The following is a 61,058-nucleotide window of genomic DNA, read 5'->3' on the forward strand; positions in this document are numbered from 1 at the left end:
TTGATGATGACAACACATAATTAATAACACATGCGTGTTATATGGCTATATGGGAACATGTTTATGTTGTTACTGTGTTGTTTGCATTTCACTGTGCTATATATGTCATTTTATACTTGAATGCATGACACATTTTTTGCTATTGCCTTTTGTTTTGTTGTTCCAGTTCCAATGCCATTTTCATTTCCGTTTCCTTTTCCCACTCCGAATAACGTTTTTATGTTTCTATGTTAGAGTCCAATTTGTGCTTTTGGTTTGCATTTTGATATAGGAGTAGTGCGTTTCTATTTGGGATTTCATTAAATTGAATTTTGTTTCAATTTAGGTTTTTGAATTGGCGGTGTCATTTTTTGTTGCGTTTTTGGTACTGCATTGTGCTTTGTTTTCCAGTTCTGCCACTGCTTGTGTTTTGCATTTTGTAATTAATGACAGCTTAATTGTTCTAGGTTGGTAATTGGTCAAACTGCATTGTCTCCATGAGATTAATTTGTTGTCATTATGCTCTTGAACTTGCATAATATTAATCAATTTTGAGCTTTTCAAATTAGGTATACGCTTAGTTTCCTAATTCGTGTGTACCAAATTCATTAATTGTTGCAATCGCGTTTGCTTAATTCGTGGTTATGAAAACCCAACCAATATTCACTTAGTTTGTTGATTAGTGTTGGATTAGGCTGAAAAGAGTGTGTAATTAGTGGTAGTCAATGATCGGAATCATTGCAGGGAAGCCAATAATCGGCTTGTTTGAGTCATTGTTTTAATTTGAGTGTTTGTTAGTTAGTAAAATTGTCGACATAAACACCTCCCACCACGTGTTCGACCTAATTCCTAAACAACATTTGGCCCTTGAGAGACGACCTAGGGGACATTCTCTTAGCTTATACTGCATTTAATTGCTCATTAAATTTGATTTGGGTACGGCCTCGATCACCATGCTTTCATTGAAGATAACTAGTGTTTTCTTCATAAATGGGACATCCAAAATGACCTAACCGCTCAAGTTTCCATATGCTGGGAAATCATTTATAGTGCAAAACAACATTGCACGCAAACGAAAAGTTTCTTGAACATCTGAATCGATGACGTCGACCCCTTCTTCCCACAACATTTTCAAATCATCTGTTGATAGGGGGAGCTATGTAATCTAATAGATTAGTTTTCGAGCAACTTTCGAAAAACCAGCTCTGGTGCCAATTGTAAGAATAGTTAGGCCTTATTTATCCAACCAAGAGGGGAGGTGAATTAGTTCTTATTGAAAATATGTTCTTTTATTAATCTTTGGAAAATCTTTATAACTTTCTTAAACACATAAGCCAAAAAAGAATAAAATGCAATAAAAGAGTAAAGGTATAGAAAAACCAACACATATTTTTATACTGGTTCGGCCTCAATGCCTACATCCAATCTCTTTCAATCAACATGAGATTGAAAGTTCTTTCACTACGAAGATTGAGTTATACAACAAGACCTATACAGACCCTCTCTCAATGTAATTTCCTCTCCAACTCCAAATCTAATATAGGAACAAATACAACATAGAAAATATTGTTGGAAAACAGGTAGGCTTCTTTAAACACCAAGAGGGGGGTGAATTGGTGATGTTTCAAAAATATGTTCTTTTCGCAATCTTGCAAACAAAGTCTAAAGCTTTTTCAAGTTTCTTGAAATGCAAGTGTTGACTCACTCGCAAGTGTACCAGATCGTTCAAGTAATATAATAGGTAAAGCTCGATATTGTTCTTCCCAAGAGACTCGAAAGGCCTTATCGTTCATGTGAATTAAAATCGTAAGACTTGTAGAAAAAGATTAATTGTTGCGGATGCAAAGACAGAAAATAAACATGCAATGTGATTGATTCAATTGACGAAAAAGACTATGGATGAATGGAGTTGTTGGGGGTTGACAATTTCATCTTATATGCTCCCTCTTATCTACTCCTCTTGTTTAATGTGCTTGATTATCTAATTGTTATGCAAACTTTCTTGGCCTACCCTTAACCCGATCCCTCGGCGAAAAGAGCCTATTACTAATTACCGACTTGCTATCCCTAGCCTCCCCTAGAAATTAGCAATGCATTACCGAACATAAGCAAAAACAATTGATNGTCCTACCTCCCTATCCCTAGGTGGTATTTCATTAATCAAGGAATTTCTCACCAGTTNANGACAGTACTGTANGTTCCCGTATCAATAGAGACAAACAACAATTATCGAATGAGTTAAACGATAAAAGCTTTAAGCGCAGATGAGAACCCAACGATTGATAATCAAAGAATATGAAGAATCATATAAATAAACAAGAGTTTCAATAAAAGAGAGTTTCAAAAGATTACATTGTTTCCCCCAACAACAAAAGGGTTTAGNTCACCATTGTCATGGTGAACCTAGATGAAAATAATGGAAGAATGGAAGAGCAAACCCTAGATAGGATGAAAAAGAGCCTAAGCATCCAAGAAATCTTCTCCAAGGAGTGAAAATTAGGTATGGTCGCCCTCTTCTGTCAAAAGAATGAGAATGAAATCATAACAGGGCTATTTATAGCTGAGGAGCGTCACAGAAAATAGGCCTAGGCCCAACGGACAACCGCCCGGCGGCACACTTATGCCGCTCGGCGGTTTGCCTCTAATCGCGCCACCGCCCGGCGGCAGGGGGCCACTGCCCGGCCGTTTGCATCTAATCGCAAATCCGCCCAGCGTCCACGCGAGGTGCCTCCTCCTCGCATTGGACCGCCCAGCGGTGCAATTTTGCCGCCGGGCAGTTCCTAGACTCTTCTTTTCTTCAATTTTCTTCTTCTGTCTTAAGTCTAAGACCTTCATCTTCAACCTCAATCTTCACTTTCATCAAAATCACTGCAAAACAATGCAAAACAAGCATAATATCGCTAAAAACAGCTTTTGACTCTCGACTGACTCATTTATTGGGTTTTACTTTATTCTAAGCTCATTCCATGTCTTAAGGGGTGTAATTTGGTCTAAAATGACATATGAAAATAACTGTTTTTCAACCGTTATCAGCAAGCAATCAGAAAATGTATGCATCGGAAAAAACGTAGTAGACTGCGTTAGAAATAGAGTCGACTGGAATGTAAAAGATAAGGGATAGAGAAAATCAAACACAGGTTTTTATATTGTTCAACCAACAATGCCTACATCCAGTGTCCTTCCACCCAGAAGCAAATGCACTATAATGGTTGTGGTTTTTACAACAAGGAATTTATAGAAGACCTCCACGTCAAAAATATAAATCTCCTCTTTAACCCAAAACCAAAATATAGCTGCACAACAAAACTAGAATTGCAGCAAGAATCCCCTCTTCTGCAATCTGCACCACCACTTTGAACAATCCTCAAAGTGCACTATCGCGCTGTATCACTACAGGTGCAACTCCAGCAGTCTTCGCAGGATGCCAAGCCTTGATCACAATTCAGCAGTCTTCATAGGATGTCAAGCCTTGATCAAACAGAAGCACCTTACTTGTGCAGGTAATGATCGGCAAGTGTAAGCGCACAATGTCTCCTCAATGAATCTCGTTCAAGAAAAATCACCACCGTCTTCTTGGAGAATTCTTAAAGCTAAGAGAAATCTTAAACAAAAATGAAATTGTCAGTTTATCAAAAGTCTTAGAACAAACTCGTGTTCAGTCTATTTATAGATTTTTGTTAATCAGTCAGATGCTCAGTCGAATGTGCTACTAATACAGTCGACTGTATTATAACAGTTATAACAGTTCAGTCAACTTAGCAGCCTATGGTCAACAAATAACATAACACATTCAATACATTTGACCAAGTCATCAATGCTCAACTAACCCTTAAAAATATAGCTGTTAGAGTGCAAGAGCATAAAAGAATTCCAAATCAAACAACATATACAGTCTAATATGTAAACTACATAGTCGACATCAAATGTGTAAAACATTTTGAAATTCTTTTCTTCTCAAAAATACACACAGCACTGATCCTCAAAATCTGCACAAAGACTTTAGCATAGTCGAATCCATTTACTATGTAATCGACTGTACTAGAACTTTGTCACACAGTTAAAAGTTCATAAAAGTGCTTGTGTTTTTCAGCTTTAAAATATGTGCAGTAAGTCATTTTAAATTATGCAAAGCACATAGCACATAAAGCATATAAACACATTCCGAATATATACAAATCAATCAGCATAGGAACATGTAGCACATTTCAAACATGTTCAACAGATATAACAGTTCAAATAATTTGCACATAGCAAATTATTTTTCATAATTTGCTATAACATGTACGATCGAGTTTATGGATAAGATTGATAAAATTTTGGTTCATATTATTTGTGTTGTAGTACAGTCGATTAATTTTTCATAATTATCTAAGACACATGCAAAGAAGTCTAACATGACAAATTTGATAAGATTTCGGCAGCATTTGGCATTGGTCTTTGAAATACAAGAAATGAGAGTGGTCAGGGATGACCACAATCAAATATGCATCCGGAGAACAACACAAATAATATGAACCGAAATTTTATCAATCTTATTCATAAACTCGAGCGTACATGTTATAGAAAATTATGAAAAATAATTTTTTCAAACTATCCGATTGGACAAATCAAAATTTAATACAAATGTTTAAAAGATTAGTCGTTTTTGTTAAATTCCTTAAGTTTCACTCAATGATTTCATACTTATAATATATTCAAAATTAACTCAAGAACACATTGCGAAAATTCAATCTAAAAAGTCAACCTAACATGGCAATCATAATAACACAAGAAACTTTATCAAGTAATGCAAACTCACATATCAAATAATCATACTTGCCAAAACTAAAATTCATATATGTTATAACTAACAACTCAATCATATGCATACCCAAAACCCAATCACATGCATACACAAAAACTAACAACAAAATCACTAACCTTCTTAATAGGTTAAAAATGCAATGGAGGGAAATGGAGGAGTGGGAAAGCGTTTTGGAGGCTGCACCACCGTTCCAATATGCGCACAATATGGCCCTAAAGTCGTCGCCCAAGAACGCGCCAAGAACTACACCAAAACGCATTTTAATCGGTTCAAATTGAAGATAGCTCATCAAAGAGTAATCTAATCAGAGTAAAAATGATTTTAAATGGTGCAAATGGGAGAAAATCGTACATCAAGAGCAATGGCGAAGGAGAGAATTCACGAGGAAGACGATGAGCAGTGAATGTTCGTAACTGTTGGTAATAGCAAATCTTTAGACGTCGGCTCCCCCCCCCCCCCCCCCCCTCCAGCCGATTTCTAAATGCCATTAAACATCGGGCCCCCTCCCAAGCCGACATGTAAGGGGTTTAAAAAATTAATTTTTGGCATCCGGGTTATTGGGGGTTGACGTCTAAAGCCTATTTAGATGTCGGGGTTGACATACGGACGTCTAAGGGCAATGAAATAGTGCCTTTTGGGTTACTTCTACAGGTCATTTGGCATTCGGGGTGGGGGGACTGACGACTAAATAGGTTTTAAATGTCGGGGTCTAGGGGTTGGATGTTTAAATCGAGTCATAAAGTGACTTTTGGGTTTCTATGGTAGACAATTTGGCGTCCAATGTTGGGGACTGAAATGTAAATAGGCTTTAGACGTCGGCTCCTCCTACCCCGAACGTCTAAAGCCAATAAAAAATTATATTTTTTTTTATTTTCTCGCACATCTAAGACATCCAATGAAGGTGTATGACGTGTATAGGTATTGAGACGTCGGGACCCCTCCACAGCCGATGTCTAAATGCTTATTTTATTTACAATTTTGTCATCTATCATTTTTAACATTGGATTTTCATTAGTCAAATATCATACGCGTGACATTATACCTTTTTCTACACTAGTGAAAGTGTGCTTTTAATTTTATAAATTTACCATACAATGCTCTTTATAAAATTAAAGTATTTAAGTATTGTTAAAAACCATCTCATTCTTATAAAATAATATTAAAACTATTTACAAAAGCTTTTAAAGCAATATTTAAATCCCTTTTTCTAGTGTGTTTCACTAAATAAGCTTAAAATATTCATATAAAAATATTCATTCTTTATACTTGACTCTCCATTCATTCTCAACCTAAAATGGTACAGTTTGTTTGATCAACTATTCAAGTTTTATTTTATCAAGAAGTAAAAGCATATCTAATTCAAGTACAACAACAAATATAAATTAGTTTATCAAATTTTTGAACGAGTTCCAGGCTACCAAATTACCGTTTCAAAACACAACAATTAAGAAAATTCACATAAATATAATATCTAAAAATCAAGTCACATCCATATAGTTCAAACTCTATACTTTCTAAGACACTATCAAATTTTAACTTAATTACTTTAATAAATAGATTTTAATCCATAGACACTAAGAAGAACTTAAATCTTCAAAAAGTTATACAGATTTCTCAAAATTCTAAACAAAAGTTGAAGAAAATATATTTTAAAAATGTTATTTTTATAAAATGAAGTTTGCATAAGTATTGTTTTATTTATAAGTATTATTAATTGTCCTAATAAAATATTTAAATTTAAATATAAAAAAACTAAAATCATATATTTTTAAAAATCGGAAGTGAGATCATCAATTTAAAGTATTATAATTAAAAACAAGTTTAAAATATTAAAGAATAAATAACCTGTTCTTTCTTGATCAAACACTCCAAATCATAAAAAATGGTGCTAAAAGGAAGATTCCCTCCGTCCACCTTCTTGTATTCAACACGTGATGCACACCTCATTCTCAAATATTTAACATCACATTCTTCAGCGTTCATAAACAGTCCAAGTTCCTTAATTTTCTCACACCTTCATTTTCTCCTCCGACAACAATGGCTTCATTGACTCCAGCAAGCTCTTTCTGTAGCCATCGCAAGTTTCCCTCCAAAGGCAACAATGGTAGAAGCTGCTTTTCCTCTTTCCCTCGCATTCTGTTCTGTCAGAAGCCCCAGGATGATGTTCCCACCGACCAAATCCACCGAAGGTTCTTCACTCTCTCGCTTTTCTTACTCTTTTCTATTGATTGTTCATAACCATCTTATGAAATTTATTAACATTCAATTTTCTTTTTCTATATTGAAGAGAAATCATTTTGAGAAGCAGTGAAATGGCGACCATTGGTGCTATCTTCAACCTCAGGTACCTCCCCTCTGTTTTGGGACAAGTTTCAATTTTTTTAATGTAAATTTAATCCAGGATTTGATTTTGTTAATGGGTATTGAGACCCTTTTGTTTTTCAGTTTTGGTTTTCCTTTGTGCTGGAAATGAATGGTTGTTAAAAAATAGAATTTGGTATGGGTTTTGTGTTTTGGTGGCGCTCTCTATCAGATATTTATCTGTTCTTCTGATCAGTTAGTTGTTTCTTGATTTATTTCGTATGCTGTTGTTGTGTTTTAGTTTCCCTTCTCTGTGTATATAAGTCCTCTACTGGACTGAGTTTTTATCAAGTCTTATTTAATCAAATAAAACTGTTTTCTTCTTCTTTCATGATGGTAATATGGTATCAGAAGAAATCATCCTCCTTCTGTGATTAACACTCTGATTTTCTTTATCTAATACAGTGGGAAAAAACCTGATTATCTTGGAGTGCAGAAAAACCCACCAGCATTAGCTCTCTGTCCAGCAACTAAGAATTGTGTATCAACCTCTGAGAATATCAGTGATCGCACACATTATGCTCCTCCTTGGTAAAACTCCTCTTTTCCTCATTTTTAATTTTAGTTTTGGTTTTATGGAATTCTATGAATATGTGAAGTAAATTCAATGTTTTAGTTGTGTTTAGATTAAAGAACTTACACACACCTTAGTCATTTGTTTACTGATTATGTTCTCATAACGAGAGTAATTATATATGAATAATTTGTTACTAGGATTAGAAAAATATGGTTAAATTATTTTCATAAAGTTCTAACCTATTCTTGAAAATCTTGTTGAAATAATGAAAACAACTTATAAAGATATCATTAGTTATTTTGAACACCATGACTTGCAAAAATACTTATAAGTCTGATAAAGTCTTTTCAAACATGTTGAAAGTTGAAGTATTTCCATTACGTTGTTATTTTGAGTCTTCGGGTAAGTATCAAGTGGTGTCAAATTTAGGTATTGAGGAGAATCTGGTAAAAACCAAATTTAGGAGATAACTTGTGAAGGTTTGTTTATTTATTTTTTGGATTTAGTTCAAAAGGATGTTATGGAATATTTGTGAGAATCAAGTTGCAATAGCAAAGTGCACTTTGAACAATTTATCACTATTTAAACCACCTGAAAATTGTGCAACTGGCGGCTTTGGACTGTTGAACAATGTTTATTTGACAGAAGAATTGGATTACTGGTCACACAAATATTGGCCGGTGAAGTTGTACAATCTTTACTTTTACTATTTATTTGACAAAAGAAACTTTTCTCTAGCTTGGTCTTTGTATTATTGAGTATGGTCCCACCAAATTCCTAACTTTATTATTGGAGATAGATGAATCATGATGTCACTTTGTTTTGATATTTTTCCTTCTTTTTCAGGAACTATAATCCTGAAGGCAGGAAAAATCCTGTGAGCAGAGAGGAAGCCATGGACGAACTGATAGACGTGGTAAAAAAATCTTGCTGAAATTGAATTATATCACTGGATTGCAATTGTTCTTTCCCTTCCCTCACTCTGTCAACATTCATTATAATTTATAAAAATTATCAGACTAGGGTTAGTAGTTCACTTTGCAACACAGTCTTTCTATTGCAATTTCTTTTCTGATATTGGTTAAAATTTATAGAAAATTATAGTCACAAAAGAAACATTAGGTGGTTTTTAATCAATTTTTACTAATGATGAAGAGTTATCTAAAAGCGTTCAATATCCTTCTTTAACTGATGTAGTCAAATCAAAATATTTGAGTCGAGATACCCCTTATTGCTAGTCTGTTTTGTAGGATCAAATCAGATCTCAACTTTAATTATAGTGCTAACCTTTTTCTAGTTTGTTATATATAATTGGATTGTAAAAGCTGGATATCTGCACTTTTTCAATCATTTATCTAAAAACCATCTCCCCGTGACATTTACAGATTGAATCAACAACACCAGACAAATTTACACCAAGAATAGTTGAAAGAAAAGAAGACTATATCCGTGTGGAGTATCAAAGCTCAATCTTACGGGTATGCGTAACTTATATCTAAGGAAACTCCTCATGAAAAAAAATAGTCATTTTATATATTTTAGTTTATATCATCAACCATCTCTAATTTCCTTTCCTTTTTTTCTGTGTCATGTCCTAACAGTTTGTGGATGATGTCGAGTTCTGGTTTCGACCTGGCAAGGGTTATACTGTGGAGTATCGATCTGCATCTCGGGTGGGAAACTTTGATTTTGATCTGAATAGGAAAAGAATAAAGGTATGGTTTAAGTTCTTTCTCTATAGTTGCATAAAGAAATTATTGGTTTGCAGGGAAAAACTTCCTTTTTCTCTCATATCATGTCTAGACACTTTTTAAAGTTTTTATGATTCACTAAAGTTGTGCCTAAATGATTTCCTTTTTTTTTTTGTAAATTAGTCAACATTTTAACTGAAGGTAAATTTATTTAACTGTACTTTGATCAGAAATAAATTGACATTTTCAAAATGGTAGAGAAAAAGAATATTTTTCAGATGGATGCAAATCCTTACCTTAAATAATATTTTTGGTTGGTGTCAGGCACTGCGACAAGAGTTGGAGAAGAAAGGATGGGCATCTCAAGACACAATATGATGAATAAACTAAGGCAGAAGTCATATCATCGTAGTCATCTAAGAAAGCATTATTTCATAGACCTTGGGACCTTCTATACTTTACTAATTGAAAAAGATCTCACAAGATCATCATTGAAAGCAATATTTTGTTTGATGATTAGAAATGTGGAAATCATTGAAAATAGTACTCCAAACTCCATATCACAGCTTCCTTATTACATAACACACCTCACAAAAAAGTATTATATTTATCTGTAATTATAGTTGTTTTTTTTATGACCATTTTACAACTCCAATGACTATGTACTTATACTGATCTATAGAAGGAAGGAAAGCCACGTATTAAATGTAGGTATTATTCTAATTTTGAGCATATGAATATGTAGGCATCTTATCCTTTGGTTTTCTTGTGGTTACATATAGTTGAATTTATTCAACAATTCTTCCTCTTTTATTACATATTGATACGCAATTCTTCCTCTTTTGTTATCACGATGTAAATGTTTGCTACGCAGTTTCTTAGGTTTCTTTCTTTTATTTTCCATTTTTTAGCATGTCTAATATTTTGATTGGATTCATGCATATTATTTCGAATCATGATTAGAAGTTGAAGTTTTTTTAGATATTTAAATGTAATTTGTTCTCTTTTATTAAGCTTTTTGCTTTTATTGCCAACCATGATTTGGAATCAAGTTTTTTTTTTAATATTTAAATCTAATTTGTTTACTTTTACTATGGTTATTGTTGTTTCTAGATTATAAAACAAATTGAATTTTAACTATTTTTAGGTTTTATACAAAAACATTAACTATTTAAATTTATTTGTCAGTTTTCTTTATGGGTAATTAACAAAAGCCAAACTGTCCCTCCAAATATATATATATATATATATATATATATATATATATATATATATATATATATATATATATATATATATATTTGTAAATTCTCTTTTTATTCCATAAAAGTAATTAAACAATTGAAAATGGTCCGACCAACCCAAAGCCTTCTGCTACTTTCTATAATTGTTGTCATCATTTTCTTTTCTGGTAAACTCATTTTTTATGATTGAAAAGGGAAATAAAAAGGTTTTGTTCTATGTTTTGATGTTGAATAACACATTGATTAATGGAATTAGGATGAAAATTGAATCTATGAAATATATTTTATTTTGAGTCGAATAAATAAGTTATTACTCTATTTTATTTTAGCTTAAATTTGATTCCATTCAAATGATTTATGTTATTTACTATTAATTTTTTTTTGGATGGATGTTTGATCTGTTCATACAAGTATTATTTAAAAAAAATTAAAAACCATATATATATATATATATATATATATATATATTTAGAAGAGAAAGTTCTGAATTTGTTCATAATACTAAAAAGTGTTTAGAATTGATTTTATCAATTTATCTTAAGGTCATTCATTGATGGATGAATGTTTATCTTAAAACGTATGGTTGAGTTAATCATTCATTCATGTGAAAGGAGTTGATTATGAGGTTATAAATGAATGTTGTACCTATTGTGTTGTTGTATGAACATAGTTGAAGCAAAATCAAGGTACGAGAAAACGGTGCAGGAGAGTGAAGTGATGGATTTAGCTGAATTAATGGACATAAAAAATATACAAATGAATGTGCATTGCTGCTATGACAACCAGGTACGAAGTTGCAACCCAGGAACGAATGACGAGAAACGTTGTAATTCCATTTGCCTAAAGCATCCCTGCNGAAAAGGTGGTCGTTGCAAAGTCTTTGGCCATAGACACCAAAAACATGTTTGCCATTGTTTCTGTTAAATATATGAAACCCTAAACCCTAATTGTATGCAACATATAAAATCTATATTTTTCATACCAAGTTTGGCCGAACAGACTTTGAGGTGGATTGACCAATTGTTGACATGTGAATTAGAATATCTAAATCACAGAGAGGGCAAATCTACCCTTAACTTAGTAAGAGTTTTATGAATATTTATTGTGAGCATAAGTGATAATGAGATGGATCGTACTTCGTGTTATGTGAACAAATAATAATAGCCCTATTAGGCCAACGAATTAAAAATATATATTAACATTTGTATATTGACTTATTTTGCTTCTATTTGTAAATCATATATCATATAAATGTTATATTTCCCTTTCGGATGGTTAAAATATAATTGTTATCTCTTATTTGGAACCCAAGATAATGGGCCTACTCTTATCACCGCTAACATATAAAATTAATTATAACAATGATCTAGACATGAAGATAAGCCTCATGAGCACAAAAGTTTAAAGACTAAATGTTGATGGACCGTCTTATTAAGAAAACGAGCGTAAACGTTATGCACAACTCATTATCGAGTTCGTAATCAATTTAACTATTTACTAAGCACAAGATCATTATTATATCATAGCATGTTATCGACTACAAGAATTACATCTTTCGAACTTAACTACTTTTTGACTTCTTAACAAGTGGTTTTGGTAGCCACAATTGTGGGCTTTAGGACTTTTGGCAGTAAAAGAAGAAAATTGATTTTTAGCAGCAGTTAAGTCGATTGAATTAAAGTATCAAAGAAAAATCAATTTCATATCCAACGATAGAAAGTTTGGCATCACAAATGTATCATAGCGTCACATGAATATAACCATCCGAATAACCACCATTAAAATTATTAGAGCTGGTTTTGATTGCATCTAATTTATTTTAAAAAATTTCATCTAATATTTAACGAAGATTACAATCGATAAGAATGTATTTAATATTTTTTGGCATTTTTAAGCAGTACTGAATTAATTTTATATAAATATGTAGTGCTTATTGGAAATTATAATCACTAGGAAAGTCATATGTCTTTAAAAGAAAAATTATTAAATATTTAATGATGTTAATTGTATAGTATATAGTATAGACCAAACAATTAACATTCTTGACCGTACGATCCATCCGCTACAAAAATATTAATGGTCAACCAGGTCAAAGGGTTTTATTGAAGTTGGGCCATAATTGGGACAACGTTTAAGTTATCATTGGGTTAATAGTCCAACAGGTCATAAAATAATCAAAGATATCTCATTAAAGATATTGATAAGTTGTTTATGAGTAATTAATTGAATCTAATAGTAAGTTTGTTTTCATTTTATTGTATTTGTGTTAGTCTAGGATCCATGAGATGACTTATAAATATAAGGTCAAGGCCAAATGTCAGGTACGTTCTACTGGATTCATAATACTCAACTCTGAACACTCTAAACGAAACACTGAATATTCAATTGTGAGCAAAAGCTCTTTCAACAGACGCCTAACTTGAGCGTCAAAGTTCCTTTTAGAGGGTACCTCCCTCCCGGTCAAGACTGCGAGCGAGCGGAGTAGGGAACTCAAGCATTGGAAAGCAGGAAAGTCACAATAGAAAGGTATGTTTCTCCACCTTACACAAATCCCCACTGAAACATTTTGGCACCAACCGTGGGGCCTAGTGGCATCCCACTGAAACTGCAAGGAACCAAACAAGGACGCAGCCTCACCATCAACGTCAACAAACTTCTGCAGCTTTACAGGTCAGAGCAGGTTTTCTTGGAACAGAAAGGCTTCAAAAGTGGTAAAATAGAATAACCAATTTCTCACACCAAGAGAGGGGGGGGGGGTGAATTGGTGAAATGTAAAATTAAAATATTTTAAAATCCTTTTCACAAAAAGTGATGCCTTTATACTTTTCTTGAAACGCAAGGCAAAAGATTTTTAATGCAGCGAAAATTTAATCGAATAAGTACAGAAAGTAATCAATTGAATAAAAGAGAGTAGGGATCAGCAAATTCAAACACTGCGTTTGTTGAGATTGTTGATAAGAGAAGCACTGGTTTAGCTAAACCTTAATATCACAATGTTTCTGGTTTTTTATGATGACAACACATTATTAATAACACATGTATTGATATGTGTTACATGTTCAAATCTTTATTGCGTATGAATTCTTGTAGAACATGTTTATGTTAATTTTGTATATATGTGCATATTCACGGCTCTTTACATGAGATATCATCTGTGATTGCATTACATATGTGTTTAAAAAGGAAAACCACATGCACTTGATTGAACTTATATTGTGTGGCAAAAATGCAAGTTTTAAGTCGATTTCATTATGAAGTAAGTTGATTAAAACTCGTGATTTTGCACAGATTTTCAAAAACAGTGCTATGAGTAATTTTGCAAAGAAAAGATTTTCAAAACTGCATTGAAGTGACATAGTCGAATATATGCGTAGGCAACTCGACTTAGTTAGTTATGTTTTGAATAATGATTGTGAGCATAAGTTGTAATGAGATGGAACATACTTCATGTTATGCAAACAAATAAAATAGCAATTTTAGGCCAATGAATTAAAAATATATATCAACCTTTGTATATTGTCTTATTTTGTTTCTATTTGTAAATACTATATCATATAAATATTAAATTTTCCCTTTCTGGGTGGTTAAAATATAATCGGAATCTCTTATTTGGAACCCAAGACAATGGGCATACTTTTAAAACTTCATTATTCATTTTGAGCATATTAATCGGTTCCTTTATGGGTTCCCTTGTGCAAACTAGGGTTTCCCTCTCATTTTAGGGTTTCCTCATCAGATTAGGATTCTTAATGCTCCATTTAGGGTTTTCTTCCGAACAAACTCTAAGTCCTAGGGTTCTAATGAGTTTGTTCAGAGTTTTGGAGCTTTCGTTTTCGGTTTAGTAGATTTTCTTCGAGTAAGTCTTGATCTCGAGTTCCTTTATTCCACTGAGCCTTCTCATCGGACAAAGCTTTGAAGAGGTTCGTAACGTGTTCGCATCACATGTACGGTTATCTTCCCCGGGTTCTGTTCCATCAACAGCTTTTGATATAAGCCAATGTTGTTTTTTTTTCTGACTTCTTTAACCATAAAGAAAGGTTTCTACATATTTTCAAAGTGTATGCATCTTATATGATATTAATTGATTGGGAAACTCATAAAAATCTTAAAAGCACAGTGCTTTATGATGATTATTTAAATCCTGACCATTAAAACTTAACACAAATTGTATTATTTAAACTAAAAAAACTAAAATTATTCTACACAAATTATATTTTATATGTAACGCGTTGATCTATATTTAAATATAATTTGTTTTCTTTTACGATGGTTATTGTTGTTTCTAGGTTATAAAACAAATTGAATTTTAACTATTTTTAGGTTATCTACAAAACATTAACGGTTTAAATTTATTTGTCAGTTTTCTCTACGGGTAAATAACAAAAGCCAAGTTGTCCCTCCAACTATAAGTATGTATATATATTTGTAAATTCTCTTTTTATTCCATAAAAGCAATTAAACAATTGAAAATGGCCCGACCAACCCAAAGCCTTCTACTACTTTCTACAATTGTTGTCATCATTTTCTTCTCTAGTAAACTCATTTTCTATGATTGAATAGGGGAATAAAAAGGTTTTGTTCTATGTTTAGATGTTGAATAACACATTGATTAATGGAATTAGAATGAAAATTGAATCTATGAAATAAATTTTATTTTGAGTCAAATAAATAAGTTATTACTCTATTTTATTTTATCTTAAATTTGATTTCATTCAAATGATTTATGTTGTTTACTATTAAAATTTTTTGGATGGTTGTTTGATCGATCCATACAAGTAGTATTTAAAAACAAATTAAAAACCAAATATATATATTTAGAAGAGAAAGTTCTGAATTTGTTCATAATACTGAAAAGTATTTAGAACTCATTTTACAAATTTATCTTAAGGTCATGCATTGATGGATGAATGTTTATCTTAAAACGTATGGTTGAGTTAATCATTCATTCATGTGAAAGGAGTTGATTATGAGGTTATAAATGAATATTGTACCTATTGTTTTGTTGTGTGAACATAGTTGAAGCAAAATCTAGGTACGAGAAAACAATGCAGGAGAGTGAAGTGATGGATTCAGCTGAATTGATGGACATAAAAAATATACAAATGAATGTGCATTGCTGCTATGACAACCAGGTACGAAGTTGCAACCCGGGAACGAATGACGAGCAACGTTGTAATTCCATTTGCCTAAAGCATCCCTGCGGAAAAGGTGGTCGTTGCAAAGTCTTTGGCCATAGACACCAAAAACATGTTTGCCATTGTTTCTGTTAAATATATGAAACCCTAAACCCTAATTGTATGCAACATATAAAATCTATATTTTCATTGTTTGTTACCAAGTTTGGCCAAACAGACTTTGAGGTGGGTTGACCAATTGTTGATATGTAAATTGGATCTAAATCACAGAGGGCAAGTCTACCTACAAATACTCTCTCACTCTCAACTTAGTAAAAGCTTTATGAATATTTATTGTGTGCATAAGTGGTAATGAGATGGATCTTACTTCGTGTTATGTAAACAAATAATAATAGTCCTTTTAGGCCAACGCGTTATAAATATATATCAGCATTTGTATATTGACTTATTTTGTTTCTATTTGTAAATGATATATCATATAAATATTATATTTTCCCTATTTCCAGGTGGTTAAAATATAATTGGTATCTCTTACTTGGAACTGAAGATAATGGGCCTACTTTTGTCACCGTTAACATATAAAATTAAATATAACAATGATCTAGACATGAAGATAAGCCTCAAGAGCACAAAAGTTAAAGACTAACTGCAGATGGACAATCTTGTTAAGAAAAAGAGCTTAGACGTTATGCACAACTCATTATCGAGTTCGTAGTCGAGTTAACTATTTACTTGGCACAAGATCATTATTATATCATAGCATGTTATCGATTATAAGAATTACATCTTTCGAACTTAATTACTCTTTGACTTATTAACGAGTGGTTTTGGTAGTCACAATTCTCGGCTCTAGGGTTTGTGGATGTAAAAGAAGAAAACTGGTTTTTAGCAGTAGTTAAGTCGATTGAATTAAAGTATCATAGAAAATTCAATTTTCGTGCCCACCGATATAATGTTTGGCATCATAAAAGTATCATAGTGGCACATGAACATAACCATCCTGTCGAGATTATTGATAGGGGAGCATTGGTTTAGCTCAACCCATAATCTCAGAGTTTCTGGTTTTTGATGATGACAACACATAATTAATAACACATGTGTATAATGTGTTACATGTTCATATGCTTTCCTGTTTTATGATTATATGGAAACATGTATATGATATTGCTGTGTTGTTTGCATTTCATTATGCTATATATGTGATTTCAAACTTAAATGCAAAACACATATTTTTGGAAAAGAAAAACCACATGCACTTTTGTTGAACTTTAAATTGTGTTGTAAAACAACACTTTTAAGTCGACTTCATTATGGGGTGAGTCGATTAAAACTCGTGCCTTTGCACAGACTTTTTCAAAGTGTGTTGTGGAAATTTTTCAAAAAGAAAGTTTTTCAAAACTATGTTTTAAACTGCCATATAGTCGACTATATGCGCATTGCATTTGACTAAGTCTGTTATGTTTTGAAATTCTATTAATGCTTGACATAAAATTTCTAACGGACATATTTTGAATTTCGTTGACCAAGCATTAAATGTAAATCGACTACATTAATTGCAAATCCAATTAATTGCATTGACTGCTGCTAACTGTCACAACTGTTTTGTTATATTCAACTGCATCTAAGTCGATTAAAGTGCGTGAGAATTGTGAAAAACTATAAATTGATGCAAGATTGATATTTGTAACAACTTTGGTGAATATAACATTGTTTGTGATATCTTTCAAATTAGTGTTATGTTACATAACGAGGAGAACGCTCCAAAAACCAAAGAAGAAGACCGTGGTGTTCATCTCTTGTGATTTCTTGAAGGGCAAGATTCTTTTGCATTGAAAGGTTGATATATCTAAACATTGAGGTTTTTGCTGTGAGAAGAAGAGCGTGCTGCTTTCTTGACTTTAAGGGGTTTCTCAAAGAGTGTAGACAACAGAAGAGGGTATTCTTGCTGCTGGTCTGATAACGATTTAAAACATTGTTATTTGTGATGTGATTTTGATACTAAAAGCACCATTTTTCACTTAGAAACTTGCTTAGACTCATGCTTTTTGTATAAATTGTGTGAATAAGAGAGTTGAGGTTGATTTTAATGATTTTATGATTAATTTCCCTTGTTTTGACAGAGATTGAGGTAATACTAAAAGAAGAGAAGAAAGACAAAGAAGTGAAGCTCAGAAGGGGTCAAAAAGGCACCAGAAGGAGGAAAAACACACAGCTCGGGCGTCCAGAAGCACAATTGAAGCGAGAAAAATTGACGTCTATGGCCCAGGCGGTGGCCCTCGATGCCCGGGCGGCGGAGCTTCGTAGCCTGGGCATCCAAATCTGACGCTTGGGCCTTACATGACCCTCAATTCACGCCCAGGCGGCCCCCTACGACACTTGAGCAAGAATTCACGTGGATCGAGCCTTGTTTCTGCTTTGTTTTGATTCTTTTGGACCAGAAATCGCTCTAGCACGCCTTTGAAACTATTTGAAGGACCCTGGGGCTCTAGGTTTTGCATCCCTAGCAGAGAAGAGCATAGCAATACACTCTTAGCCTACTCTTAATCTTCTATTCTCATTCTTTATTCCATTGTTCATAGAGTTCCCCCATGTCTATGGGGAACTAATTTCTATTTGTTGTTGGGGAATGATGTAACCTTGTGAACTCTCATGTATTTGAATTGATTCTTAATTTCATATGTTTTTTCATTAATTGTTAGAGTAATTCATCTGTTTCTATTCTTGCTTATACAATAGCATTATTTATGAATTGCGTGAGTATCGGGAGGTTCCTTTCAATTCAGGTTCTTGTTGAATTACTCTTAAGGGTTATATTGCTCAGGGATGAGGGTATGAGTCTTAGTCGTCTTAACCTCTTGATCTTCACATCTTTTTACCAGGAATGCTAGAAATTATATGAACTTCTAATGAAGGACATACTTATTTACCGATGGATCGAGTTTAAGTGATTCAGTGAGGGATGTTGGCATTAATGCATAAAGAAGAATTCTTATATACATGAGAGGGAACTTGGTGAAATCTAACCCCAACAACATATCCATCTCACATAAATCAACCTCCGTTCATATTTGTGCTCTTTTGCCATTGATCAATTGCAATTTTATTTTCTTTATTATTTTTGCACTCCAAACCCATGATCTCTTTTATTTTAAGTCTTAATTAATCTTGTTTTCACACAATTGTTCATCACCGAGAGTCCTCTGAGATACGATACTTGGTCTTACCATTTTAGATTACTTGTGCGACTCGGTACACTTGCCGATTTTCCCCAACATGGTCTTTTGTTTGTATGCCTATATTTTGATTAAAGGGTTAGAGAGGTGTTTTATATTTTTGACGTGGAGGTCTCTATAAAAGCCTTGTCGTAAAAACCTTGATCATTATAGTGTATTTGCTTCTTGTGATTGGAAGGACACTAGATGTAGGCAGGTTGACCGAACTAGTATAAAAACCAGTGCTTGATTTCTCTGATCCCTACATTTTTACTTTTAGTCGACTTCATTTTGTGCTTAATCAACTTTATTTCCGCTGCACTTGAAAATCTTTTTCCTTGTGTTTCAAGAAAGTTTTCAAAGCACATCCTTTTGCGAAAAAGATTTTGAAAAGACTGATTTTAAGTTTCACCAATTCACCCTACTATTGGTGTGAAAAACTAAGCCATACTATTTTAACACATCCGAATAACCACCATTAAAATTATTAGAGTTGGTTTTGGCACAAACTACATAGTTGATAGAGGAACAATTATTGGTGTACTTCTTTGTTGGTTTTCAAGGGGATATTAGGAACCAAATCAGGCCATATAATCCCAGGGAGTTGTTAAGGGCTATGAAAATAATCGAGGATGTGGAAGAGGTTACAAAAGATCCCAGATTGGGATGAGGAGTGGCCAATAGGAATAATCAATCGACTTGAAGGTATTAAGGGGGAATTAAGGTTAATTCCAGAACATAGACATTCAAGGGGGGCAAAAGTGGGCAAGGGACTTCGATTAACATGAGCACCACAAGGAAAGAAGGTGTTAATACCACAATGGGCTCCAAGACAGGAAGCAACACGATAGGAGATAATAAAGGCAAAGGGATAAGGAATCTGCCTTACCTAGAATATATCTGGAGAAGGGAAGAGGGGAGATGTTTTCACTATGGTGGTCCTTACAACCCAGGCCATAAGTGTTTAGAAAAGAATATTACGATACTGATGGCTAAGGATGAGGAGGAAGGTGAAGGGGAGGGGGAGAAAGAAATGGAACAAAGGCAGATGGAACTCTCAATCTTCTCGGTAGGGGTCTGACGTAGTTCAACAATAATGAAGTTGCAAGGGTGGGTGAAAAGGAAACAAGTAGTTTTAATCGATAGTGACATCAATCACAATTTCATTTTGACTAAACTAGTGGCTGAACTAGGCTTGGTGGTAGAAGAAACCCTTCCCTATAAAGTCTATTTGGAAGATGGGTATAAGAAGACTTCGAGTAGGTGTTATCGCTACATCCTAGTGTTGTTGCAAGATTTGGAGGTGAAAGAGAAATTCTATTTGTTTGAATTAGGTGGTGTGCATTTAATCTTGAGGGTAATATGGCTACCATCACTAGGAGAAATTAAGATCAATTGGAGAAATTTAACAATGAGTTTTGGCCATGGAGAGAAGGAGGTTTTGATTAGGGGTGACCCAATTGACCAAGAAAGTTGTGACCTTTGAAGTGTTGTTGAAAGAAACAAAAGTTAAAGCGGTTTGGTTAGTTTAGAGTTTGGCAAGGACTAAGTTGGAAGAAAGGGTAAANCAATTGACCTCAAGGAAGTCTGTAGAACTTGAGGAGATCTTGGGAGAATATAGGGAAATCTTCAAAGAACCCACATAGTTGCCACCCAGGAGAGACCTGGATCGTAAGATTCCTATAAAAGTCCGAGTGGACCCGNTTAATGTGAGGCCATGTAGAAATCCTCACCTNTGAGTAATGCACAAATATCATATTAAAGCGAACATTTAGAGCATATTTGACTCCTCTGAGTAATAACTACACTCCCATGTTGGTTTGCTAATAAACATAATCAACACCAATGACCTATGAAATTCCACCATTACCCATCTTCAAACTCTAAAATCACTAGAACTATAAGATGTGAAAAACTCCTTTCTCGGTGTGCAATCAACACCATGATCAATAATCCACATGATCTCATCATATACATGGTTAACAGACTCATAATCACGAAAAAGAACTAGATCACCACCCGTGGTAGTAGTGACACAATTATCATCATCATCATTCTCTTTCTGCTTTCCTTTTTGCCTTTGTTATCATTTTTTCACTTAAAACAATATTTATGTATATGCCCAATTTTATTACAATAATGACACTTTATATTCTTGTATCTTGACTTGGACTTGCTCCTGCTCTTCTCTCTACCACCTTTTGGTTCCTTTTTCTAACTTCTCTCTCTAATTTTTGTGACAAGAATCTCAAACTAAGATGAAGAACCATGTGCCTTCCTTCTCATCTTTTCATTAAGAGCCTCACTTTTTGCTATCTGCAAAGAAACAATTTCATTTAGGGCAGAGCTTGTAATTGAAACCCAAAATACCTTCTAAGACTTTGATAGAGTATTCAGTACCCCCAAAACTTCATCATCAAAGTTTATACCCATTCCTAACAATTGATCTAGGAACCCTTGAAATTCATTTAAATGGTCTGAAATGGAAGAATTCTCTCTGTACCTCAAATTCATTAAGCAATTCAACAAATATAGTTTAATATTGCCTAACTTAGAAGCATACAAAGATTCAATGTTCTACCACAAAGTTCTAGCATGTATCTCATCAGCAATGTGATTATAAACATTGTCTCATACACATTTTTTAATAAAATCACACACTTGTTGTTGCTCAAAGTCTTACTCTTCATCATACATAGAATCTGACTTCTATGTAACAAAGACGAGAATATGAAATTTCTTCACAAACAATAAGTCTTTCATCTTGCCCTTCCAAAAATGATAATTGGTACCATTAAAAGAACCCATCTTTATATTTGCCTCCATCATTCAAGCAATATCCATAAACCAAGAGCTTTGGTACTAGGGATGGTAACGGGTAGGGTCAGGCACGGATAATGCCTACTCGCAACCCGACCCAACAAAAAAAATCCACCCACTACTCGACCCGCTACCCATACGATACCCGCTTAAAAAATATTCGCGGATATTTTAAAACCCGCAGATATCCGTGGATATTCGCGCGTACTCATAAATATTTAAAAATATATATTTATATAAATTATTAAAACAAAATTTAAATAGAATTACAAAAAATATATAAAATATAATATAAATTAAAATTTAATTTTAATTAAATTTAACCTTGCAAAATATAAATTGATGTTAATTTTAATTAAATTTAACTTAATAAAATATAAATTAAATTTTTATTTTTATTTTTTGCGGGTAGCGGATATCCGCGGGTACAGATAGTACAATACCTGCACCCGACCCGTTTATAAGTGGGTATTAAAATATCCACTATCCACGGGTTGTGAGTAATAAATGTCTGCGGATATCAATTATCCGTCGTAGATTTTATCTGCGGATATCCGCAGACACGGGTTTTTTTGTCGTCCCTATTTGGTACCACTCCGATGGAAAACATCACAATATAACCAATATACCATATATAAAATTCTCCTAACTTGCTAGAATCTATGAGGAGCAATAACCAATGAATAGCAACAATAAATCATCAAAATCACATATCAAAGACACCAAAACTTTTACAATGGAAAACCTCTCAATTCAAGAATAAAAATCACGAGTCGTCCAAAATAAAGAAATATCTCCACTATAATCAACAAATGGTACAAAAAAGTCTTAGTTGCAAAAACTAGTGCTAACACCCAACCAAAGATCAAAGCTACAAAGCTTACAAAAGTGAAGAAAAAAGCTACAATATCTCTAACCTCAAACATTTAATTAATGATCTAATCCGTCAGAATGAAAAACCATGTGTTATGAATCTCTAGTCAAAGTTTCAACCCAATCCAATGGTGAATGAATCTAAGATTGTCGTTTTATTGAGACTACACGATAAAACACTATGCAGAATTTTATCTCCCTCTTTTCTCTCTCAAATTGTGCGCCTCTTTGTTTTGAAACTCTAAGAGCATTTACACACTGACATGGCAACCCTTTCACTTAACTTAAGTGAGTAAAAAATGTGGCAACCAACAGTAAAACACTATTGTAATGTGTATAATATGATGAATTCTAAAATGAAGTTAGAGAGAGACATTTTGTTGAATTAATCCAGCTACATTCAGTCACAAGATAGCTAGGGATAAGATATATTTGAAAAATTCACATCCTCAAAATCAGGACAGTTGCTATATTAATTGTCTTTATGTTTTTTAAGACTAGTATAAATACGTACTCTTTGGAGTTGTAAAATAGTCAACAAATCACAACTACAATTATTGTAATTAGCTTAACTAAAAAATTTCATCTGTTTAGGTTTAACTCTTGCACTCCAACATTTACACTAGTTATTTTATCAAACTACTTCAAAAACAGTTTAGAAATATAAATTGACCATATTCTTCTAAGTATATCAAACTCTAATTAAACAAATTTATTGCGGTGATTATCGTCCTCCATTTATGGGATGAGACAATACATAATTGATGAAGTTAATTAATCATATTGATATATTAAACAACTGCAAAAAAATAAAATAGATTACTTTTTTTTCATGTAATAAAGATGTTATCCTAGGTATCAAATGTACTCATATAGTATTAAGACTCTTAAGTGGAGTAACTTGTAACCAAAATCTCTACATAAATGCCACCAAGGTGGTGGATTGGATACCTAAGTATGGAAGTGCCCTAAAAGTATTTTTATGAAGCCTCTTGTGGTTAACAATTTATGAAATATACCAACATAAGTTTTCGTAAATTTCGTCGTATAACTTTTTATATTATAAATTTATTGAACAACATTTTATGAATATTTTAAAGATGATTATTATAAAAATTAATCGTAACCCTATCATCCATGAAAAAATAATGATATAATTTTTTTTTTACACTATAGTCTTATAGACATTCTGTAAATGTACCCAATTAAATTAAAAGGATATTACAATTTTAAATATTATTTGACAAGCAATTTATGTAATGCAACCGACAAACTAAAATAAATTGCAATATTCGGAAACTAAATAATTTTATTATTTTAGTCATTAATGTTAGGAATAAAAATCAAAGTTTAAAAATTTGTTTTGTTGTGTTATCTCTACTTGTTTATGTACCAGTGTTGTTCTGGTTTCCATAATAAGAGAGGTATTACGTTTCTGTAGTTGTTTGTGCCTTGTGTTTCTATAATTAAAATGGTATATAATTTTCAAACAACGACAAAAATCAAGTATAAATGATAATGGTAGATACTCTATGTTTACATGTATGAATAACTCAATTACCCAAAGTAACGTAACTGAATGCTTTGAAAAACAAAAGAAAATGGGAACCAAATAGTCTTATTTGTTATACATTTTACTTACCATCATCAAACAACAAAGAAATCAACAATTTCAAGAAGAAAAGTACATAATTATATTGTAAGGGTCGATGAACAAAATTGAATGAACTATCGATTCAAAAGTTTAATAGCATCGATGAGAACATTCTATTTAACAGTTAAAACCGTTCGAAATAGAGGTCTTAGTGAGACATCTGTTTAAGAGCAAAAGCCAAACAACAGAATTTGACGAGGGTGTAGACAACATTACTATGGCGTATTTTTTTCCTATCACTTGAATGACAATTTTAAAGACAACAAGTGAATATACAACCCAGGTTAAAAAAAGGTTTAGCTCATTGGCAATATCATTGATGATACTTATTATCAACATTTTTTGGTTTTCAAGACAAAATGTTGGCAACAATCCTAATTCCAACTTGCTTTTCTTTTTCTATTTAAACCTTTAGGTGTAATTATGCATCCATCAACCTTTAAGGAAAAGGTTGGTACAAAGGTTAGGATTGAAACACTCAATTGAGCTTGAACTGATCCGGATCAACTTGATTCGATTTAAATCAATTCAATCAAAGATAAGTTTGATTCAACTAAATCTCAGAAGGACTTGACTCAACTCAACTCAACATGAACCCAAAATGACCCTACTTGATATAGACACAAATTAACTCCACTTGTGATAAGATATAATGTGAAAGGTTATAATGGGTAATGTATGCAGAATAAAAGGAAACAATTTAGGAATTAGTTGTGAGTTTTGCGTTAGTTGGTTGGGGGGCCTTTATAAGAAGGTAGGGAATTCTTGTGTGAAGGGACTTTTTGATAATCTTGTAGATTGAGCTTTGCCTCTTTGTGAAGGGGAAACCCTTGGAGGAGAGAGTGTTATCCTATTCTTTATGTTTTATACAGTCTATACAATAAAGAATATCACTATTAGTTGGTTGGGGGGCCTTTTTAAGAAGGCAGGGAGTTCTTGTGTGAAGGGACTTTTTGATAATCTTGTAGATTGAGCTTTGCCTCTTTATGAAGGGGAAACCCTTGGAGGAGAGAGTGTTATCCTATTCTTTGTGTTCTATACAGTCTATAAAATAAAGAATATTACTTTTTTTTCTCTTTTCAATTCTGGGTTCCTATCAATTGGTCGAACCTACCGGATACCTTTAGGAGAGGAAGATCGGATCAAAGGTTGCAGATCAATAAGTGGTCAAGAAAAGATGGAAGCATGGAAGGAAGAGACAATACCTTGGGGAGGAGGACCAGCAAACAGAAAAGGAGCAGGACAGAACCAAAAATGAGCATGGCAGAATATAGAAGAAATATGCAAGAAATGCGGCAAGAAAACTCTTGCAAGTTCTTGGAGGAAGAATATGGAACAAGGAAAAAGGATTAGAAGGGAGTCCAGGGTCTGTAGATGAAGATCAAGATTTTGTTAACGAAGGAAAAATAGAAAGGAGAGAGGAAATTCTTCAAGATGTCTTGAAATGAAAGGAAAGAAAGAAGGATACATAAGGATGGAGGTTGGGCAAGATAGTCTGCTAGACATCAAGAAATTCAAGAAACCTTCATATAAAGGGGAAAATTCAAACAATTGGGAGAAGGAAAGAGAAAGAAATATCAGTGCAGAAGTCAAAAACTGTGATGAAGACATTGTTGGTGTTGTTTCCCAAGGAGTGGAAAAAGCTGTTGTTTTTGGGAAGGAAAGAGAAAGATATGAGTGCAGAAGACAAAAACCGTGATGGAAACATTGCTGGTGTTACTGCCCAGGGAGTGAAAAAAGTTGTTGTTTCTAGGAAGGAAAGAGAAATAGATATCAGTGCAGAACACAAAAATTATGATGGAGATATTGTAGGCGTTGCAGCCGAGGAAGTGGCAAAAGTTGTTGTTTTTAGGGGAAAAAATGGGGTAGACTGTGGTGTGTATGTCAAAACAGTGAAGAAGGGTGAAGACAGAGGAAAGAAAGCAAAATATGGTGGGAACAAGGTGACTATTATGGTTGGAAATAAAGTAGAATATGCAACTGCTTTAAGTAGGGAAAAATTCACCCGAGAATTCAAGATATAGTTGTCACAAACAAATAAAACACGAGAAGATCAATGACATGGATATTTCTTTACAGGACTGCAATATAACATTAAGAGGAAATAGTTAGCTCAACATGATGATGATGAAGAAATTGGATGGTCAAGTCAACAAGTTCTTTCCTTTTTAGCTTTTAGGATGAACAAATCTAGGCAAGGAGAGGGCTTAGCCAGTGTCACTGTTATAAAAATACAAAGAAAAAAATTGGGGTTGGAAGAAGAGAAAAGAATTCTTGATCATTCATCAGAAAATTGTTAAAATCCAGACCCATGTAAGTGGTCACCAAGTCAGAAGACAGTAGTACAGAACAATCATATGGTCCATGAGAATTCTAGAATAGAAGCAACTCTTAAAGGAGTCAACAATTCTTTCATATAGACCACCGCCCAAGCCTCTAGACTTGAATTGGAGGGCAACAACCATTGGGTTCCCTTCCTATGATGAAGATGAGCCATGGGAACAAGCATTATTGTACCAACCTTGAGGACAAGGTTGTTTTGCAACAGGGTGTAATGATATGATATAATGTGAAAGGTTATAATGGGTAATGTGTGCATAATGAAAGGAAACAGTTTAGAAATTAGTTGTGAGTTTTTGGTTAGTTGGTTAGGGGGCCTTTATAAGAAGGTAGGGAGCTCTTGTGTGAGGGGACTTTTTGATAATATTATAGATTAAGCTTTGGCTCTTTGTGAACGGAAAACCCTTGGAGGAAAGAGTGTTCTCGTATTCTTTGTGTTCTATAGAGTCTATACAATAAAATATCACTCTTTTGTCTCTTTTCAATTCTGGATTCCTATCAACTTGACATGGTTCAATATAAGCTTAAGTGAACTCAATGCAACATGAACTCTATTTTACTTAGTCTAATATGGATTCAATTCAACCGAACCTAATATCAATCTGACTTAACTTAACTTGATACAACTCGTCATACTCAAATTCCTTTGATATTGTTTCAACTTGGTCTCGTTACTAATTCAAATACATACACTAGTATTATACGCAAAACATTAATTAAATTCAAATTTAAGCATAAACTAAATTTAAGAGAATTATTATCTTAGTTTATCGCCTAAAAACAAGTTCTACACACACAAAACATTAATTAATTCAAATTTAAGCATAAACTAAATTTAATCACACCGGAGAATTATTATCACATATACTTAGTTTATCGCCTAAAATCAAATTCTTACAAGTATATTTATAAATTGTTTTTTCAATTCATTTATCAATAAAATTGGACACGATAAAGTGAGATTGAAGAAAAATGCATAATAGCAACTTTAGAAACTTGTTACTAAATATTATTTTATAATGACTCAATATATTATAAAAATTGTAAATTAAGCAAAGTTACAAAATATTAAAAATTAAAAAAAAAAGAATTAAAATTACATAGAATTACAAAATTATAGAAAAAAATAAAACCAAAATTATAAAATTTACAAAATATAGGACCGAAATTATCCTACGGCCTAGAGATTTTGAGGTCATTGGGGATGAAAGAGAAATGGCAAGTGTACCAAAGGCAAAATCTTTTACCTATTGATTGTGTACTAGAAGGGTTATATTTGTGTAGATCCAAAAATTTCTCAAAAACCTAATAAAATATGGAATAGAATAGAAAAGAAAAATCATTTAATTAAGAAAATAAAATAAGTATAAATATTAAAATCATTATTTAATATATACATATATAGACACAGACACCTTTCATTTGAGAAAAGAAAAACTACAACGAAGCTTAAAACTAGTTTAGTGACGTTTTATTTTATTATTTGATTCTATACGAAACTAGTTTATATAACATGATTTAAAATGGAAAATATTATACTATATATAGTACATAATTTGTTAAAATTGATAAATATATAATCTCTTTAAAGTTCTTTATCCATATAAGTGTTTTGTTAAAAGATCATTGGAGATATAAGAAGACTTACCTAATTACACCTTTGACTAACCTCTTTAGCTTTAATTGAGTATGATTGTGATCCTCTAGTTTTCTCTGCTTCTTTAATGTTTAAATATTTCGTATTCTAAATTCATCGTAAACCCTTCAATAAAGAAACAAAAATGAAAAATTGAGAGTATTAGATAAAAGAAAAAAAATAAAAAAAGGTTAAAATTTGCTTTATTTAAAAACTAAAATTAGATTGTGCCAAAAATATGAGGCATGAAAGAGAAAATGCAAGCTAAGCATACAGTCACGACAACTCATTCTGCTACCATGTTTTCATGCTACAAAAATGGGCTATGCTTGGCCATTTGAGCCTGGACATTACCTTCACACAGAGAAGAAAGAACAGAAGGAAGGGAAGAATAGGGAAAGAGAGGACTATAGAATCAACTATGTATCCTTCTGTATACCTTATTCTTCCTTTCCCTTCTTCTAAACATCAAACAAATGTTTTTCTTCTTACTTTCTAAATCATTCTGGGTTTAAGACATTACAAACAAACACTTTCATCATAATTGTTGCCCCTCCTCTGTTCTTCAGGTAGCATTCTCTCTCTATTTGTTTTTTTTTTTTTTATCCCTTTTCTCTGTTCAAAAGAAAAAAGGAAACCACCCTTTAGGTTAAATTTCAAATGCATGGAAGGAGACGTTTTTTGAACAAGGTGTGATTTTGTAAATTGCAGGGAAGGAGAGGTTTTTTGAAGGGAAATTTAAGGAAATTGACAAGTGTAAAAGTAGAAGATTTAATAGTTTGATCGAGAAGCAATTGGAAAGAGTAAAAATCCATGGCTCCAGGGTCATTAAGAAGAGCCATTGGAGCAGTGAAGGATCAAACGAGCATAGGCCTGGCGAAGGTGGGAAACAGCACCTCACTTGCTGATCTTCATGTGGCAATTGTGAAAGCAACGAAGCATGATGAGTACCCAGCTGAAGAGAAGCACGTGAGGGAGATTCTGAGCTTAACATGTTACTCTCGTGCATTCATCTGTGCATGTGTAAACATCCTCTCTAGGCGTCTCAGCAGGACCAGTAGTTGGACAGTGGCTTTAAAAACACTTATATTGATTCAAAGGTTGCTGTCAGAGGGTGATCCTGCGTATGAACAAGAAATATTCTTTGCAACTCGTCGTGGAACTCGCTTCCTCAACATGTCTGATTTCAGGGACAACTCAAAGTCTAATTCATTTGAATTCTCTGCATTTGTGCGCACTTATGCATTATATCTAGATGAAAGACTCGAGTATAGGATGCAAAGTAAACGTGGAAGGCGCAGCAGGTTTGCTTCTGATGAGGAAGAAGACGAAATCATGGAGAAAGAAAGTGTAAATGGTAGACATTCTAGAGAAAGAAACAACGAAAGAGAAATGGTCAAAGCCACCCCAGTTTCTGAATTGAAAACTAGCAATCTATTTTCCAAAATGCAACACTTGCAATTGGTGCTTGAGCGCTTCATAGCTTGTCGTCCCACAGGTTTATTACCATTACTACAACTATTAACTTTTTTAATTCCTCCGTATTTTCATCACAATGCATCTTATAACAATTCTATGATTAAAAGATTTGCATCTTGATTACAGCTGGTCATGAATTGTGGTATTTAAAACATAAAAGCATCTCATCTCACCGTTGTTTTGAACTAACAGGGAAAGCAAAGACGCATCGACTTGTGACAGTGGCTCTCTATCCCATTGTGAAGGAGAGTTTCCAAATATATTACAACATCACAGAAATATTGAGTATCTTCATTGATCGTTTCATTGGCATGGAGACACCAGACTGCATTAGGGTGTATGACATTTTTTGTCGCGTTGGGAAACAATATGATGAGCTAGACTTATTCTACAGCTGGTCCAAGAATATTGGAATTGCTCGCTCTACTGAGTACCCCGACATTGAAAGGGTCACAACAAAGAAGCTAGAGGTCATGGATCAGTACATCAGAGACAGAGCACAAAATAAGAAAAACCAAATCCAAGAAGAAAACAAAGAAGAAGAACAAGAAGAAGCAGAGGAGGAGAAGAATGAAATCAAGGCATTGCCAGCGCCAGAACATTTATGCCAAGAAGAAGCAGAAGATGTTGTGAAGGAAGAGAGCAAAGAAGAAGCCAAAGAGGAAAAAATAGTGCAAACAGTGGGTGATCTATTGGATTTAGGAGATGACATGGTACCAAGTGAAGAACATGGAGACAAGCTAGCCTTGGCATTATTTGATGGTGCAACTGCAGCATCAAGCGCAACGCAAGCGCTTCCCTGGCATGCATTTGATGATGCAGCAGATTGGGAAACAGCATTAGTCCAATCACCCAGCTACTTACCAAACCGAAAGCCATCATTAGGAGGTGGGTTTGACACATTGTTGTTGGATAGTATGTATAGCCAAGCAGCAACAAGTGCAGCTATGCAAGGACAAACTTATGGCATGAATGGCAGTGCTAGCAGTATGGCTCAAGGTCTAACAGGAGGGCCTGCAATGCTGGCATTACCTGCACCACAAACATCAGCTGGCAGTGCAAGTGTAGATCCGTTCGCAGCCTCATTGGCAGTGGCACCTCCAGCTTACGTTCAAATGTCAGAGATTGAGAAAAGACAGAAGCTATTAATGGAGGAACAAGTGATGTGGCAACAATATGCGAGTACCATGCACGGAAATGCTGCATTTACAAATCTACAACCTAACAATACTTATTACATGACTCAGTATCCACAAAACTATGGACATTATTATTATTAATTAGGAGAACTTTTTCATTAGTTTGCAGTTGCACTTGACCCCGGTAGGAATACTTGTGTCTAAGCTCCTTGCGCCTGCTGATCACCAAAAGTGTAATGTAAACCCACACACATAATTTCTCATACATTCATTACTACATTTTGTTCCCAGTGTACTTTATTTTCCCAATACTTCATTGTGGTTTGTCCCATGATGGTTGAATCCAGATACAAATAATGTGTGAACCATTTCTCGTGAATAGTACGATTTATGAACATTATCCATAAAACATTAAAAATTGACATATACTTAAATATATAAAATTTATATATAGAAAATGCATTTATTAAATAATTTTTTACATAATTTTTTACCTTAAAGTTTCGATATTCTTAAACTCAACAACAATGAATGAAATTTGAATTTTCACAAACCTAGATTTCCTCATTTCACTTTCTCCTTCTCCTTTCTCCGATGGCCACCACAGCATTCAAATGGACCTCCAAGAGAACTCCCGTGGGAACCTCTTCGGAAGCCTCAACCACCCCTCACGCCACTCTAGCTACTACGACGACTGAAGCGAAAACAAACCCTGACAAAAAGCAATCTAACTCAATCGACCCAACTAACTTATTATATGGAACTCTTGCCCAAATCGAACGACGATGACACTTTTCCCTTGTTCATTGACTCCAAAGAACTTGAGTGTGCGAAATAGCAAATAGTGTAAATTCACTCCAACCATTATTGCCAAATAGTGAAAATACTAAATTTACTAGAATACAAAAATACTGAACCACATTCCAAATTCGACAATTAACTCATTTGCCAAATTCAAGAGACATGGTAAATCCAAAACAACTTCATCGCAACGAATAATATACAACTGCATTGTTCTATTCCCAAACAAAGTAAACCAAACAGCGATTCAGTAATGGGCGAAGAATGTAGATAGATGAAGCCAAACAACGAAATAGCCACGATTTAAATTTTCAAGGAATGGAAAAAACTAGTCATTGATACTATAACAGTTCTCAAAACAAAACTAAATAATATCCCCAAACACAAGGTATTACTCCAGAATTAAAATGCCAAAGACGGCAAACAAAACAAAATAAATGAAAAGAAAAGTGTGTGAAAAAGCAAATTCCAACTAAAACAAAGAGGTTCCCTTTCCCTTCTTGTCGCCGCCGATTTCGAAGTGCTTGCACCTCTGCAGAATAGAAACAATGCAAAACAAGTAGAGCTACGAGTTCAAAACGACAATACAAAAAAAAACCACAGAAAGGGATTATGATTACCTTGATTGGATGTTGGGATACATGTTTGCATCCCTGGCACTGGAGCCTCAGCACAATTTTCTTGGTGGTTTTGGCCTAATTAATTATAAAAAAAAACTAAATTTAATGACAAAAAAAGGATAAACAGTGCTTGGAGTGAACTGTAATGGATTGTGGGGTTAGGAAGGTACCTTTTTGTGGAAAACGGGCTTGGTCTGTCCACCGTAACCGGACTGTTTACGGTCATAACGGCGTTTTCCCTGAGCGGCGATGCTGTCCTTACCCTTCTTGTATTGGGTGACCTTGTGGAGGGTGTGCTTCCTGCACTCCTTGCTCTTGCAGTAGGTTTTCTTCGTCTTCGGAACGTTCACCTTCCGAAAACAGTTACAAAAAATCGGTCACTGCTAAAAGAGATCGATGAGAGCTTAAGGAAGAAGAAGATGAAGAAAAGCTTACCATTGTTGCAGGAGTCGGAGGAAACGCGGGAGCAGCGGAGTCGGGTTTAATGGCTTCTGTGAATTAGGGTTAGTTAAATGTTCTTTCTCTTCTCCGTGTTGGGCTTTCTAGTACCAAATAACTAAGCCCATAAGGTAATGTCAGGGTCGAGTTTCGTGGCCTATAAATATTTTAATAACTCAATTTTATAAAATTGATTTTTGAAGTGAAATTTATATTTATTTATACATATTTAAAATTAATTTTATTTCTATTTTTAACACAAAATGCATGTTCGAAATTATATTTTCGCATTTATAAATAGTTTTTAGATTAAACAATTTGAAATTTATTAAAAAAAAAAAAGAGGGATAGGAATAATTTTTATTTTTTTATTATAATTTTAGTAATGGAGAATTTGGAATTATTGTATTTTCTGGGAGTACAGGATGGAAGCGGAGGAAAAAATTTCTTTCTGTGTTTTGGAGGATTAATTTTTTATTGTTATTGGAAAAGTTCAATTTTGGAAATTGTTTAAAAACTATATTAGAGATTTAATTTCATTATATACTAAATATTTCTCAATAATTATAATTAATAGTGTACAAAATTAAAACTTTTGAATAGTGGTAGTTTTCTATTTTCTAAAACTCTTTTAAGTTTTTAATTGTAAAATATTTCAAAAATTTATAAAGAGTGATAAAATAGATATTCTTTAATTATTTCGAACTTATTTTATACTATATTAATAATTAATAATAATCTAGAATAGATTGTTTTAAGTTTAGGTGAATAAAAACATCGTAGGGTTTAACATCGTGTTCGAAAACTCTTTGCCGTGGTTCTTCTCTTCAAAAGTCATCACTCTTATTCTGTATTTCCTCCATATTTTAGATGTTAAGATGAAGGAGTTATCTGAGAACCAGACTATTGGTGTCCATGGTATAGCTGGTATTGGGTCAGTGGCTTTTGCCACTGCCTTCACTTATCCACTCGACACTATGAAAGTTCTTATTCAGGTTCTCACCTTTTCTTCATTCTTCAACCCTCTTTCTTTTTAGCCCTGCCCATGTGAATTTATTCAACGCTGCTTCTTTATTCAAAGGTTGGTTCCACTACTGGTAAACAATTGGACGCTGCTCAGGCTTTGTCGAGAGTAGTCTTTCTGTCGGGTAATGCAGGTAATGCTATTCTTTTTCCTGGGACATATTGAATTATGACTTGCTGTAGGAGAATCAGAACGTTGAATTCGTGTATGCATAATAGACATGAGAATGCTGGGTGATGATGGAAATGGGTCAATGTTTAGTTCGGGATTGATGGGAACTTTACATTTGTTTTTTGGCATTTTCAGATTTGGTCGCATTTTACAGGTTTTGTGAAGCTAACTGCTGTTTCTTGTTGGTTTCTTGATGCACAATCTCTTTATACAGACAGTGTGGTAATTCGGGTGTTTTGTTGTATTTGGACATGTTAGGTTTGTACAGTGGTTTTGGCTGGTTGGCGGTTGGAAGGATTTTTGGTCTGGGAGCACGATTTGGGGTTTATGAAATTCTGACTGCCTTTTCTAAAGGTAACTCTTTTTGTTTTTCTTTGAAATCTCTTGTGTGATTAGTATTTTTTTGTTTCCGTTTTCTCGTAAATATCAATGAAATAGAGTGAGACTACTTTCTTTTAATTGCTTATACTTGTAACATGTTTCTCTTTATATCAATAACTTAGTTTTGAAGTTTTTATATGCCAGTAGATTGGCATTGTCTGATTTTGAGTTGGCTTTTTGATTGCTTGACTTAAAGTTCATTAAGTCTTTTTTTTTTTATTATCAGAATACGTTTTAGAGGATGTACTCTGTAAATTACAATTTATAGTGAATTTCTTCTTCGGTGGAGCATGATTTGGTGCTCACAAATATATTTTTGCACATGGCAGATGGTCGGGAAGATAATTATTTGTTTCCTTCCGAGGCACTTTTGGCTGGCATGGCATCTGGTGCCATTGAGACAGTCATAAGCTCTCCATTTGAACTCATCAAGCTTCGCAAGCAGGTTACCTCTGCTTCATATGTTCCGAGCCCCAACTTTGCTCTGGAAAATGGGACTCGTAAACCTTTAATTGCAAGGTTACTTAATGGTTGTTATCCAGACAAAAGGTCCTTGGACCTGTATACTCGTCTTATATCCACCTTAACAACAAAAAATACGAACATGACTAGTGCTTTACTAGAGTATCCATGGACAATGGCAGGATCTGGGAAGCCACCAGCAGTTTCCAGCGTCAGGAGACCATCTGACATTATAACCTTGGAAGGCTGGAGCACTTTATGGAGAGGTCTTCGTTCTGGAATTGCACGAGATTCTGTGTTTGGGGGCATATTTTTTTCAACCTGGCAATTTCTTCACCAAGCCATGCTAGATTGGAAGGCTGTAGGGATGAATCCTCCACCCAGGTTCATTTCTTGTACATTAATTGAATGAACATTTATTTTGAATCATTCTTCCTTCTATTGTTAGTGTTGTATTTTTAGGGAAGGTATCTTTCTGAAAAATTCTAAATATAGTTAACTATGTTTAACATTTTTATTTGTGTTTACTACTTTTTAACGTCCTTCTACACAGATTGTTTTGTAATAACCCTTATGAATAGCAATTGCTTGTTTTTGTGGCAGTAAACTATGCATAAGGTTATTGTAGATTAGGTTTACAGGTTTCTTGTTTTTCATTTTGTGTGGATTTTTTTAAAGTGGATATGTAATCATCTGTACTTGCACTTCCAATGAAATGAAGCCAGAAGAACAAATTAGGGCAACTACGCATTCACAGCTTTTTGTTTTATTGTGTTTTCATTTGATATTTTCTGTTATTTCTTTTGATAGTTTTTACAAATTAGTTTATGCTTAAGCTGATTTTAACTTATGGAGAAGTTTGTTTCATTTTTTCTTCGCAGTTTTTCCCTCCTAGAAGTCTTTTTGGAGAAATTTGTCTAAACAGAACCTAAATTGTATATTGTGGTCATCTACTAGTACTTTTGGATTAATTTGTTTAATACAAGTGAATTTAATTATTCTGTTTTGATCTAAGTGTCCTGGTCCTGACTTAGGTTAAATGAAGACGTTGGTCCATTGTCTCCTTTCACTGTTAGTCTTACTGCTGGATTCTCAGCTTCTGTTGCTGCTGCTGCTTCTCATGGTTTTGATACTTCAAGAAGTAGATCACAATGTAATGTGCTTCCAAAGGTATGAATGATACTGCTTGTTACTGAAAAGTTTGAAACTGTGTGAACTACTGCCTTATTTATATTCTCTTACATATAAAAGCCTTAGAATCAGAAAAAGGGAAAGGTTGTGCTTGATTGTTTTGTATATTATGATTTTGGTATTTTGTAGCCATATTCTTTTCGCTAAGAATTGCTTTTCATTTCTGACAAAAAAAAAATGGAAGGACAGAAGGAGTACAAAGGACAACAAGGCTGACATAGTAAACTTAACTAAAGAAAAGTTAACAATACATGAACTCAGTAACTTTTTGAAGTTTACTTTCTACATTTCAACCCAGAAGATTACCATTTGCAGATTTTACTGAAAGAAAAAAAAGAATCTGACGTATTCGGTCCAAGGTCAAAACATTTTTCTCTATTGTCCAAATTAACATGTTCATTAATTATTTCTATTTTGGGTGATAGGATAGTGTGTTCCTATTTCCAGAGAAGTTTCTCTGTAGTCCCAGCAATCAACTGCTGGATTATGTCCTGGTAGTCATAAAGTTGTGTTTCAGTACTTGCTACCAAAAAGTGTATTACTGTTACGTAGATAGTAAAGTCAAAATTTGAGACTATAAATAGTTGAGAAAAAAATTGCATAGTGTCCGATTAACTACGTTAAGCTTACTTGCAGGTTAGTCAGGGAAATTGCCTTCATATATCAACAAGTGTGACCCACAAAGTCTATACGCTAATTCTTTACATTGTCATACCAAACTTTAAATAATATTATTATATCACATAAATAAAATAAATACTGTAATTTCATGTATTTCCAAATTGCAACCAATCTGATAGCTACTCACATTTTGCATGTTTCTAGCACATCTCAATGGAGAGAAAGATTTTGAAATGGAAGCGACCAGGAAACAAGTTTGAAAGAATTACTGGGATCCATCCTTTAGACAGGAATGTCTTGTTCCACGGTATTGGTTGGCGGATGGCTCGCACTGGGTTGGCGTCATCCATGATTGTAGGAAGTTATTTATTTGTTGCTGATCAGCTTACTTCTATTTTGACTTAATTGCCAAATATTGATACCCCTTTTTGGTTAATATGTAATATTTACTATTTTTTCTCCTGGAAAAGTGACAGTTTGGGATTTTGCTATGTACTAGTTAGTAAACTAAAATAGAAAAGAAACAGTACATGATGCTACCACAGTTGAATTGGATACTGGTGGGAATCAGTACACAGATTGTAGTCCAGATCGAAAGCGAGAAGACTACATTTGTTCAATACGTATAAAAGATCCTTGATGTGGGGATTCACAATGGGAATTTGTACCTTCCTATGACTGGTAACTTAATAAGATTATACAATTCTGGATGTTTACGTATTATTGTTTCCCTTTCTTTTAGTTTGAATATAAAAGTAATTGGTTTTAATGAATTGTTTCCCATTCTTTAAATTATATACTGAGTACACTGATCTTGATATCTTGCCTATACACACCAGCTTCCTAAACATCTGTCTTTTCCCCACAAAGCAATTGTTGTATAGGTGTAGTTATACAGCATGTTTGAGTATTCTCGTATTAGAAAAGGCAAACTATTTTCTTATGAACGTCGTATCCTTGTCCCGTTTATGTGGTCCCTTAATTGGGTCAGCGTTGTATTGAGTCCTCATGGTGCAAAACCACACTCTTTTTGTTTCCTTCATATGTTAGGACCTTTGTCCCTTGGGCGACAAGTTCTCTCCCTTTAGCACACCCAAAACTCACTCAGAATTTCCACCATAGAAGGCCTTTTCCCTTTTGAGTAATCCCTTTGTGTGGGGTTGACTTATTTTGAACTTTTGTGTTGACTTGTGATGGCTGCATGGGTGGGTTGGTATAATTAACTTCACTCAAAAGCTACCTAGGTATTGGCCTCACAATCATGGTGACTGGTTGTACTTTTTGCCATTGTAAGGGGGGGAAACATAATTCCTCGAAAACAAGCAAGCCAAAGGGCAATAGGGTTGGGTTGGATGAGTACTTCTCAAACACCTGCCTTCCACTTTGTGGCTTTCAATACACATAAATTTTGTTACAAACAACCAAAACTTTATGAACAAGGTGAAAGAAAACCAAGGCCCATTGTGAGGGTTTTCATGACAGACAATCATAATGACTTCCAATTCGATTTGGCATTTTCCACTTTACAGGTCCAAACGGGGCATATAGTTTGTGAGATTGAGAGCCACAAAGTATAATTATGTGATTCTTCTAAGTAATGACTTTTGGTCTCTTTGAAGTTGCCACCGAAAATCACACCTCACTCAACTCACATGTGTTATGTTAATAAGCAAGCACGAGTGAGATGATTAGAAGGTTCAGTGGTTACGAGCTGATTAAGCAATGAAATAGTATTTTTATCATTTTTATAATTATAAGAAACAACGGAGACTCGTGGATGCGAAAATCGAAGGGAAGCATACTTGGATAGGACAAAAACTCCCTTCCTTATTCTTTTATCATTTATTTAAGTACCAAGTTTCAGATGTTGGATTCTACCTTAAGATTTCAAACCACATGACTTTAAACTACCATTTTAATCAAAAAGAAACAATAAAGTGTGTAATGTGATGTGATGAATAAAAAGAATGTTATTAGAGTGAATAAAAATGATGAGAGGTAATCGATTTGCTCTTGCTAGTGGAGTTAATACACGGTCAAACAGTTTCATTTTTTTTCTTAGTAATACCTTTAAGATGTCAGTTATTACATTACTTTAGTCAGTTACTCTAAAGCAAAACATAAAAGCAGTGTTATAAAAGCTTTTGTCTGTTTTATCACAGTCTTCAACTCTCATTTTCACATCCTATCAAAATCAAATGAATATACTTGTCGAGGAGAGGCAGTGTGATAGCTCTTGTTCTTTGACCAAAGCATTTCGGCTAATTTCACATTTATCTTTCATTTTCATATTTTGAGTAAAATTTCTCTGACTTCACAACCTACCCAAGTTCCCACGACAAACCAAGTTGTATTGGTTTGACTTTCACATTACATTTAATTAATAAGGCCTTTCATATGAACGGAGTTTTCTCCACACAAAATTCTCCTTTTGAAAAACGGAAGCTTTGTGGTTTCTTTATCTCTAAAAGTGTGAACTTCATTTTAAACATAGAAGAAACAAACCATAAGTATTCGCCACACATCAATTATCAAGCACGCCTTTGTCAAAAGAATCATTGCAATAAGTTGACTTCAATATTGATGTTGTTAAATTATACCATTTGTTTCACTGCTTAGCCAGACATGTAATTACTAGACATTATTATAAGTGCTATTGTATATTCTAAAAATTAACCCTTTTCATTTCTCTGGGTAGATGCTAATGAGAAAGATGCCCAATAATGCAATTCTAAATTAATTTTTTATTGTGTGATTATTCATTTTTAATCCATGATTGTGTCATTGGAAGTTTGTCATAAAACTTAGAAAGCTCTTGGTCATAATCTTGTCTGTTCTAGTGGATATGTATGAAGAGAGAAAGAACCTCATGAATGAGGTAAGCATCATGGACTGGTGTGTCACTCTTTTGTGATGACAATATATGGATATAATATAGTGCTCGTGTTGGTGCTTCAAAGCATGCGAATGCTTGCATCACACATGACTTGATGCTTCCCTAAGCAGGAACCCATATGCAACAAAAATTATACAAAGCAAAAACAGAAAAATAAAATAAAATGTCCCTCAGCATTGTGACACAAGACAACTAGCTAACAAATACCATCAAAGTAGGCAAAAGCTATAAAAGCCTAATAGGACTATTGCCCAATGTTCACTTGCAAGCATCCCTTGGAGTGCTCAATGGGCTCCACAACCCTCCACAAATTCAATCAACATGAATCTCATTCATTCTCTCAAACACTATCCTTGCACGTGAGGATCACAACTTCCAGTTCAAAGGGTTCCTTGAACACATATTAGGTTGCTATTTCACTCCCAACATGACTTATTCCATATCTAAACTAACACCATCAAGTTGAACAAAGAACACTTGCTGTTGTCATGGCATTCAATCTCACCACTCTCTATCCCAGAATAAATTTAATTCCATTTTCATTTGCTTTGTTATATCAGAATGTCTTTTTAAGTGCACAGAACTCTTATGCAACAGTAGTCAAGTGTAGATTATATGGTAAATTGCTAATACATGGAAAGTTAAAGAAACAAGAAATAAAGCTTTTGCATATCTTATCTTGATTTGGAGGATTAAAGAGTCCTACATTAATGGCTGAGAATAGATACTAGATTTGTGATTATCCACGTGTAGGAATAAGGACTAAAGAGCATGGAATTTCCAAGATTGACCTGTGCCAGTGAATGGGATATTTGAAAGCATAACGTCACACTGCATATTGTTTGGTTTGCCCATGAGTTTCACCTAGTGCCCCACTTGAAAGGCTGCTATGTGGAAATCTAGCTATAGCGACTTCACTGATTACAATGGAAGCTAAACTGCTAAAGGCTTTAACTACAACCAGTAAATATCTATAATAATAATAATGATCATGATAACAACAAAATTAGCTTAAATTAATATCCCATTTGGATATATAATGTAGCTAACTAGATCACTTGCATAATTTAATTTGGCAAACTTATTTCCTCAAGATCATCCAATGACAAGAAAACTTCATCCAAACAAGAGAGCTCTGTTCCATCACCATCATCATCATCGTTATCCCGCTCATAAACTCGACATATCACCCATTTACTGTGATCCTGAATCAAACAACCAAAGAAAAGTTAATTAATATATAAACAATCTACTATCCAAGAAAGCATGAGTAGACATATCAAATTTCATTTTTTTTGGGTAAAATTTTCATGTACTATCTGTACTGCACTACGTACTAACCGGTTTTGGTTGTGGTCTTCTTCTGGATGATCTGCTAGAAGAAGCAGAATCTAATAGACGATACTCTTGCATTATCCAATTGGTGGTGTTACCATCAGGGGCCTCTCCCACATGGAAAACATAATATTTCTTCATGCCAACTCTCTTGTTGCTTGAGCTTGTAATCACTGGTTCTTCCATTCCCATTGGCATCCAATAACCATTCCCAGTGACCCTATTTTGTGTCCTCCTGCTGTAGTAGTACCATTGCTTTCCCTCTGCCAAAGCTCTACCTGCAGCAATGCAAAACCACCCACCCACAATTGATTAATACACACCAACTTTCATTTACATATTTTTCATGTGAAATTGGCATGAAATTTTAATTTTCTCATGTATTGAGATTTTCAAATTGACCCTAAATAGCATTCACTTTGAAAAACAATTGTGTTTAAGACATTGTTGTATACTAAACATGCTCACCTCCCTCAACAGAAATTTGAACCTTTCTATTGAGACATGAAGTAATAAAGAATAAAATATATGTATATATATGTACCGTGAAGTTCCCAAGGATCATAAGGGTAGAGTTCAAGATCAGGGATGACATCTGGATGGCAAGGTAGAAGATTTGCCTTTCTTTGGAGGAAATGGACGACAAGCTCTTCATCTGTGGGATAAAAGTGAAAACCGGGTGGGAGGTTGACATTGTTATCTGCCATGCTTTCTAGAGCAAGGAAGAAAGGTGGAGTGAAAGAGCAATAATGGAAAATGAAGGTGGTGAGTAACAAGGTAAGGTGTGGTATTTATAGAATTGTAATGCAAAGAAGGGAGGGAGAGAAAGACTAAATGGACATATAAGAGACTGACGTGAAACTGAAGTTGGCGTTTATCACATACAAATACAATACAATACTGATACATCTCAAATATTTTATCAAGTGTTTGATAAAAGTTTTGAGTACTTTCAGCACTCAACATCAAGCAAGCAAGGCGGCGGATAACGGAACGTGATGTACCACTTAGCTAAAACGAGATCTCCAAAACTGTGTTGGAGAGAGGGTTGTGTGTGAGACAGAAAATGTTGCAGCTGTTGCTCTCAAAGTTTCTTATTGATTTTTTCTTTTCATTTTGGAATTTGCACAGGTTTACGAGAACTTTTAGACAGAAACATGTGAAAATTGATTTTAGGAGGATATGTTAGGCACATACATACTCTTATAAGCACTATTTTAGATTTGTATGTTGTTACTGTTTATGGATATAAAATTATGCATACTTGTATCATGAATTTGTATTTTGTGTGTTGTGGGTTATGATCACACTTCATGCTGATATCATGGATGAGCGTTATGAACGTGTCACAAGAGTATGGTTTTGGTGTTGGGAGAGTTGAATTGGGGTGACCGACCTGTTGGAGTATACCTATATATGCTTCATGATTATTAGCAATTATCATAGGATTTTAAATTAGAATTAAAATACAAGGTCTTTTTGTTTGCTTTCTACCCATATGCTTTTGCCTTGCTTTGTAATCAATGGATTAGTAGTAGGAGTAGCACAGTGGGAACTGCACATACATTCCACATGAAACAAAGCAATCAAGTGAGTGAGCTAATTTTTATTTGAAGGGTAAGGGGCCACGAGTTTAACTGATTTGCTTGGGTCATTGGGGGGGCCAAAGAAGCCCCCACATTATTTATATAATTAATCAATTATTAAATCTTGCATAAGAAAGAAACAAACATATAAAACTCTACTATGAAACAACTACTTTGCTTATAACTTTTCCAACCATAAATTACATTTTGCAGCTCTATTATTATATATTTTCTTCTGATTTAGGAGCTCAGCAATTATAATTCTTCCATTAAAGTAGACAGCATTATTCTGTTTCTGATGGCTAATCTCAAATTTTATAGTACCATTTGAGGCCAATTATAACCATATCGAGATATAAAATGTTAGGAAGTTACTATTTGCAGTACAAGGTGTTACAGTGTTTTTCTTTTATGTCATTATCTCCCTTTAAGGTGGTACCAACCTCCGTGAGACTACAACCAAACCACAGGGAATCAGCAACAAAAAACATCAAGTTTTAGTTTCAAAATCTTGGTGCCATATCATGTTAATTTTAATTCCTAAGTCTCGGTGCTAGGTTTGAAAGTTACTTGCACCAATTTTAGGTGTAATCCTTGATCCCCTCTAAAGGAATAAAGAGCATAGATGTGGAAGCACTATCATCTTGTATCTTTTGTACCTTCATATCCATGCCCCATTTCTGGCCTCTGGTGGACCAAGGCTTGAGGAACAACCGTCTATAAGCCATATTTTATCCATAAGGCCCAGTAAGCAGCATTCCCAAGTGTATATCAACTTAGCTTTTCATCCACATTCCACATGCCCATTGACTTTGCTACTTAGCCTTAGTCATCAGATTGTTTGTCGGTGCTTCTTCCATAATGAAACTGATCTTGCATGTTGAAACTATGCGTAAATATTTAATCTAAATATCAGTGAAAATTTCTTCTTCAGAGCTTACTACTTATATTTCTAGTTCTTTGAAAAAATGTTTTGTTTTTGTAGAGTATTCCAATAATGCATGCCACTTGTGCAAACAGAAATAGTATTACGAGTGAAAAAAGATTGCTGCAATTCTATTTCATGCCTTTGAAAGTGTCAGTGAATTTTGTTTATCAGAGGTTTTTTTCAGTTGTTCAAATTTACTTAGATTAGTGGTAAGGTTGAATAAAAAGTTTCAAGCGATTTAATAATATGAAACAGTGTTTAGTCAATAACAAGTGTGCATGAAAATATAGTTTTAACAGTTCTCTTAATTCCACATAAGGGTATAGCATATTTGGAAAGGCACTGGTGCATAATTGTGACATTTTGCAAAATTGTATCATTTTCCTACAGTGGAAAATAGCGTATAGAGAGTGGTTCTGTGGTGGGGTTTGTGAGAAAGAATGCAAATAGATTGCAACAAGGACAGGGCCTGGAAAGCACATAACACCCTTTGTTTCTGCTAACCTTTTCTTAGAACAAATCAATCTTTATACGAGAGAGACACAAACTCAGACATCCATCAAAATGGATAATTGCTGGAGCATTCACAGGTTACAGTGAGATTCATAATGCAAATTTCGGTACATTTCCATTTCATTGCCACATTCTGAAGTAATTAGTCACTTTTTTAGATGATCGAGACATCCAAAGAAATCCCAATTATACTAATATTTTTCTCTTTTCTTTTTACCTGTTATATAATACACGTTCAATTTGAATTAGCAAGAGTGGAAGTATGCTAAAAGAGCATTATAATGCCCCAAATGGAATGAGCACGCAAGTTTTGCTGACTAAGATGATGGTGTTACGGTAATTGAGTGGTGGGTCTGAGTTAGGCATGTTTTGCTCTCATACTATCTTATTCCTTTATCCTTTTCCTATTATTGGCCGACATCAAAGGTAGTGAGAAAAATTAAATAGAATAATTATACATGTATTCATACAAACACACATACCAATATTTTACTGTCACCAGTAGTTGTTGTTTGTTACATTGAGTAATCACTGGTGAAGTACTGCACTATCATCGGACAAGGAAACAGCAAAAGGGTCTTTTTCACCTTTCCAACAGCAAACAGTTTCAATTTCAACCTTTGAAATAAGTAGGGGGCTAATGGGGGGCTCAAAGTCTCAAAACTTTCAATTTCTTTGGTATGAACCACTCATTTGCAAAGTAACAAGTGACTCACTCAATTCTAGGATGGTAAAAGATCACTGGATGTGTCAATTTTCTGTATGAAGCACAGCCTTTGGTTCCCTACTTCCCTCCCATCATTTCACACCTTAAAAGGGTGGTATTGAAGCATACCTCTAAAGCAACAGTAATTTGACTAGTGAAGCTTTAAGTGGTTGCATTTGAACTTACAAATATTTTTTTATGTTATTAGTCAGTTTTGAAGTGTCAAGGGAAATCTGATCTGACTGAGAAAGAAGGAGGGAGTAGAGTGTAGAATAATTCACTCAAAAGTTCTTTCAAATCCAATCAACAATAGCCAGAAACAACAGCAAGTGATTGATACACAGTACAATACGTGTGTCTGATCTTTTGCTTACTTGGATCACCACAAAGTTTGGACTCTGGCTGCTACATTTGTTGACAAAGGAAGCAATGCCAAAGTAATTTAAAATAGCAGTTAGGAAATCTTTATCAATCATGAAGCCTTTGTCTGGTAGAAAAGACCCTTACAAGTACTATTAATAGAACATGCTGATACAAAGAAAAAAATATAACAAAGGCAAGATCTTAGGAAAAATAATACTAAGGGAAGGGGAGAGAAGATCGTACATGTCTCATCACCATCTTGAGATGTTAGTGTCAGTGGTGTTGGACTGAAAGCGAACCAAAGTGCTACTACACTTGTTTGATTGACACCATGATGTGTATTCATATCTCTTATACCTTCATTCATCAAATGCTGAAATTTGGGCGATGGATTTTGACCCTCTTCACATGCTTTGACTAAGAAAAACTACTCTAGCAGTGACAGCTACGCTACCATTATTACAACACAAGAACTAACAGCTCTAATAACACCGGATTAAAATTTTGAAACAAGAGGCTACTTTTGATGTTACTATGAAACTTAATAACAGTTGGATTCTTCACTTCTTCACTTCTTCACTGTATTCAAGTGTTGCTATGTAGAAAAAATAGGATAATTACAAGTGGAGCACAAAAGTCATAAACTGGCCTTAATATTCACATTCTTGAAAAAATGTACTGTATTTGTATTGCTACTTGCCTTAAAATTGTTACCATAGTGTGCATTGCTTCCTCCAAGTCTGTGGTTGTTTGGAATGTAGTCTGTACCTACCTTCCGAAGTTGAAAAAGGCTAATGAATTATTAGTCTAGTTATATACGGAACTCAATTTGACTTAAGTTGTATTCTTTTCGGAGGAATGATTTAAAGGTGAAGTTTATCTTGTTGTTTTTAAGAGATTTGGAAGTGATGGTAGAATGGATTTGAGGATAATGTTTGTGAAAGTTTGTGAAGAATTTGATTTATGTGACAAGAAAAAAAAAATTATAAATTAAAAAATAAAATTACCAAATTGTTTTTAATGTTAAAAATAATATAAAATGATATCTAGAGAAATTAAAATTATTTTAGAATTTTTTTAGTGCACAAAAAATTTTAATCAAATGTCGATTTCTGCAAAGTCGAGCTATCTCCACATGAAAACAAAGAAAATAAATGGCATTCACCATCATTACCTCCATCACAGATACAACAACTTTCCTAACCTCACACAACCAAAACTTATGTCTATGCGTATGTGTTCATCTCTATTTGTGTCTGTGTCTATCTATGTTTGTGTATGTGTTTGTCTATCTTTGTGTTTGTGTGTGCCTATGTTTGTGTCTGTCTATGTTTGTGTTCGTATCTCTGTGTTTTTGTGTTTCTGTTTGTGCGTGTATGTCTTTATGTTTGTGTTTGTGTATATATTTGTGTGTTTGTGTTTATGTGTATGCCTATGTGTTTTTTTGTGTGTGTCTTTGTGTTGGTTTATGTGTGTGTGTCTGTGTATGTGTGTGTGTGTGTGTTTATGTGTGTTTGTGTGTGTGTGAGTGTTTATGTGTGTATGTGCTTGTGTGTGTGTGTGTGTTTCTATGTCTTGAAGTTCGGGAAACGTTAGAAGGGGGGTTTAATAGTGTTTCTCAACATTCTTTTTTAGGTTGATATATAGATCATGATTTGGATGGTCCTCATGAGTTGCGTGAAACGTACTTCATAAATGTTATTTTGATCAATTCATTTATAGTTCTAGTTTTAGATCATCCTCCTAGTGTTTAGGAAGGAGTGATTCTTAACATAGGTCACACGTGTTAAAGATGTGTGTGATGAGAGATTGCTTTTCGGATAGAATGGTAGCTTATAAATTAAAGCTTAACTTACAAACGTTTTATATTGGTTCACTCAATTAAGTTATGTCCAGTTCTCCTCTAAGACAACTTAGAGAGTTTCATTAGATATTCAATGAAGTATATATAAGTATTCTCACCACTCCTGGTATCCCTAGTCAACGAATAACCATTGTTATCCTAACTAGTTGAGTTTCACCCACTCTTGGTTGTGTAGTATTCTTCACTAATCCTAGTATCCCTAGACGCTCTTGGCATCCTTCTGATACATCGTCTAGTTAAGTTTAACCCACTTTTTGTTGTCGTTGTCAACCCAATAACCCTTGTTACTGTGACCTTGAATGAGTTTCATTCACTCCTAGTTCTACAGTATTCTTCACCACTCCTGGTATCCCTAAACGCTCCTAGGTACCCTTCTGATACACCGTCTAATTGAGTTTAACCCACTCTTGGTTGTCATTGTCAACCTAGTAACCCCTATTACTGTGACCTTCACTAATTTTCACCCACTCCTAGTATCTATAGTCAACGAATAACCTTTGTTACCCTAACTAGTTAAGTTTCACCAGTCCTGGTTGTGCGGTATTCTTCACACTCCTAGTATCCCTAGTCAACAAATAACTTTTTTATCCTGAATAGTTGATTTTCACCTACTCTTGATTTCCACTAGATAATCCTAGTATCAACCCGATACACTGCCTGGTAATCCTTTAACTCAACTGAGTTAAAGAATAAGTATTTTAATTCTCTACATAATGTGTAATCAAACAGATTGCTTACAAATCTTTAGATGATTACTCTTACAAAGAGGATATATATTCAATACACATCAATCTAACAAACTCTCAAACTATTTCTCTCTATTCTCTCTTGTTACAATAGTAAGTTTATACATCAAAGAAGCTTGAGAGTAATTCATCTTTCTTTCAAGTGTTTCTCTCTATGTCTCTTTTTCTTCCTCTCTTCTTACTGTAATAAGTATGTATAGCAATGAAGCTTGAGAGTGATTCTTTTTTTGAGCTCTTCCCTTTTCCTTTTTTCTTGTGTAAGAGGATTTGACTTTAATAGCTCAAAGAAAGATCTTGATTCTTCTATGAGAATGATTTTTCTTTTTATTCCTTAATTCCCCATCATCATCATTTTCCTCTTCTTTGATCCTTTATTTATACACATTTGATAATATAGCCAATAGACGATGCTTGACCTTGAGATTTGGTGATAGTGTAGTCGTTGGATGAAGTTTGTCCTTGTGATTTGACTTTCTGTAGCTTTTATCATAGGTGGCAATCATAGGTTGATGTCTTCGTGTCAGAGCAGACTTGCTTTTCAGAGTTTTATCAAAATCATATTAGACTATTCATTTGGCAAGACTTTTGATGAATAGAACATTCCGTTAATATCTTCTTTCTAACATTCATTTCTAACTTGCTTGTAGTAGATATCTTGAATAAAGTAGAATAGATGTATACATAGTAGAATGTGCTTTTTTCTTATTTACCTTGTTGCTTTTAAACATTAAGCATTTAATGACATTCAATGCTTGTTCAGAAGAATCAAGGTTTTTATGTTTTCTACCATTTGGTGAGGATTTGAGTGTTTGAGTTTTCTAATGAAAATACTAAATGTTTCATGAAGATTTCATTGTTGAATGAAAGTGTGTTTGACATGTGGTATCGTTTAGCCTGTAGGAGACTTTTCTTATCTAGTGTTTGTTAGGTAGATACTTGTTATTTTAAAGAGTGTGTTTAGTGGAATGTCTTTTATCATGTGTTTTGAAGCAAGGTTTGTTCTTTTGGTGTGTTTACCAAACTCATCATTTTATGGTGAGAGTTTGTCTAGTTCGGGTAAACTATTTAGATTTTTCTAACAAACCCATTTAACATTGTTTTTCATCACATAGTTTGAGACTTTTTAGCATGCCTTCATCATTTGACACTTTTATCAACTGCGGCATATTGAGAAAATATTATCGTCTAGTATTGTAAGACTCTTTTCGACGCGTTTGGTGGTGTGTCTTACTTAGCAAGATTCTCATTTGATATGAGTTTTTGAATTTTGAGATGTTCTTCCAAACACATTTTTTTCAATCCTTCTATTTTTCAGCTATGCTTAGAATTAGTTTGATCATCGTTTAGTGAGGCTTGTCTAGTGTTTGTGTTTCCTATAGAGGACGTGTAAAGATATTTCTTACAAAACCCTTTGTTCTTATTAGTTTTCTTTAATCTTTATTTGTAGCTTTTCTTGTCGAAACACTCTTTGGATTTCTAGTGTTTTGTTATTTATATTTATGAATTAAATGTTTTTAGTTCTTGTGTTGTTTTACATTATTTCTTTTTGTCTGTTGTCATATCTTGAGTCTCAATTTTTCAATAAACTTATTGTGTGGACATCCTTTATTTTATACTTAGTGTTCCTATGCAACATTTAGTGTTTTTACTATTGTGAATTTGTTCTTTGTTTGGATTTTTCTGCATTGGTTGTTTTACAATCTAAAACCATACTCAAGGCTACTTCGTTTAGTGTTGTTTGTTTAAAATTCAAAAGCAAAGAGGAAGTAAACGAGCTTGCCTTATCTCAACATGTCTCTGTATGTGTGTTTGTGTGTCTGTGTATGTGTTCATGTGTTTGGGTTTGTCTTTGATTGTGTATGTGTTTGTGTTTGTGTCTTTCTGTCTATCTTTGTTTTGTGTGTGTCTATGTCTATGTATGTTTGTTCTTGTGTGTGTTTATATTTGTGCCTCTCTTTGTCTATGGATTTGTGTTTGGTGTGCCTGTGTTTGTGTCTTTGTGTATGTCTGTGTCTGTATTTGTGTTTGTGTCTATGTGTGTTTGTGTTCGTGTCTATGTTTGTGTTTGTGTGTGTCTCTGTGTGTGTATATGTGTTTGTGTGTGTCTGTGTGTGTGTATGTCTATGCTTGTGTGTCTATGTTTGTGTGTTTGTGTTATGTGTCAGTGTCTATGTTTGTGTGTTTGTGTTTGTGTCTTTTTGTTTGTCTTTATGTCTGTGTGTGTCTATATGTTTGTCTATGTCTATGTTTTTGTGTCTCTATGTGTGTGTGCCTTTGTGTATGTGTGTGCCTATGTGTACGTTTCTGTTTATGTATGTGTTTGTGTTTGTGTGTCTATATCAATGTGTGTGTGTGTATGTGTGTATGTATTTGTGTGTGTTTATGTTTGCATGTGTGTGTTTATGTTTGCGTGTGTGAGTTTATGTGTGTCTGCGTGGTGTATGTGTTTGTATGTGTGTGTATGATTTTTTGTGTCTATGTGTGTCTATGTATGTGTGAGTATTTCTATGTATGTGTGTGTTTGTGTGAGTGTCTTTTTCTGTGTCTGTGTGCTTATGGTTGTGTGTATCTCTAAGTGTGTATTTGTGTCTGTGTGTGTGTATTTGTGTGTATTTATCTATGTGTGTAAGTCTCTTTGTGTATGTTTATGTATGTCTTTGTACGTGTCATAGTACAGTGCACTATCTTATGATATATTTCATCTATAAATCTATTTTATAGAAAAAAAAATTATTTTCTGAATAAAATTTTGTCTGTAATTATTTAAAACATATATTAAACTCATTTCTAAATGTTTATTAAAATTAATGCATATTTTAGTTTTGGATAGATTTTATTTAGTTATTAAAAATTGTTTGTTTGACAAGTACATTTAAAAAATTTTAAGATAGGTTACATTAAATAAAAACAAGTGGTTTACATTTAATTAAATTATTATTTATTTAATCCAATTGATTTCAACCTAAGTTTTGGCATATATTTAAGGACTTACTACCAAATTTGTTTTATAAAGTAGTAATTAAATTTTCAAAATAAAAGCATTTAAATACATCGTATTCGTATTTTATGATTTATATACTAAAAACTTATATTTAGAATTAAAAAGATTTCATATGTTTCTTATGATTTTTTTTTTTAAATCACCTCCCATATATACATATCAAATTTGTTAATTATCAATATGATAATTTATAATTATTAATAGTTGTGTTCTAATGTGTTAAGTCGTTCATAAATTATTGGATTTTATTTTTATGTTTTATATTTTTTTTACCTTTATTCATAATATATTTTAACTTTTTTTTATTGGGATCCTAATTGTCGTTCGTTAGATAGGTGATATTTGAGTGGTTTTGAAATTTATAACGTAGAAGAAAATCTATCTATAAAAGACTCTTTAACGCTCAAGTCAGTAAAAGAGTTGAGATCTTGTAAGTAAGGAAGAATGAGTATGAGGATGAGTGTGTATTCCTTAAGAAATACCAAATTATTTATAGGGTTCTTGGACCTTAGGCCTATGCTATAAAATAGGTAATGTGATATCAAATAATATAAGTAAAATAAATACTTACTTCAAATAAATAATAATAGTAATAATAATGTGATATATTGCGGTAAATAAAATTAATAATATCGTAGTATAATCAAACTAGCAAGATTTGTCAAGATTATCATTAATATGTGAATATTTACTTTAATAGACATATTTTAGATTGTTTCAAGACAACGAGATTTATTGGGTCTTGTTGGACTATATTCTTGTTGGGATAAACTTAAATTTTAAAGTTTTATTCATAATTTTGTTTAAATCTTATTTTATTAGTTTTGGATCCAATAATATTTAGTTTGAATTGATAGAGATAAAATAGGGATAGGTAGTTATGATTTTCTGTTTATCTAGGTAGAATATTATTTTATCATAGATTAAGCAGATTTTAATTTTAAGACAGTTGATATTTATTTTCATATTTTATTTTTATTTCTGTAATATTGTAAGTATCACGGCTATTTAAAGTCTTTCAATTATCAATGAATAGCAGAATCAATTTTAGAAAAATATCCGAGTGTGTATCGTGAGATTTTCCCATCAGTGGTATCAGAGTTTTATGCTTTGAGTACCGAAAAAGAGAAAAAGAGAGAGAGAGGAGAGAGTCAAACGTCGTGAGAGAAAAAATGAGTGCTTGATTTTTTTTGTGAGATAGATGGCAAAGGTACTCAATGGGATGAGTATGCCACAATTGTCGGAAAATAACAATTGCGACAATTGGTCTTTGCAGATGAAGGTTCTTCTTGGATCCCAAGATGTATGGGACATAGTGGAGGACGGGTACAGTGAACCCGCGGATGATGAGCATTAGACAGTGAACCAGATTGCTGCATTGAAAAAGACACGAGTGAAAGATAGATCGGCTTTGTACTTTCTGTATAATGTAGTGGATGAATTTAGATTTGAGAAAATAGCTAATGTAAAGTCAGCAAAAGAAGCATGGGAAATTCGTAAGGTCGCATACAAAGGAGATACTCGCGTGAAGCAGGTTTGAGTACAAGCTCTCAAAAGAGAGTTTGAACATATGGAGATGAATGAAGATGAGGGAGTTGCCGAGTTTATAGCTCGAGTACAGAAGATGGCCAACCAACTCGGAATGAACAAAGAAGAGGTTCCTCCTAACCGGGTTGCGAAAAAGATCTTGAGAAATCTGACGGATGATTTTGAAAGTATCATGGTCACTATTGAAGAGACAAAGGATTTGTCAACTCTCCTGTGGAGGAGTTAGATGGGTCATTAAAAGCCCACAAATTGAGGAAAAAAAGAAAAAGAGGGAACCCGACGATCAAGCACTACAAGTACAGTTTGACTCGAATAAATCTCGAATTACTCAAAGCCGAGGTCCTGGCGGAAGAAGGCGAGGAGGCCGAGGACGAGGTGGACGTGGCCGAGGTAATTTTAAGAATGATAATGAGGAACAAACCAGTCAGCAAAATTGATGTGACTGAGGACAAGGAAAAGGTCGAGGAGACCGGTCAAGAGTTGAGTGTTTTAAGTATGGCAAGTATGGCCACTATGCAAATGATTGTAGATCAAACAAGTGTTACAACTGTGGCAAGGTTGGTCATATTGCAAAGTATTGCAAGACCGAGACAAAGGGGGACACAAATCTCGTTACTGAAGATGCGGAAGAAGAGTATGGAATTTTGTTGATGGCAAAGAGCTTTGATGCATGAACATGGATAACCCGATCCCAACAATGAATGAATTGATCTTGGCAAAGGATGCAACAATTGTGGAGAAGGAAAACCTAGAGAATGAACTCAAACAAAAAGATGGAGAGATTCAGCGAATAGGGAGGCTTCTAGATGAAGTTAATGAAATTATGAATAAATAGAGGGTTGAGCTTGAGGAACTGAAGAAGTCGACTCTTGAAAAAGAAGAGAAAGTATCTAGTGTTCTTGAACCAGATGAAGAGGAAGATGAAGATGTTGAGAAGAACCCGATGAAGATGTCAACCAAGATTGTTGAGAAATCGCCTAACGTTAGAAACGAGTTGGTCAAGGTTATTGAGAAATCGGGCATAACAAAGTCAGTCAAAGCATTAAAGAGGTCAACCAAGGTAAAAGACAAGAGGGCCCTAAGGAAGAAGAAGAACTCAAATTTAATTGAAAGAAGCAAACCCGGTGTAGAATGATGCACATGGAAAGCCGAAAGAAGGAAGGAAGATTTAAGTTTATGGGGGAGTTTGTTGGGATAAACTTAAATTTTAGGGTTTTATTAATAATTTTGTTTAAATCTTATTTTATTAGTTTTGGGTCTAGTAATATTTAGTTTGATTTGATAGAGATAAAATGAGGATAGGTAGTTATGATTTTCTGTTTATCTAGGTAGAATATTATTTTATGATAGATTAAGTAGATTTTATTTTTAAGACAATTGATATTTTATTTTCAAATTTTATTTTTATTTCCGTAATATTGTAAGTATCACAACTATTTAAAGCCCTTCAAATATCAATTAATAGCAGACTCAATTTTAGAAAAAATGTCTAAGGGTGTATCGTGAGATTTTTCCCATCAATTCTTTAGTACATATATTGATTAGCTTATAAGGATGCTCATTGTGGCTATGATTGATCTCTTGGTTGGATCATGGCTGACTTGTAGAGTTTTTAGGTGGATTGACTGTTTGACTGGGTTGTACGAGTGCGGTTGACTTAGGGTAGTTTGTGCTTTGTGCTGCCGGCTTAGTCAAGCTTAATGTTACTGGCTTGGGTAAGCTTTGTTAGGTGTTACTGAGTTGGGCAGGCTTTAAGTTATGTTGTTAGATTGGGTAGACTCTACTACTCATTTGGTTGAGTTGATGATGATTCTGTTGGTGTCTGTGAAGCATTGATGAGGGGTTTTCTGAATGTCACAATGATTGCCCTGCAATGTGAAACTTTGTTTCACATTAAATGGTTATTATTGAGGTTGACGCAGATGCATCTCAACAGTTGAACTCAAAGAACAAAACATTTAAGAGTTACGCATGGGAACGATTCTCATTTCATTTCGAGCACTCTTTGCGTTTATCCTAAGCTTGTGAGTCTTATCTCTTTTTTTTTTTTTTCGAGTCTGTCACGGTCATAGGTATATGTCTTCTTCTTCTTCTCTTTATATTGGCTATGGTCGTCGTCACTCCTTACTGGCTAGGGAAATTACTCCCATGAGTGAAGTTCTTCTTCTTTTGAAGAAAGGGTTTCCTCACCTAACCCTCTCGCTGCCGCTCCTCCTTTAACGGTGTCCTCGAGGGTCATCCTTGGAGCTCCCTGAAAGAAGAGGGAGAAGAAAAAGAAGTAAGTGGTGTGAGGTAAGAAGGTCATGTCTCCTCTAGTGTAGGTTAAGCCACTTGCTCTAATGCCAAATTAATTGTTTTCCTCCTATTAGGGACCCTAAGTATACCTAGATCCAGGACGAGGTGGTCATTTATGCCTCCAAGCTCTTTACAAAGGTGAGGGTAGTTGAGTTGATGGTTACTTTCAGCTTTTATCCTTACTAATGCATCACCCTTCCTTATTCCTCTAACAACAGAGTTTTCATCCATCCTGATGAGAAGAAAGACAACTTCATTTTCGTGTATTAGTATTTTAAGGATTTTAGTATTTTTTTTTTCCTCTATCCACCTTTAATAGTGATATGTTGTTCCTTCTTTTACCTAATCCATAACCAACTTCATCCCAATAGTTAATAAAAGATTAAATTAGATAATTAATCAAGCATGATTAACAAAATTAAACAATGTTAATTTATTAACAAAAGCATTTCTAATTTACCATTTAAGCCATGAAGGAAAACTAACAATTTTCATCATTTTGGATGGAGTCAAATAATATAACATATCAAGCCCAATGTTAGTTAGGGTGGACTAACTCGGTCCATGATAAACCCTAATTTTAAACTCTCACATTCATCTTGAGATGAGAGAGACATGCAACAACAAAGGTAAAAGTAGGGTGGCAACTTGAGGAATAAAAAGGAATACAAATTTTTCATAAAAGAGAAAACATATTAACAATATATAGTGGTCCATTTTAACTTGGTGATATTATTTGTGCGCCTTGAAAGATGATAAAGAAATCCCTTCACCTTTTAAGCATATGCATGGGAGCTTTGGGATTGAGAAATGGGAATAAATTGGAAGAAATGTTCAAAGTTTCCGAGTGGGGCCCAAATGTCAATTTTAATTATTCTTATTTCTATGACTTGGTAAACCATTTGTATCCAAAAAGTTGTACATTCTTGCCAGCTATTACTCATTCTCATTGAAGCAATTCAAAAGGCTATGTATTTTGAATTTCATAATTATAATTATGCCTTTGACATTAGTAGTAAATTGGAACATATAAGATCATTTCAATCATTATTCTTCTGCCATCATACAAATATCGACTTGATCATGCAATTACAACCAATAATTTGTCTCTTTCTAGAGTGCTCTTGTTAATATAAATATCAAATTCACATTGATTTAGCTGCTTAGCAGTGGATGAGCTTGAAACTTACTACAAAAATGAAAGGGATAAACAGTTCATTGAAGGAAAATAAAGTTAATAATACCAACTTTGTTTTGGTCAGCATTTACTTGAATATCAACTTCACGAAATGTGTGCATGGCTCACAATCAAGCTCCACATATGTCACTCTCCAATGCTAATAATTGAAGAGTTACAAAAATACTTAGAGATCTTATACATTTATAAAAAATTATGATTACAAATTTTATCTTATTAATATTGAATTAAACTTAAAATTTACTCTCTTTTTTAAGATGTTATTAAAATTATTCAAAATTTATCTCTCAACAACGGAATTTTTTATTCATTGATCAATCACAACACATGTTATAAAATCACTATTAAACCATTTAATAATATTTAGTCTCATACTTAAAATAAATATATATATTGATATTAAGAATATATATTAAAAGAACACTAGTCAACTGAAAATAAAATAAATTTATATTAATCTAATATTTATGGATGTTGTAAGTCACATAATAAAGTAATCTTTCAATGTCACCAAAAATTGTCTTGATTTTTCTTTTATTCTTCAAAATATATTAGGTCACTATAGTTCTTTTTTCGTTGGACTACTATAATTATATGGATAAGGAGAGGTTTACAAGATTTACACGTATAATCTATCACAATTATAAGGTGTTACTCATTTTTTTCCTCTCTACACTTTTAAACATGTTTAATTAAGGTATCGTAGAAAACGAAGGTTGTCTCCAATGACACTTGGATCTTGAGGGTCTTTGGTTTTTGAGCTTCAACAGGGTCAGGTCTCTCTCTTCAGGAACATTAGGTCCTTCCTCCAAGAATACCACTTGCCTTGTAGTTGCCTAGTTTGGGTACAAATGAACATACTACACTTAATTAACAATACTACTTTATTGATATGCAAAACACAAGTATAAATAATTCATTGAGTGTTTTTGCGGTGTACTTTATTCCATGTGTTCATCTCAGAGTTCCCCAGTAGCAAGCCGTTTGAATTTGGCAAATGCAGAACCAAATTCTGAGGATATTTTTTGTAGAGGAAAAAGATTATATGGTTTTAGTCTGATCAATGTATAACCTTTTTATCTTGTCATGGAGAGAACTGAAAGTTATGACAAGAACTGTGGTATAACACCTTTTGTCATAAGAGTGCTTTAAGAAAATAAAATAGAAAGTATTGAGAAAGGGTTATAGTAGAGAGTTGATATAAGGGATTGATTAAATTTGTGTAAGTATTTTATCATCATTCTGTACATTTTTTTAGTTTATTTAATAGAGGTTTGATCAAGTTATTTCTTCAATTACTTTCCCAAAACAAAGTTATTTCTTCAGTCGCGAGTTAGATATAAATCATGAATTCTAATCAATATATAAGCTGCCCTCAGCTTCAATACGACAGAATCATATAAAAAATATAAATTGTTTTTCAGAAGGTCTTCACCAACTACTTTTATTCAAACTATTTCTCATATGTGTTTTACTGGTATCCTAGAATGTGCCACATGATCAAGGATGTGTTTGTAATCTTTTTCTTAAAAATGAGTTATATTAATTTTAACTTTTTCTCTTGATATCTGTACTTGTAATGAGATAATATACATTAATTCCTTTTTTATCTCACCATTCTAATGACTTACACTTTTTGTTTTTCATGGATTTTTATTTAAGTACAAGTTGACACTTTTCAATTAAAATGATGTCTGAAGCCAATCTGTAAGTTATTTTCATTGATATCCTTATTTGGATTTAAAAAATGATTCTTACTTCCAAGGTGCATGGTTCCAAACGCAGTATTAATAGGCTCTTTCGACCAAAACTTCAGAGTAACTATAATCCTATTTCAGATAGCAGTGTTCTAATCTTTTTCAACAACCAATACCAACATCACAAGCATGGCAATGCATGCATCTGGCATCCTTTTGGTTGTTCTTTATTCTCTGTTGAGGTTTGCATTGTCGGATATCAATTTTGTAAAATATGATTTTCGGCAACCAGGCTTGAAAATGGATGGAGCTTATGTGAGGCCGAATGGCATACTTACCTTGACAAATGATTCTGCAAAAATCTTTGGCCATGCATTCTATCCATCTCCTTTGCCATTCAAATCTAGCAAAAACAAATCCATTGTTGCAACCTTTAGCACTACCTTTGTGTTTTCCATAGTTCCTAAGTACCCAGATCTTGGAGGACACGGTTTTGCATTCGTCCTAATATCTACCAACGAACCAAAAGGGTGCCTCACAAATCAATATTTAGGCCTCCCAAATGAGACAAGTAATAAGGAACTTTCAACCCCGTTCCTAGCTGTAGAGTTTGATGGGGTACAGAACCTTGAACTTGAAGACATCGATGATAATCACGTGGGGATAGATATATCCAGCCTCATCTCTAACACATCTAAGTCAGTAGCATACTATTTAGAAAGAAATGGCCAAGAAGATCACAGCAAGAACATTTCCTTCAGCTTGAAGAGTGGAAAACCCATTCAAGCATGGGTTGATTACAATGAAGGGGAGATGATGATGCATGTCACAGTTTCTCCTTTTGGCATGCCAAAGCCATATTTTCCTTTGATATCATTTCGCATAGACCTATCCTTGGTGTTTGATGATTACATGTATGCAGGTTTTTCTGCTTCCAACGGTCTGCTGGTAGCTGAGTATAATATACATGGTTGGAGCTTCAAAATAGGAGCAGCAGCACAAGAGCTAGAAAAATCAGCTGTGCCACTTATTCGGTCAAATACTTCTATTAAGGTGGTGCACAAAAAACACTTTGCAGCAGGTATTACTCTAGCAAGTGCATCTCTTTTTATATTGACAATTATAGGAGCTCTAGCCCTGCACAGATTAAGAAATAGAGAGGAGGTTTTAGAGGATTGGGAACTCGAATTTGCCACCCATAAATTTAAATATTCTGAGCTCCATTCAGCTACAGGAAAGTTTGGGGACAGAAACCTTATTGGGTATGGAGGTTTTGGTAAAGTCTACAGAGGTTTAATCCCTAGCACAGGACTAGAAGTAGCCGTAAAGCGGGTTGCTCCTGATTCAAGGCAGGGGATCAGAGAATTTGTAGCGGAAATAACAAGCATGACACAGCTTAAGCATAGAAATTTGGTGCAATTACATGGGTGGTGCAGGAAGCAGGATGAACTCCTCATTGTGTATGATTATCTACCAAATGGAAGCCTAGACAAGCTTCTGTTTGAAAATGATCATCAAAAGAAGAAATTACTAACTTGGGATCAAAGATACAAGATCATAACTGGAGTTGCCCAAGGGCTGCTGTATCTCCATGAAGAAAGTGAGGTGCAGGTTGTTCACAGAGATGTAAAGCCAAGCAATGTCCTGATAGATGCAGATCTCCAACCAAAGCTTGGAGATTTTGGTCTTGCAAGGACTTACGAGCATGGAATCAATCCACAGACAACAAGCATTGTGGGAACACTAGGCTACATGGCCCCTGAGCTCACCAAGACTGGGAAAGCAAGAACAAGCACAGATGTATATGGGTATGGAGTACTCATTTTGGAAGTAGCATGTGGAAGGAGGCCAATAGAGCCCCAAAAGAATCCCGAGGAACTGGTATTGGTAGATTGGGTTAGAGATCTACATCACCAAGGACAGATCTGCAGAGCTATTGACCCCAGTTTATATGAGTATGACAAAGATGAAGCTCAGCTTGTGCTTAGTCTTGGATTGCTTTGCTCTCATCCCAATCCTCATTACAGACCTAATATGAGAATGATTGTCCAGTTCCTTATGGGAGAAATTATCCTTTCTCCACTTCCTCCTGACATTCACAGTGAAGGTCCAAGAGAAATAGCAAAATGTCCCTGCAACTTTCCATATAATTCTCAACCTTCAAGTTCTATGGTGTCTTCGTCAAACTATTGTAGTCTTACATGCTTTGATGAGGTGGTCTACCCTGCCGAACTCACTGGTAACACTTCATAGCTATGGCTGTATGTAACATATAATAAAGAACCACATTGTTTTAGGTAATGATGAAAGTAAAGCAATCTCAACTCCATGATGCTATTGCCCTTAATGTTTTTCCATAAATATACCGAAGTACTCTTCTATATACCAAGTTTTATTCATTTTTTTATGGGAGAATAGGCATATTGCCACTCCAAGTAGGGTGTTTATAACAAGCACAAATGCCGAAAAATAATAAGAATCAGTTCAGAAAGTCGATAACCAATTAAAAAAAATTAAATTGATTTGAATCTCTTTTTGTATAACTCAATGGTTTGGATCAGTTTTCACTTTATAATTTCATATCTAATTCAAACTAAATTGAAATCAATTATTTAAATATTATTATATTATCTATTATTTCACTCATAGGTGTGTCTATAAAAAGAAAACTAAAAGTGTCTAATTTATTTCATACCCCCAACATTGTCATTTTGGGAAAAAGCTGTTCTTGTATATGCTATCCTTTTTCATTTCATACACGAGTTGATTTTGTAACCCAACGAAGAAACTGTCCTTGTATATGCTATCTTTCTTTATTTCAATTCAGTTATGATTTGTTAAATTCTCTAAAGAATGATAAAATACATAATGTAAACTTAAAAATATCACATGTAACTTAAAAATATAAAAGTAAAAAGTGGTAGATCAAGAAAGCTACTAATTTTATTTTGTGTAAACAAATTAGCATAGGAATAACCTTGACTTCCTGAAAAATTATGTTTTCTATATAATAATAAGTGACAGAAATAGCTAATGTGTGCACATTACATTATTAGCTTTGAGAGAGTAAAGTAATAGAAAATATATTATTGGAAGAAAATAATACAAAGAGATTAACTATAATGTTTCCATTTTAAATTTTATACAATATTGGGGATTTTTAAGTTTGAGAGATATATTATAAGGATTATCTATTATTTATGTCACAATGAACACAGCATAACCTCCTCTATTCTTTGTTTTTCATTTGTAAGTGCTTAAATACCTCTTGTGCCTTTATATTTTATTTAGTTCCTTTGCAAATAAAAGAATAGCTAATTTATGTAAACAAGTTGTTTGACACTATACAATGTTAAAGATAACAAATATTTAAGTATAGTGTAGCTAGAAATAAATTTGTTCATCATGGTATAACATTAGACATAGACTTCTATGTCCAAAGGATAAGACAAGTATATGTATTGATAATAATAATAATAATAATAATAATAATAATAATAATAATAATAATAAAATAAAAAAATAAAAAAAACTACCCAACAAATCCCCTAAAACAAGTGGTGTGAAAAAACTACTTTTCTTGATTTCAGAAAGAAACATTACATTGTTATTTGTAGGAAAAACGAACTCCTAATAATATATATATATATATATATATATATATATATATATATATATATATATATATGTATGTATTATTTAATCAATCTATATTTACACCCATATTTCAACGTTTGGTTTTCTTTAAATGTTCAAACAGAACCACATAATTTTAATATTTATGTTCTG

General features: G+C 33.7%; 5 protein-coding genes and 1 long non-coding RNA gene across 8 annotated transcripts; 3 read left to right on the forward strand and 3 right to left on the reverse strand.

Moving 5' to 3' along the window:
- The first annotated feature begins 6,734 nt into the window (after positions 1-6,734).
- On the forward strand, positions 6,735-9,848 carry LOC106754768. Its single transcript, XM_014636832.2, has 7 exons — positions 6,735-6,972; positions 7,071-7,127; positions 7,550-7,675; positions 8,508-8,577; positions 9,047-9,139; positions 9,263-9,376; positions 9,677-9,848. The coding sequence occupies exons 1-7, from the start codon at positions 6,821-6,823 to the stop codon at positions 9,728-9,730; spliced, it is 666 nt and encodes a 221-aa protein (XP_014492318.1). The 5' UTR covers positions 6,735-6,820; the 3' UTR covers positions 9,731-9,848.
- An 18,766-nt stretch (positions 9,849-28,614) lies between these two features.
- LOC106754764 (putative clathrin assembly protein At1g03050) lies at positions 28,615-31,025 on the forward strand. Its single transcript, XM_014636827.2, has 3 exons — positions 28,615-28,835; positions 28,978-29,764; positions 29,938-31,025. The coding sequence occupies exons 2-3, from the start codon at positions 29,080-29,082 to the stop codon at positions 31,023-31,025; spliced, it is 1,773 nt and encodes a 590-aa protein (XP_014492313.1). The 5' UTR covers positions 28,615-28,835; positions 28,978-29,079.
- Positions 31,026-31,960: 935 nt separating this feature from the next.
- Positions 31,961-32,885, reverse strand: LOC106754767 (60S ribosomal protein L44). The gene is made up of 4 exons (XM_014636831.2): positions 32,741-32,885; positions 32,476-32,655; positions 32,306-32,380; positions 31,961-32,217 (listed from the first exon to the last, which is right to left on the reverse strand). The coding sequence occupies exons 1-4, from the start codon at positions 32,741-32,743 to the stop codon at positions 32,158-32,160; spliced, it is 318 nt and encodes a 105-aa protein (XP_014492317.1). The 5' UTR covers positions 32,744-32,885; the 3' UTR covers positions 31,961-32,157.
- Positions 32,886-33,533: 648 nt separating this feature from the next.
- On the forward strand, positions 33,534-37,303 carry LOC106754766 (mitochondrial arginine transporter BAC2). 2 transcript variants are annotated; one of them, XM_014636830.2, is made up of 7 exons: positions 33,534-33,738; positions 33,825-33,900; positions 34,197-34,292; positions 34,649-34,849; positions 34,964-35,165; positions 35,816-35,951; positions 36,798-37,303. In XM_014636830.2, the coding sequence occupies exons 1-7, from the start codon at positions 33,622-33,624 to the stop codon at positions 36,996-36,998; spliced, it is 1,029 nt and encodes a 342-aa protein (XP_014492316.1). In that variant the 5' UTR covers positions 33,534-33,621; the 3' UTR covers positions 36,999-37,303. The 2 variants fall into 2 exon arrangements, with proteins under 2 accessions (XP_014492316.1, XP_014492315.1); XM_014636829.2 differs by having other exon boundaries at positions 34,649-35,165.
- A 2,791-nt stretch (positions 37,304-40,094) lies between these two features.
- LOC106754769 (NAC domain-containing protein 104) lies at positions 40,095-41,959 on the reverse strand. Its single transcript, XM_014636833.2, has 3 exons — positions 41,369-41,959; positions 40,831-41,102; positions 40,095-40,694 (listed from the first exon to the last, which is right to left on the reverse strand). Exons 1-3 carry the CDS (start codon positions 41,529-41,531, stop codon positions 40,557-40,559), a joined length of 573 nt encoding a protein of 190 aa, XP_014492319.1. The 5' UTR covers positions 41,532-41,959; the 3' UTR covers positions 40,095-40,556.
- Positions 41,960-56,077: 14,118 nt separating this feature from the next.
- On the reverse strand, positions 56,078-60,716 carry LOC111241176. 2 transcript variants are annotated; one of them, XR_002666987.1, is made up of 2 exons: positions 56,513-60,716; positions 56,078-56,408 (listed from the first exon to the last, which is right to left on the reverse strand). It is a non-coding gene; the product is annotated as an uncharacterized LOC111241176 (long non-coding RNA). The 2 variants fall into 2 exon arrangements; XR_002666988.1 differs by having other exon boundaries at positions 57,608-60,715.
- Positions 60,717-61,058: the final 342 nt, after the last annotated feature.

The sequence above is a fragment of the Vigna radiata genome, unplaced genomic scaffold (assembly GCF_000741045.1).
Source record: "Vigna radiata var. radiata cultivar VC1973A unplaced genomic scaffold, Vradiata_ver6 scaffold_473, whole genome shotgun sequence".
Lineage (NCBI taxonomy): Eukaryota > Viridiplantae > Streptophyta > Magnoliopsida > Fabales > Fabaceae > Vigna > Vigna radiata.

What these genes read in the sequence shown, in the direction of transcription:
- LOC106754768 (XM_014636832.2), top strand. Translation starts at nt 6,821, where the DNA reads ATGGCTTCATTGACTCCAGCAAGCTCTTTCTGTAGCCATCGCAAGTTT. An exon ending in ACCGACCAAATCCACCGAAG is followed by an intron (nt 6,973 to 7,070) that starts GTTCTTCACTCT and finishes TCTATATTGAAG; the next exon opens with AGAAATCATTTTGAGAAGCA. An exon ending in TGGACGAACTGATAGACGTG is followed by an intron (nt 8,578 to 9,046) that starts GTAAAAAAATCT and finishes TGACATTTACAG; the next exon opens with ATTGAATCAACAACACCAGA.
- LOC106754764 (XM_014636827.2), top strand. Translation starts at nt 29,080, where the DNA reads ATGGCTCCAGGGTCATTAAGAAGAGCCATTGGAGCAGTGAAGGATCAA. An exon ending in CATAGCTTGTCGTCCCACAG is followed by an intron (nt 29,765 to 29,937) that starts GTTTATTACCAT and finishes TTGAACTAACAG; the next exon opens with GGAAAGCAAAGACGCATCGA.
- LOC106754767 (XM_014636831.2), bottom strand. An exon ending in AGCCCGTTTTCCACAAAAAG is followed by an intron (nt 32,381 to 32,475) that starts GTACCTTCCTAA and finishes ATAATTAATTAG; the next exon opens with GCCAAAACCACCAAGAAAAT. An exon ending in TATCCCAACATCCAATCAAG is followed by an intron (nt 32,218 to 32,305) that starts GTAATCATAATC and finishes TCTATTCTGCAG; the next exon opens with AGGTGCAAGCACTTCGAAAT.
- LOC106754766 (XM_014636829.2), top strand. Translation starts at nt 33,622, where the DNA reads ATGAAGGAGTTATCTGAGAACCAGACTATTGGTGTCCATGGTATAGCT. An exon ending in TCTGACTGCCTTTTCTAAAG is followed by an intron (nt 34,293 to 34,648) that starts GTAACTCTTTTT and finishes TGCACATGGCAG; the next exon opens with ATGGTCGGGAAGATAATTAT. An exon ending in AATGTAATGTGCTTCCAAAG is followed by an intron (nt 35,952 to 36,797) that starts GTATGAATGATA and finishes GCATGTTTCTAG; the next exon opens with CACATCTCAATGGAGAGAAA.
- LOC106754769 (XM_014636833.2), bottom strand. Translation starts at nt 41,531, where the DNA reads ATGGCAGATAACAATGTCAACCTCCCACCCGGTTTTCACTTTTATCCC. An exon ending in TGATCCTTGGGAACTTCACG is followed by an intron (nt 41,103 to 41,368) that starts GTACATATATAT and finishes GCATTGCTGCAG; the next exon opens with GTAGAGCTTTGGCAGAGGGA. An exon ending in GAAGACCACAACCAAAACCG is followed by an intron (nt 40,695 to 40,830) that starts GTTAGTACGTAG and finishes TGTTTGATTCAG; the next exon opens with GATCACAGTAAATGGGTGAT.